Raw genomic sequence first — 72,089 nt, forward strand, 5'->3', positions numbered from 1 at the left:
CGTGACCTGAAAAACCCGCTCCAAACCGCTCGACTTAACCTAATTGCATTACTTTAGCTTTCGGCCTTTTTCCCGTCTCACTTTTTACCCATTCACAGACAATACAGTATTCGCAGCGCGCTTTTGCATGCAAAAATTCTGCTCTTCGGATCAGACTCAGTCTCTCAAAATTTTTACACAATTTGGTTTTACCTGTGCAGGATATCTTTTTGGGTTGGGGAGATCCAGGACCAGCAGAGAGCCGGGCGCACCGGGCCTCGAGAAAACCCCTTTCTGACAACAAGGATTTACATGCATGCAAGTCTGCTTACCTTGTTGACAGAAGGCCGGCTGGGGACTTATCGGTTCCGGTCGGACCACCGTCTCCGCCACTCCTTCCAGATGCTTTTCTGGGCGATCTCTCACCAACCCTGCTCGCAGCGCCAATTTTGTCGTGGTTCCCCAGGACGACAATTTATTCACATCAATTAAAACAGAGAGTCTGAGCAGCGATCTTCCAAGCAATAGACTTTATTTCTCAGCACAAGAGATAAAGTCGGGAACGTCCGGAACACTCCAAAGAGCCCTTGGGCTTACACTCTTTTATGTACATTTCAGCCTCATATCTCAAGATCCTCCTCTCCCTTTTACAGCCTGTCCTTGGTTGTTATCTTACCCTACAGCCCTATCTTTCTTTGGCCACCATTATTTTTAGTTGACCATTTATCTGTTTTCTTTGCAATTGGTTGCTCCCTGTTATATCTCTTTGTCTCTTAAACCATGGTGGTTATAACTCTTGCTCTTATCTGAACTTTTCTGTTTGTACAATAATCGTGGTTTTATAAGCTAAGGCGAATGTGTTTAGAAGAAAAGACATCCCCCTGCTGATTTATGGTCCACTAATGTGTTTAGCAGAAAAGACATTCTCTCTGCTGGTTTATGGTCCACTATTAAGTTGAACCACCGAGCAGTCTTCCTTGTTTTCTTAAGTGACTATTGTCTGCTTTCCTTAATTAGTGATTGCTATATTACTTATCTAGTTCCTCCACTTTGATCATATCGACTACACTTGATTATATTAGGTCACACGAAGTTATTTTAGGTTATATACCCATTTTCACTACTTATCTAAATCTGCTTTATTATTTCACTAAAACCTATGAATCTGAATTCCATACTAAACTCATACAATATCCAGTACAATTTCCCTTACAAGTGAATCTGAATTTCATACTAAACTCATACAATATCCAGTACAATTTCCCTTACAGTTATCACTGAGCTCTTGACTGGGTTGCGGAAACTTACTGCGAATTTGGAACATCTCTGCATGAACTGTTGTGGGAGAGACTGGTATGTGGTTTAAATGACTTAGCAATTCACATAAAGCTGTTGGAAAAACCCAATGTAGACTTCGAAAAGTCGTTGAGTTCGTCTTATCAGTTGAGAACGCAGAAAAAAAAGGTTCAGCAGCTATAACGGCATCCGGCTGCGATGTATGAGTCCTTAATGCAGAGTGCTCGTGTCAGTCAGGTGGCAAAGGGCTCCATTCGATGTTAAAACTCTCATATCAGCATCATGAATTGGTAATGCCGGCTCCAACATCCTTCGTAAAATTCTCCAGAAAAGCATTGTCGTTGCCTGATGCCAGATCATTGCAAGCACTGTCAAAGCATGCTGCTCAAATAATGGTGAAAAGTATGGGCACCATTCGTGCCTTGAAGACGGAAGTGGACACAATAACCGAACACTCCGTTATTGGAGAATGCACCGACAAACATATCCAACCGCACATCAAACTCCAGATGTTGGAAGACAAAAAAGTCATCCCGACAGAGGGAAACATTACAAATCAATGGCACCAAAGTAACCCCCCGTATTTACAGGCAGCAATCAGCTCGTCTCGCACGAATTGTTGCAGGGGTGTGTGAAAAAAACACCTTATGGATTGGCACCAACAGATCCTGCTCAACTGGTTGGAGATCTTCAGGCTCGGCATGGGGAGACTATGAAAGGTGATCAGTAGATTTCCTTAAGGTTTCCAAGAGAGCCTCGTTAAAGTAGAAGGAGCTAGGTCCAAGATATATATATATATTATATATATATATATATATATATATATATATATATATATATATATATATATATATATATATATATATATATGTATTTAACAATGATGCGACATCTGAGTACTTCAAAGCCAGACTAGTCCCTTATTCCATGCTGGAGAAGGTGAGATCGGAACAAGGCGCATTGATAGCTTGGGTATCCTCGGGCCTGTGTCGTTTGCAGAATCCGCCGCCGTAGTCCCTGTTCTTATGCCTGAAAAATCAGTTTTTCCTTGTGAGAACTGGAAACTGACAGTCAATCAGGTCTCCAAACTCAATAGGTAAAGGTGCCCATGTTTGGAGATTTGTACGCTAAGTGAACAAGCGTCAAAAGTTTGTCGAATTTGTAGATGAATCACGCCTAACGTCAGCTTGAATTGGACATGTCCAAATATATGTGACAATCATATATGTGACAATCAGCACACATAAGGGACTTTACGACTATATGTGTCTGCCCTTCGGGGTCTCATCAGTGTATGCCATCGGACTCATCAGCATGTGCCATTTTCCAACAAGTTATGAAGAACACCTATCAAGGGCTACGAAAGTAGCGGCACACCAGTAGATGACGCCTTGGCCAAGGGAGCTTCTGAACAGGAACATCTGGCTAAAAAAATGAAGTCCGCCAGATATTGTCCAGAGCGGGAGGACACTTGATGAGGGAGACATGTATTTTGTAAGCGGCCAAAACAGCACATTTAGGCTACTAAGTAGATGATAAGTGGATATATCCAGTAGAAGATGAAATAATGATTGTTAAGGAAGGACTTACCCCAAAGAATAGCACGGAGTTAAAATCCTTCCAGGGGTTAGGCAATAAATACGGGAAATGTGTCCCAAAGATGACTTCCATGTTGGTCCCTTTGCACACTAGATTACGGAAAAAAACAAAGGTGGTCCTGAGAATCTTCGGAGGTAGAGGATGTTTCTAATGGTAAAAGTGAGTTCCTGGCAGCAATTTCTGACATTTTCTCGATCGTTTGAAATATTTTATTTCAACTTGAGATGGTCGAGCGCTGTCACATCACTCGAAAGACAGGATGACAAATGGACGGTCAGTTCACACCATCAACAATGGTATTAAGAAGCAACCAGCGCCATTCTTGGAGGCTAATCTGGCGTGACTTCTGTTTGCTTCCAAGACCACACCGCAGGCCACAACAAGTGTGGCTCCAGCAGAATTGTTAATGGGAATTTGACTTAGTACCTGACAGAACCGACTGTTCCAGAACTTGGAAGAGAGGGTGGAGTCTCGAAAGGAATTCCAGAAATATACGTCGATTCTCCAAGGGCAGAAAATAAACTTTTGCAATGGGCCATTTGATCCATAGAAGCAACTTCAGGGATGCTCCCTGATATTTACTGTTACTAAGAAGAGAGGACCAATATCTTATAAGGTCAAAGTTAAGGATAAAACTAACTAACGGGAGTGCCTGCATGAACAGTCCCACCTACCCGCCACATAGGGAGCCGCTGCCAGTGCCAGCCCTCAACTTGAAGCTGATCCAATTTGTGTGTTCCGATATTGAAGGTACGGACACCAAGGCGGAAGTGGAACCTGAGGCAGGACGTGCCTTGGTAAATCTGCGATGCGGCCTCAATAAGAGAATGTCGGCTCTTTGCTTAGCACTGCCTGACCCATTCCCTCCTGAACTGGAGCTACCCAGGGTTTTTCTCCGTAAACCAACATGTTTGCACTGCTAATCCCCTGATACTATCATTAATTTAGCATGGCCAATCAACCTAATACTCACACCTTTGGACTGTGGGAGGAAACCGGAGCACCCGGAGGAAACCCAGGCAGACAAGGGAGAACGTGCAAACTCTACACAGACAGTGACCCGAGGCATGAGTTGAACCCGAGACCCTGGCGCTGTGAGGCAGCAGTGCTAATCACTCTTCCACTGTGCTGCCCAATTTGTACATTATAGGAACTTGGTTCGGCTGCACTTGAAGTATAGTGTTCAATCCTGGTCGCCACACTGCCAGAACAATTTGGAGGCTTTCCAGAGGGTACAAAAATATTCACCAGGAACTTTCCTGGTATGGAGGGCATTCGCTACGAGGAGAGATTAGAGAGATTTTGTCTGTTCTCACTGGAACGATGGAGGTTGAGGGTCGACCTGAAAGAAGTTTCCAAGGTTATGAGGGGCATGGACAGAGTGGATAGTAAGAAGTTTTTTTTTCCCCCCAGGTTGGAAGAGTCAATTAGGAGGGGACATAGATTTATGGTGCGAGGGGAAATGTTTAAAGGAGACAAAATTTTCACATAGAGGGTGGTGGATGCCTGGAACTCGCTGCCTGGGGAGATAGTGGAAGCACATACGATAATGTCTTTTAAGGGGCGTCTGGAACAATGCATGAATAGGATGGGAATAGAAGAATATGCTCTCCGGAAGACTGGGGATGTTTTGTTCAAACGGAGAGCATGTTCGTTGCAGGTCCAAAGGGCCTCTTCCTGTGCTGCTATTTTCTTTGTTCTTTGTTCCTGTAATGTGGTGATCATAACTGCACACAACACTCCAGTTATTTCATAGCCAGTGTTTTATGTAATTCCAACATGATCCTTTACACTATCCACTGCTCAGCCAATCTTTGCGGCAACTGCAAGTTTCCCAAACGTGGAAGCGAGGCAGAATAAGAGGAAACATTATTTGGGAAACAAGGATGGAGGTGGAAAGGAGAAAGGGTAATTGGGAAAATTGAATAATTCGACAGAAGGGAACTTTAATTTGAATACCGAATATGACATGGAGATTGTGAGAGAAGGGACGATGCAAACGAAAGCAGTGTACATTTCTCAAATGCATAAAGGAGTGTTGATAGGCTAGGATTTGAAATGATCAACATCATACAGTTAATACAGAGTCAGCATGCAATCTAATCCCAAAAGGTTTATCTATTGTCTTACAATCTCTGATGAGATCTACGGTGAGAGAGCAGGTGGTGTCACCAGTGTGTTTGTGAATCAACGTGTAAGTAATAGCATTTGGGATGTACATATTTAACACGAAAGACCATCTACATAAATATAAAACACCACTTATTTTGATTCACTGTCTCAGAGTGCAGTGGGATAGATCTTCTTCAACACCACCACTTGTTCTCAACACTCAGAAGATGCGTCGTTCCTCAATCACCCAGACAGCGGCTGTCTATTATCCAACACTCGCACTCGTCGGAGTACCTGGTAAGTCACCTTGATGTCTCGAACTTTGGACTTCCTGGTTTACTTTCTCTGCTGGCTGAATATTACATTGGCCCCAATTTTGAGTGAAAAGTCGTTCTTTTACCTTCTACAATTGAATATCACGTATTCATCTGGTCTCGATTGTAATCTAACCTTGTCGGTTGTGACTGCATTATCGTTCTGATGTTGTCCTCGATCCTTACACTTTAACACATTGACATTGACGTTTGCTTCTGACAATTTCTATTTTTTTTATATTATTTGAAACATTACTTGCGCCTCGCTTCTCATTTTCCTATCACCTAAAAAATTCATTTTTCATCATATATTGTGTTTTATGTAGAAATGCTTATTCGTTCTGCCCCTTTTACCTCATTTTTTATCGTACCTCCAGGGCCATTTATCCTGATATCTCCGTGCTTTCCTGCTGCTTGTATCATTCTTGTGTTGTTCTGTAGAGTTACGTTCATCATTGGTATTGCCTGCTCTCTCTTTAGCCGAAAGTCCTGGACATTTCTTCGCAAATCCAATTCTCCATTTCGAAAAATATTCATTTTTCCACAAAATGCTGTGCTTGTCACAAAACATATTTTCACTTATTTATTCTCATCACTTGGACACCAATCTGGGACAGATACCTTGAACTGCATACGAGCATCATCTGTTGTGCTCAGAAGAAGTGGTTCATTTGCAATGGCCATTCGATCAATGGCTGTCCATCGTTTGGCGTATGGACAGATTTCCGTTTAAGGAAGGACTGGGTCAGCCGATGCAAGTCATTCGACCTTTATGGGGTCTGAGCCTTCGAACTCATTTTCTGGATTCAGACATAATTGTGTCTTTCCGGAAACATTGCCAGCCGCCAAATGGTGTCCAATTGGGTTGGTATCAGCCTTTTATTAATCAAACCTATGTAGTGAGTCCGAACCGTTATGTCTTGTCGAATGCAATAGCCTGTGGTTAATCCGAACCTATTCATGAAGGCCAGGATGGATTCCAGAGGTATTGCTTGTCCGGGTGGAAGGCCCTTCATACAATCCGCAATTTCTACCTTATACCGATATCTAAGATAGTCTTGGATAACTCCTAGATGACCAGCTGGGACAATATTTTAATGTGTTGTAAATCGCGTTCAACACCAGGCGCCATCCCGTAACATCACTCACGTGTCCCGGGAGTGCACCGCCAGATCATTTGCGTTTACTTCGAAGACACTGTCAAGTTTGGTAGACTGCATGAGTGGGTGTATTGACCATAGCGGGAGTTCTGGAGAAGGTGATATGTCGACTTTCATTCTGATTTCATAAACTTCCAAGTGCTTCTGTACAGCATCCAGCAGCGTGGCGTAACATTTCTGCAGAATGTTTGGCTCTTCGTCTTGGCTTTATTGCCACCTCTCTTGGAGAGACGTAGGATGAGAGGAGACCTAATTGAAAAGCGGAGACCTAATTGAGGTATATAAGTTATTGAGAGGCAGAGATCGGGTGGACTTTCAGAGGTTTTTTCCCAGAGTGGAAATGGCTGCTACGAGAGGACACAGATTTAAGGTGCTGGGGGGTAGGTACAGGGGAAATGTTAGGGGGAAGTTTGTCACACAGAGGGTGGTGGGCGAGTGGAATCGACTGCCGTCAGTGATTGTGGAGGCAAACTCAATAGGGTTTTTTAAGAGACTCCTGGATGAGTACATGCTACTTAATAGGATGGTGGGTAATAGGTAGGCCTAAAAGGTAGGGATATGTTCGGCACAACTTGTGGGGCCGAAGGGCCTGTTTTGTGCTATAGCTTTCTACGTTTCTATGTTTCTATCACATCGAACATGGTTCTCGACTGCAACTTGAGCAGGTGACAGCAAATCAAATCCAGATGTGCGCTCAACCCAACCTCCACGTGGCTAATGACCAGATACCGGAGAAAGGCGCTGCTGTCGCGCCGTGGAGATGCAGAAGAGGCCATTGCCTCATCCCGTAGCAGCGGTACCCACCAGCAGCATCAGTGCTGCCACCATGCCGACACGTCCCTGTGGCAGGGAGCCAAGGACCGGCCAGCTATGGCCAGAGATAGAGACCCAGTGTTAAGTGACAACCGGGTGGAAGCCTGAGCGGCAGCAGCATAGCATTTGACCCAAAGTTCACTCCAACTGTTGCTTAGAGAGCCGAGGACGCTGCCGACATTCTCTCCTCTTCTGCTCTGCTTTATGCTCAATTTTCATTTATTCATTTCACATTTACAAATCGCACCATCTGAAAGCACACAAATAACATGACAGCTGCATGTTGAGACACCACATCGTATCACCAACAGTGTGTACTGCATATTCAGGAGATTTATGCTGAATGCCAGGGATGTGAATTTCAGTATTTTAAACAGCGTATAAAATGATCCTCTCCTTTTAGTTTTGACCAGTTATTGCACTATTGTTTCAGCATTTTTATCGCCTGATTAATTCACACTATTTTATTCTATTGCTCACAGTGAACATCCTGACAATCGCAATCATGTCTTTCAAAGATTGTGGCCTCTCCAAATCTGTCACCCGTTACCTGGTGGCTATGGCCATAGTGGATCTCCTGGTAATTGTATTTAATGTAATCTTACATCGCATTGCTATAATCTATTGGTCTGACACGTTTGCGCTCTACACTCCCGTGTGCAGATTCATCCTCTACATGTCGCCGGCTGCCATCGACATTTCTGTTTGGTTGACGGTCTCTTTTACCTTTGATCGCCTGGTGGCCATTTGCTGTCCGAAGATGAAAAGGAAATACTGCACCGAGAAAGGTGCTGCTGTGGTAATCATCATTGTGAGCTCGCTGTTCTGTTTTTGAACATTCCCTGGCCCTTTCTGTATTCGTCTTATTACAACAATGCACAGTTTGGTTGTGTGTTATCAATATATTTTTATATTTTACCCACTTGGATAGCATTTTCTTGGATTGAGCAGCTGTTCACCCCCGTGATTCCATTCTTTCTGATTTTACTTTGTAACTTTGTTACGATAAAACGCATTTTTATAGCCAATCGCGGTAGAATGAGACTCCGGCAGCACAGCAATGATGGGAAGAAAAAGGATACTGAGCTGATGAACCGCACAAGATCGATTGTGTTGCTATTTACAATATCAGCTAGTTTTATACTGCTCTGGGTGACATCAGTGATTTATTTCTTGTATTACAGAATTATGGAGGTTTTCAAACGCAGATCTAAATTTAACGGCTACCCTGTTTTCCAAGAGGCTGGAATTATGCTGCAGCTTCTGAGCTCCTGCACCAACACAGCCATTTACACAATAACCCAGCGACAATTCAGAAATCAGCTGATCGGGGTGGTCAAGTATCCCCTTACAATAATTGGGAAATTAGTGAAAAGTGGGATCAAACAGCAGTGAAGATGAAACTCCCAATCTCAGGGACATGATTCAACACAATTAAAATCAACTCCTCATTTCAACACATCGAAACAGCAGAGGATCTAAATATTTGTAATGCATGATTAAAATTCATTGGCTGTCAAAAGTTCGTTCAGTATGAAGTTCATTGGTACCAACAATTATATAGCTGGAAATCAGGTTCTATGAAATTATAAAAACAGAGTAATTTATTCTGATCGTTTTTCAAATAAGAGATTAAAACACTGAGGGAAATTTAATCGTCCGCATGGACTGCCGTATAGAGACAGGATGTTAATCTCCAGAAAACCTGTCTAATCGTATAACCCAGCTTCCATCACGTTGTTCCTTCATCCTCTTCATTTATGTGAGGCCTCCTTAACACATAATTCGGTGCCCATGATAATGTAACAATCGCTAGTCCACTGTAAACATGAAATGTATGATGTTAATCACACTGAGAACAGACTACCACTTTCAGCACAATGTTATTTCGGTAGTGATAATCATTAATTACAGTTGAAGTTCATTTAAATGACAGAGGCAAGGAGTGGAAGGAGGAGTTTTGGAGGAGGTGTTCCAACTGGAATGCGGCAGTGTGTGTGTGTTTATTTTCAACATGAGTCGAGGAAACACAATGCGTACAACTCGAACAGTGTAAGGCCAGCTTGGCTGGAAACTTGGCCGCAGAGAGAGAGAGAGAATCATGAATTGATGAGGACTGGAGGAGGAAAGCATGAGGGAAATCAAAATGTGGGAGGGTGCTGAACTTTCACATGGCAAAGAGTGGAGATCATCATCTGCAATACGGGATATAAATGAGCTAGAGGGCTACGAGATAGTGAAGTGGAAAGGTGGGAGTGCCCCAAAAGAAAAGAGAATTCTGGCGTGGTACATAATTGCGAGGTGTTAACTGTTTGATGAGGTTTGATTGGAAAGTTTGAGAAAGGGTATCACAGAGATTTGGAAACCGGATGGGTTTTGGTTGGAGAGCTGATTGGAGCTGGCTCCAGAGGCGGGAAAGTGAACAATAAAGTCATTGAAATGTTTCTGACACGATGGAAAATGTATCGGACTCGAGTATTTATTAGTGCGAAGGGAGATGCTTAAAGATGTGATGGATTGAAGTGGTGCAGGAATGAATGAGGAGAGGAGAGTGACAAGCGTAGCTTTGAGTGAAAGTTTGCTGTTGAGGAGATGCTTAGGGTGTGCTCAATGGTGTGGTGGATACGTGTGATTGTATGGAGGAGTTAATGGAAACATTTCAAATTATAGAGGCAATGTGAACAGGTAGGCATGGCGTCTGACAGGGCTGATAAATGTGCTGGCTGCAGGCTTTCATTTGATTAGATTTATTATTGTCACATATATAATCATACAGTGAAAAGCGTTGCCTCTTGAAAGCTATACAGAGAAGTATACAAGTTCATAGAGAAGGAAAATGTAGTGTTACAGCCATAGCTAAGGTGTAGAGGAATATCAACTTCGTGCGAGGTCCGTACATTAAAAATCCGAAGATGCTGTTCTTGATTAGGTTGCTACGCCACCTCAGAATGCTGTGTCTTTCTTCTGATGGAAGAAACTGGAAGAGATTACGTCCAGGGTGCGTGTGGTCCTTAATCATGCTCTTTGCTTTGCGGAGGTAGCAGGAAATGCAGACGGTAGCAAGGGGTGGGAGGCTGTTTTGTGTGATGGACTGGGCTTCGTTCACGGCGCTTTGCAGTTTGTTGCGGTCTTGGGCAGGGCAGGAGCCATATCAAGCCGTGATACAACTGGAAATAATGCTTGCTATGGTGCATCTGTAAACTTTAGTGAAAGTCATAGCGGACAAGCCAAACTTCCTTCGTGTTCTGAGGGAGTGGAGGCTTTGCTGTGTTTGCTTAACTACAGTGTTGGCAAAGGGGATGGGAGCAGAACATGCTGTTGGTGGCATGGAAACTGAAAACTTGAAGCTCTCGACCATTTGAACGTTGTCCCCATTCATGTAAAAAGGGGCATGTTCCCACGATGCTCCGTGAAGTCGATTAATATCTCCTTCGTTTTGTTGACATTGAGGGAGAGATTTATTTCTGTCGCAAAGGTTCACCAGATTCTCTATCTCATTCTTGTACTAGACCTCATTACTGTTTCAGATCCGACTCACTCCGGCGGTGTCGTCAGAAATTTTGAAAATTAAGTTGGAGGGGAAACTGGCCACACAGTCATTGGCGTAAAAAATAGGCGGGAAGATATTTTAATAGAGAGGTCGAGAATTGTGAGGTCACTGAGAAGGAGGGGTGCTGGGACAGATCTGAAGGATTAAACTTGGGAATGACTGGGTGATAGTGGACTGATGGAGAAGGGACTAAAGGCGATGGAAGGGACGGGAGTATTGGACATGGAAGCACGGAGATGGTACTGAAATGATTGAAAATGTTTTGGAGCAGGAGCGTGCAGATGCACATGGGGAAATAAGCAGCCCTGAACTGGAGTTGGGTTGGGCGATGGTACTTGTCTGGAAGTGTTTTTGATGACCAGGAAAGTGGCGGCAATGTGAGACGTTCCCGTTCACGGTGCAGAAACGGAGGTGCTCGGAATTGTTGGAAGCACTACGTTGGACACATGGAGCTGTACAGAGAGTTAATGAAGATTGGGAGAAATGGAAAACACATACATGAAAGGTGAAGTGGTTGAAGAGGTGATTTAAGTGACTGGCGCAGAGAGGAATTTGAACGGGGAGGTGACTGGAATTTTGGGGAGGGCGCTTTTTTGATGTGTCACGGGATTAGATGTGACCTTTCAAATGTTTCAGTGGGTCTGGAATATGTTGTGACATCTATCAATCACATAATGGTGGAAAATGCAAGGGTGCTCTGACAGGAATGTCAACAGAATTTGAGGAAACGAGATTGATTGATGTATTTGTCAAGGAGGTTAATGATTTTGGGAAACAAGCAGGAATTTGGAGCTAATGTTACAAAATGATCAGTAACGATCTGTTCGAATGATTGTGCTGGCGAGAGCGGCAGACTGGCAGCGCCCTGCTCATATTCCTTTGCATAGTGTGACCAGCGACAAGTTAGATTATGCAGCTTAGCCTGCAGTTGAGAGTTTTTTTTTTATTACGCCAAAAGAAGCACAAGTTGCAGTGAAGGTGGTCAGCTTATCACAGGAAAAGGCCTTATCCAAAGATTTGATGTCAGAGGGGAAAATGTGCCACATTCAAAATGTCTTATCAGTGACATAAAGTTACCAATTCTTCCCCTACTTCATGCGAGTTTCTCCCCAGATAGATCCGGGATTCTGGCAATTCCTTTACCGTCCAAAAGTACTGGCAAATAAAGTTTGTGGACATCAATATTTATGGACACGATTGGCAAAATAGGAATCTGAACATGAGAAAAAAGAAATGCTAAATTCACAATCCCAATAATCTTCAAAGTGTGAGAAGTCGAGTTCCTCGGGTTATTCTGCACGGATACATTTCTTCTCCAAAGTGCTTTGCAAAGCGATCAACCAGTCTCGGTTTGGTTTCTCCTGCACAGGAGCAGCGAATGCAATAGATCAAATTGAAAGATGTGTAATTGAAATTCACCTGAAAATCGCTGATTATATTTAACCAAATTTCCTGTACAGCTTTTCGTTAACAAAATAAAATAAAACATTCCAAGTCTATTTGCCTTGCTGCATTATTTCCTAATAGTTATTTTCAGCATTTCTTCACTTTTTCACTCGATAACTTCAATGCAATATCCAAAAAAAAAATTGACATTGACACATTGGTACTCAGGGATATTGTTAAAATTTCCCTGTTTGATAGACGTTCTCCGAAAATTTGGTTTAACATATTAATCAGTAAATGAAACAGTAAAATTATTTTGCAATATTATAGAAACAAGCTGAAGATTAAATATTCCCCTGCATGAATGTCGGATTTCTTAACGTTTGAATTGACATTATTTTTCAGTTTTATTCGAGCGAAGTTATCACGGCTTGTTCTTCCTGTCCGTGTGTCTCTTTGTGAAAGTTGAACGCACTGTCATGTTGTAACATCTCTTATTACCGTTCGGTTGGGCCGATCCTGTCCTGGAAGGTCACATGCCTATTTATTGAATTTATTTCATAATATCTCTATCAATTACTTTTATTGCTGTTCCTCAACTGTTTGTTTGGCGATTCCAAATATTTTCTTTCTTTCAAGTGGACATCATTTTTGTACACATCCTGTCGCCGGCAGAAGGGAGACAAGTTATCTTTGTTATATTGTCAACATCAGAAGGTCTTTGTTCGAGTCCTACGATGTGGAGATGCCGGCGTACTTCGAGTCTTACCCCAGGAATTGATGGCCAATGAAACTGTTTCCATAATCCGGCCGAACAGGCTGAGTGCCAAACAGGAAAATCTTTTAAACGGGCCATTAAATGTGGGAGAGACACATCAGGCTTGATTATGGAGTGACCCTCATACTATAATCCTCTGGTGGCAGAGTAGGAACCTGTTCCAGGTACAAACAGTTCTGGAAACAGATGGATGTCTGCCATAGAACATCACAAATGATAGGTAGAGGATGGGATTGGAATGTTGGAAGTAATACACACCAAACTTTGCTCATTATTACAAATGAAGGCTAATCTCCATCAAACTCAGACCTGTGGAGTTTTGGGTGATGTCTTAGACACAGTCTCTGGAAGGGCAGGGGTGAGGGGAGCGGGTGCGGGAAGAGACAAGAAATTTGGGGAGAGATAAGAAATCTGCAGATGTTACAACAATGGAATCAATCAATGAAATAAACACAGAAATGAATATTACCTCGAGTCATTTGAAAGTGCGACACGTTGAATTCCTGGGGTTATTCTGCCCGGATAAATTTCCTCTCCAAAATGCTCAGCAAAGCGATCAACCAGTCTAGGTTTTGCCTCTCCGATACTGCATAGACCGTACAGGAGGTAGTGAATGCAATGGATCAAATTGAAAGATGTGAAAATGAAACACAGAAAAACTACAGCACAAGCAGGCCGTTCGGCCCACAAGTTGTGCCGAACACATCCCTACCTTCCAGACCTACCTATAACCCTCCATCCTATTAAGCTCCATGTACTCATTCAGGAGTCTCTTAAAAGACCCTATTGAGTTCGACTCCAACACCACTGACGGCAGCCGATTCCACTCGCCCACCACCCTCTGTGTGAAAAACTTACCCTAACATCTCACCTGTACCTACCCCCAAGCACCTTAAACCTGTGTCCTCTCGTAGCAGACATTTCCACCCTGGGAAAAACCCTCTGAGAGTCCACCCGATCTATACCTCTCAACATCTTATACACCTCTATTAGGTCTCCTCTCATCCTTCGTCTCTCCAAGGAGAAAAGACCGAGCTCCCTCAGCCTATCCTCATAAGGCATGCCCCTCAATCCAGGCAACATCCTTGGAAATCTCCTCTGCACCCTTTCAATCTTTTCCACATCCTTCCTATAGTGAGGCGACCAGAACTGTGCACAGTACTCTAAGTGGGGTCTGACGAGGGTTATATACAGCTGCATCATTATCCCCATACTCCTCAACTCAATACCTCGATTGATCAAGGTCAGCACACCATATGCCTTCTTAACCACCTACTCCACCTGCGGGGCCGATTTCAGAGTCCTATGGACCCGGACCCCAAGGTCCTTCTGATCCTCTACAGTACTAAGAGTCTTTCCCTTTATATTGTACTCCTTCATCCCATTTGACCTACCAAAATGGACCACGACGCATTTATCTGGGTTGAAGTCCATCTGCCACTTGTCCGCCCAGTCTTGCATCCTATCTATGTCCCTCTGTAACTTTTGACATCCCTCCAGACTATCCAAATCCCCATCAAACTTCGTGTCGTTGGCAAAGTTACGAACCCATCCCTCCGCTTCCTCATCCAGTTCATTTATGAAAATGACAAACAGTAAGGGTCCCAGGACAGATCGCTGGGGCACACCACTGGTGACCGACCTCCATTCAGAAAAAGCCCCATCTATACCCACTCTCTGGCTCCTTTGGGTCATAGCCTCTGTGTGCCCCTCTGATTCTCTACCTACCTGAGGACAAATGGAAAGATCGAGAGGTTCACGTTTTTAGGTGTCCAGATCACCAACAACCTGTCCTCGTCCCCCCCCCCCAACACCCGTCCCCCTTGCTGACGCTATAGTTACAAAAGCCCACCATCCCCTCTACTTTCTCATAAGACGAATTAAATTTGGCATGTCTGCGCCGACTCTCATCAATGTTTACAGATGCACCATAGAAGGCATTCTTTCTGGTTGTATCGCAGCTTGGTATGCTTCCTGCTCTGCCCAAGACCGCAAGGAACTACAAAAGGTCGTGAATGTAGCCCAATCCATCACGCAAACCAGACTCCCATCCATTGATTCTGTCTACACTTTCCATTGCCTCGGCAAAGCAGCCAGCGTAATTAAGGAACCCACGCACCCCGGACATTCACTATGCCACCTTCTAACGTCGGGAAAAAGACACAGAAGTCTGAAGTCTCGTACCAACCGACTCAAGAACAGCTTATATAAGAACATAAGAAATAGGATCAAGAGTAGGCCATCTAGCCCCTCGAGCCTGCCCCGCCATTCAATAAGATCAGTTCCACTTACCGTCTGATCCCTATAACCCCTAATTCCCTTGCCGATCAGGAATCCATCTATCCCTGATTTAAACATATTCAATGAGGTAGCCTTCACCACTTCAGTGGGCAGAGAATTCCAGAGATTCACCACCCTCTGAGAGAAGAAGTTTCTCCTCAACTCTGTCCTAAACGGACCCCCCCTTTATTTTGACGCTGTGCCCTCTAGTTCTAGTTTCCTTTCTAAGTGGAAATAATCTCTCCACCTCTACCCTATCCAACAATTTCATTATCTTATCGGTCTCTAAAAGATCCCCCCTCAGCCTTCTAAATTCCAACGAGTACAAACCCAATCTGCTCAGTCTCTCCTCATCTCTGGTATCAACCTGGTGAACGTACTCTGCACTCCCTCCAAGGCCAATATATCCTTCCGCAAATAAGTGGAACAATACTGCACACAATATTCCAGCTGCGGCCTCACCAATATTCTGTACAGATGCAGCAAGAGATCTCTGCTTTTATATTCAATCCCCCTTGCGATATAGGCCAACATCCCATTTGCCAACTTGATCACCTGTTGCAACTGCAGACTGGGTTTTCGCGTCTCATGCACAAGGACCCCCAGGTCCATTTGCACAATCCCATGTTGTATTTTTTTTCCATTTCGATAATAATCCAATTTGCTATTATTTCCTCCAAAGTGAATAACCTCGGATTTGTAAACGTTATTCTCCATCTGCCAGATACTCTCCCACTCACTCAGCCTGTCCAAATCACTCTGTAGACCTTCTACGCCCTCCACACGATTCACTTTTCGACTTATCTTTGTGTCGTCTGCAAACTTTGTTACCCTACACTCAGTCCCCTCCTCCAGATCGTCTATATTAATGGTAAATAGTTGAGGCCCCAGTACCGATCCCTGAGGCACGCCACTAGTTACCATATGCCAACAAGAAAAGCACCCATTTATTCCGACTCTCTGCTTCCTGTCGGATAGCCAATCCCCAATCCACGCGAACACCCTACCCCCAACTCCGTGTGACCTAATCTTCTTCAGCAACCTTTTGTGAGGCACCTTATCAAACCCCTTTTGGAAATCCAAAAACACTGCATCTACCCGTTTCCCTCCGTCAGCCACACTCGTCACATCTTCATAAAAATCCAACAAGTTCGTCAAGCACGACTTTCCACTCATGAATCCATGCTGCGTCTGCTTCATCGAACCATTCTTATCCAGATGGCCTGCTATTTCTTCTTTAAAGATGGATTCCAGCATTTTCCCAACTACAGACGTTAAGCTAACCGGCCTGTAGTTACCCGCCTTTTGTCTATTTCCTTTTTTAAACAGCGGCGTAACATTAGCCGTTTTCCAATCCACCGGCACGACCCCAGAATCGAACGAATTTTGATAAATTACCACTAACGCATCCACTATTACCTCTGACATTTCTTTATGTTACCTGGGATGCATTCCATCCGGGCCCGGGGACTTGTCCACCTTCAGTCCCGTTAGTCTACCAAGCACTGCCTCCCTGGTAACATTAATTGTATCGTGTAACTCTCCTCCTCCCAGCCCTCTATCGGTAATATTTGGTAAACTATTTGTGTCTTCCACCGTGAAGACCGACAAAAAACTTATTTAAAAGTTTCAGCCATTTCCTCATTTCCCACAATTAAATCCCCGCTCTCATCCTCCAAGGGTCCAACATTCACTCTTGCCACTCTATTCCTTTTTATATATTTGTAAAAGCTTTTACTATCATTTATTTTATATTTAGAGTGAGCCTAGCTTCATGGCCTATCTTTCCTTTCTTTATCGCTTTCTTAGCCGTTCTTTGTTGTTTCTTAAAGTTTTCCCAATCTTCCGATTCTCCACTATTTTTGGCCACTCTGTACACATCGGTCTTTAATTTAATACTCTTCTTAATTTCCTTCGTTATCCACGGCTGGTTATCCCTTTTCTTACAGTCCTTCTTTATCACCGGAATATATTGTTGCTGAGTACTGAAAAGGGTCTCCTTAAAAATCTTCCACCGTTCCTCAGCTGTCCTCCCTACCAGTCTGCTCTCCCAGTCCACCTGAGCCAATTCCGCTCTCATCCGATCGTACTTCCCACTGTTCAAACAGAGGACACTGGTATGGAACCCTACTTTCTCCTCTTCCATTTGAATCAGAAATTCGACCATATTGTTATCACGTGACCCAAGAGGATCCTTCACAAGATCAGCCTTAATTCTGCCTACCTCGTTACACGTTACCAGATCTAAGATAACTCGTTCCCTCGTCGGTTCTGTAACATACTGTTCAAGGTAACTATCCCGACAGCATTCTAAGAACTCTTCGTCCATCCCACCCCTTCCAACTTGAGTCAGCCAATCAATATGCAAGTTGAAGTGCCCCATGATTATTGTCGTTCCGTTTTTGCACGCATCCATTATTTCCTTATTTATTGCCCTCCCCACCTCAACATTATTATTTGGGGGCCTATAGAAAACGCCGACTAGTGTCTTTCTCCCCCTACTATTATTTATCTCAAGCTGTAACGATTCCACGTTTTGTTCCTTCGAGCCGATGTCATCCCTCACTCCTACCCTGATATTATCTTTTATTAACAGAGCTACCCGATCACATTTTCCTTCCTGCCTAAATGCCTGACACCCCTGGATATTCATCTCCCAGTCCTGGTCTTCCTGCAGCCACGTTTCTGTAATGGCCACGAGATCATACCCATTTGTGCTGATTTGCACCATCAACACATTAACTTTGTTCCGAATGCTTCGTGCATTCAGGAAAAGTGCCTTTATTCCAGCTTTTATCTGGACCCGATTTGATGAAACGCTATCAGCCTCTCGCTCGCCCTCTACTCCTTTAACTACTTGAATGCCCTCATTCACTTGCACTCGCTACCTCTCCTGTACCATTGATTTCGTAATTCCTCTTATCTCTGCACCCTCCTCTCCATAAATTAGTTTTAAAACCTTATCTACAACCCTAGTGATACGATTCGCTAGGACACTGGTCCCAGCACGGTTCAAACGGAGACGATCCCATCTATAGAGGTCCCATCTACCCAAATACTGGTGCCAATGCCCCACGAATTCGAACCCATTCCTCCCACACCAATGCTTGAGCCACGCATTCCTCTCCTTAATCTTATTAACCCTGCGCCAATTCGCGCGTGGCTCAGGTAGTAATCCAGAGATTACCACCTTGTTGGTTCTGCATTTTAATTTGTTCCCGAGCTCTTTGTACTCCCTCTGCAGATCCTTAGTTCCTGTTTTTTCTATGTCATTGGCACCTACATGGACCACGACAACTGGATTTTCGCCCTCCCATTCCAAATTCCTCTGCAGCCCAGATGATACATCCTGGACCCGAGCACCAGGTAGGCAATACAACTTCCGGTGTTCCTTATCCTGGTCACAGAGAACAGTGTGTATGCCCTTAACAACACTATCCCCAATTACTACTACATTTCTCTTTGATTTCTCCGTTGCAGCAGCACCCTGCACCCTGGTACTGCCGACAGTTTGCTCGTCCTTCTCGCAGCCATTTTTCCCATCTACACTGGTGGCAAGAACCTCAAATCTTTTGCACAGATTTAAGGGCTGATGTTCATGGGACTTTACCTCCCTCATACTACTTCCTTTCTTCCCCCACTGCCCGCCTTCTTCCCCCCACTGCCCGCCTTCTTCCCCCCACTGGCCGCCTCACCCGCAGCCACTCCCTGTTGTCCCTGACCCCAGCTAAGTTAGTCAGTCTAAAGGGTGTGACTTTCTCGTTGTACAGATTATCCAGATAGCTCTCCCCTTCCCTGATAAGCCTCAGTGTCTGTAGCTCAGAGTCCAGTTCATCTATTTGAGCTGGAAATGCTCCAGCAACCAGCACTTACTGCAGACATGGTCCCTGGGTCCACCTTGGGGAGCACTTGCTCCCACATCATGCAGAAATAGCACATTTCATTTCCCTCCATAACAATTTACCTTGTATAAGTCGGTGTAATTTAAAAGTGGAACCCTACCGTGCCTCTGTCTGTCCTCGCCGAAGCCCTGTGTGCCAAAGCCCTTACAGTTTACACTCTGCTCCCCACTCACTCCGCTGCCCGCTCCCGACGCTGCCCGCTGTATCGAGTGACGTTTATACGAAAAAAAAACACACAATCTCCCAGAATCCCCTGCGGCCTACTCCCACTTCCCTTCGTTTAAACCCTTGAAAAAAAAAAGCCCGCGAAAAAACGGATTAAATAACTAAATAAATCACAGCACTTTACTCACCCTCTGAGAATCTCTCCCTCTGTCCTGCTCCAGTCGAACACATGAGCTTCTTCTTTGCTGTTGTCAGACTTCTGAATGGACTTACCTTGCTTTAAGGTGATCTTTCACTCCACCCTCGCTATGCCTGTAACACTACATTCTGCACCCTCTCAACTCCTCCTCAATGAACGGCATGCTTTGTCTGCATGGCGCGCAAGAAACAATAATTTTCACTATATTCTAATGCGTGACAATAATTAATCAAATCAAATCAAATCGAATACCTTCTCTTTCACGTTCACCTACTGCTGCCCACGCCCTACTCGGTTGATCCATTGCCTGAAATTTTATTTCTGAAAACATCCCTGGGACATGTTTTTTCTTGGACACAGTCCCTTATGCATTCTGTGAAATCTTCCTGGAGGCGACCGATGACAATTGGGCGGCACGGTAGCACAGTGGTTAGCACTGCTGCTTGACAGCTCCAGGGACCTGGGTTCGATTCCCAGCTTGGGTCACTGTCTGTGTGGAGTTTGCACATTCTCCTCGTTTCTGCGTGGGTTTCCTCCGGGTGCTCCGATTTCCTCCCACAGGCCAAAGATGTGCGGATTATTTTGATTGGCCATGCTAAAATTGCCCCTTAGTGTCCAGGGATGTTTAGATTTGAGGGATTAGTGGGTAAAATGTGTAGGGGTATGGGGGTAGGGCCTGCGTGGGAGTGTGGTTGGTGCAGACTCGATGGGCCAAATGGCCTATTTCTGTACTGTAGGGTTTCTATGATTCTTCTATGAATTGTATTAATCGAGTCATTATGAAAGGTCAACTCACCCATATTACCGTGCCTCTTTTCTCACAAGCCCTCATTATTTCTTGAATGATACTATATCCCAATTTGGAAGCAGTGTTCGGAGTCTTGTGAATTGTTCCTGCCAATTTGTTGTGCTTTTTTAAATTTTCCACCCAGATCCATTGAACATGTTACTCTTTAGTGTCAATGTAATTTCTTAATAGAGTCTTGATATCATCTTTAACCAACAGAGCAACTCTACCTCGTATTCCATCTTGGCTATGCTTCTGAATTTCTGATAACCCTTGGACATTCAAAACCGAGTCCTGGTACTTCTGTAGCCATGCTTCATCAATCCCCATATTTATTTCTCTTTGTGCCGTCAACTCATTGACAGCATCACGAATACTGCGTACATTTACTTACAAGGTATTTAAATATGTCCCACTGATTTGTCTTTCATTTGCCGAGTTTTCCTGTGCACTCCGTTTTTCCCACGTTGTGACCTCCTTTCTGAAACCCTGGTCGTTAAACTGAACTTATTTTTCGTCCAATTGACTTCTATCTTCTCCACAGATGCTTACCTGCTGTTTTGGTTCCCAGGAACCACGATGATTCTTGTAGTTTTACCCTTCCATCTCCCCCACCCCCTACATACTTGGGATTTTAAAGTCCTTGTGACCAATCTAATTATTATTTCCACTGGAACCCTGCAGATGGAGACTTCCCCAAAGGTACAGATCACTCCGATTCCAATATTATCGCCAATGCCCCATGACATGCAACCGAACTTTCCCCCACTGCTCCTTTAGCCACGTTGTTACTTCCCTATCTTTCTCAGCCATTGCAAGTGGCTTGGGTAGTAATCCAGAGATGAGAACACTTGAGGACTGAAAGTCATAGAGTCATAGAGTTGTAGAGCATGGAAACAGGCCCCTCGGTCCAACTTGTCCATGCGCCCTTTTTTTTTCAACCCCTAAGCTCATCCAAATTGCCCGCATTTGACTCATTTCCCTCGATATCCATCTTACCCATGTAACTGTCTGAATGCTTTTTAAAAGACAAAATTGTACCCGCCTCCACTACGACCTCTGGCAGATTGTCCCAGGCACTCACCACCCTCTGTGTATGCCACTCTGGACACTTTTGTATCTCTCCTCTCTCAGCTTAAAAGTCTGCCCTACCTTTGGGAAAAGATTTTGACTATTTAGCTGATCTGTACCCCTCATTATTTAATCAATCTCTAAAAGAACACCCCTCAGCCTTCTGCACTCTCGTGAATAAAGTCCCAGTCTATCCAGCCTCTCCTTGTAAACCAAATCATCAAGTCCACATAGCATAACTGTAAATATTTTCTGCACTCTTTCTAGTTTAATAATATCCTTTCTATAATAGGGTGACCAGAACTGGACACAGTATTCCAAGTGTCGCCTGACCAACGTCTTGCACAACTACAACAAGACGTCCCGACTCCTGCATTCAATGTTCTGATGGATTGAAACCAAGCATGCTGATTGCCTTATTTACCAGTCTGTACACCTGTGACTCCACTTTGAAGAATCTATGAACATTTACCCCTGGATCTCTTTGTTCTGTAACTCTCCCCAACGCCCTACCATTAACTGAGTAAGTCCTGCCCTGGTTCAATCTAACAAAATGCATCACCTCGCATTTAACTAAATGAACCTCCATTTGCCATTCGGCAGCCCACTGGCCCGATTCATCAAGTTCCTGTTGCAATTGGAGATAACTTTCTTTACTGTCCACGCTGCCACCAATCTTTGTATCACCTGCGAACTTACTTACCATGCCTCCTATATTCTCATCAAAATCATTAATATGAATGACAAATAACAGTGGACCCAGCAGTGATCCCTGAGGCACATCTCTGGCCACAGGCGTCCAATTTGAAAAAAGGAACAACCCTCTACAACGAACCTCTGGCTTCTGTCAATAAGCCAATTTTGTATTAATTTAGAAACCTCACCCTGGATCCCGTGTGATTTAACCTTAGGAAACAATCTGCCATGCGTTCCCTTGTCAAAGGCCTTGCTAAAGTCCACGTCGACAACATCAACTGCACTGTCCTCATCTACTTTATTGGTTACCATTACAAAAAACTGAATCAAATTTGTCAGACACGATTTTCCACTCACAAAGCCATGCTGACTGTTCCTAATCAGTCCTTGCATCTCTAAATGCCTGTAGATCCTGTCTCTGAAAATACCTTCCAACAAGTTACCCACCACAGATATGAGGTTCACTGGTCTCCCGTTCCAAGGCTTTTCAGTGCAGCCCGTTTTATGCAAAGGCACAACATTTGCCACTCTCCAATCTTCATGCACCTCACTCGTGACTATCGATGATTCAAATATCTCGGCGAGGGGAGCTGCAATTTTCTCCCTCGCCTCCCGCAATGTCCTGGGATACACTTAATCAGGTCCCAGAGATTTATTTATCTTGGTGCGCTTTAAGACTTCCTGCTTCTCTTTCTCTGTTACACTCATCAAGACATTTATTTCCCCAAGTTCCTTAACATTTATGCTTTTCTCGACAGTAAATATGGATAAGAAATATACATTTAGGACCTCACCCATCCCTTGTGGATCCGCACATAGATGACCTTGTTGATCCTTAAGAGACCCTATTCTCTCCCTTCTTACTCTTTTTTCCTTTATGTATTTGTAGAAGCTCTTTGGATTCTCCTTTTCCTTATCTGCCAAAACAATATCGTGTCCCCTTTATGCCCTCCGGATTTCTCCCTTAACTCTACTCCTACACCCTCTATATTCTTCAAGGGATTCACTTTATCCCAGCTGCCTATGCATGTCATGTGCCTCTTTCTTCTTCTTGACCAGGGCCTCAATATCCCGAGTCAACCAGGGTTCCCTACTTCTGCCAGCCTTGCCCTTCACTCTAAGAAGAATGTGCTTACCCTGAACCCTGGTTAACACACTTTTCAAAGCATGCCACTTACCAGACGTCCCTTTGCCTTCCCACAGGCTCGTCCAATTAAGTTTTAAAAGTTCTTGCATGATACCGTCAAAATTGTCATTGCCGCAATTTAGAATTTCAACTTTTGAGCCAGACCTATCATTCTCCATAGCTATCTTAAAACTAATAGAATTATGGTCGATGGTCCCAAAGTGATCCCTCATTAATACTTCCGTCACCTGCCCTTCCCTATTTCTGAAGAGGAGGTCAAGTTTTATCCCCTCTCTCGCCTGGCCATCTACATACTGAATGAGAAATTCCTCCTGAATACTCTCAATAAATTTATCTCCACCCAATCCTCTAATCCCGTGGCTTTCCCAGTCAATGTTGGGAGCGTTAAAATTTCTGACAATGTTTTTGGAGCTATCTGTAATCTACCTACATGTTTGCTCCTCAATTTTCCGCTTACTATTTGGAAGCCTATTGTACAACCCTATCAAAGTCATTTCCCCCTTCCTATTTCTAAGTTCTCCCCATAGAGGACTCCGTGGCTGAACCCTCGGATATATCCCCTTTCGGTACAGCCGTGATGTTTTCTCTCATCAAAAGTGCAACTCCTCCTCCCCTCTTACCTCCTGTTCTATCTTTCCTATAGCATGTGTACCCTGGGAAATTGAGCTGCCAGTCCTATCCCTCCCTGAGCCATGTTTCAGTCATAGCTATAACATCCCATTCCCACGTAACTAACCGTGCCCTGAGTTCATCTGCCTTGCCGGTCAGGCCTCTTGCATTGAAATAAATGCAGTCTAATCTGAACTTTCCTTGCTCTCTGTCTTGCTTTTGCCTGATCTGTCTGGTACTAGGATTACTGCCTTTACATCTTAATGGGCTCTTGTTATTTCTGCGCTGTCCTCAAATTTCTCTTCAGTCTCCCTAACGCTTTGGTCCCACACCCTGCCAATCTAGTTTAAACCCTCCTGAGTGGCACTGAAAAATCTCCCGCCAGGATGGTAGACGCCCGCCAGTTCAGGTCTAACACATCCCTCTTGAACAGGTCAGACCTTCCCCAGAAAATATCCCAGTGATAAATAAATCGAAACCCCTGGCCCCTGCACCAGCTCTCAAGCCAGGCATTCATCTGCCTAATGTTCCTATTCCTACTCTCACTAGCATGTGGCACTGGTAGTAGTCCAGAAATTACTACCTTCGATGTCCTGCACTTTAGCCTTCTGGCTAACTCTCTTAATTCACCCTTGAGGACCTCATCCCTTTTGCTACCTACGTCGTTGGTACCAATATTTACAACGACCTCTGGCTGCTCACAATTCCCCTTCAGATTGTCCTGCAATCGCTCAGAGACGCCCTTGACCCTGGCACCAGGGAGGCAACACACTATCCTGGAGTCTTGATTGCGGCCACAGAAACGCCTGTCTGTGCCTCTAACTATGCAGTTCCCTATGACAACAGCTCGCTTGCTCTCTGCCCGACCCTGCTCTACTGCAGAAAGAGCTGTGGTGCCACAGGCCTGGCTGCTGCTGGCATCTCCCCCTGAGGCTATCCCCCTCAAAAGTATCCAAGACGGTATACCTGTTTGAAAGGGGAATAGCCACAGGAGATTCCTGCAGTACCTGCCTGCCGCTCCTGGCGATCACCCATCTACCTGTTTGAATCTGTGATGTGACAACCTCCTGTAACTATGTCGAGCACACTCTCTGTCTCCTGCATGCTCTGCAGTACATCCACCTGCCGTTCTAACCGAACAATGTGGCGTGTGAGGAGCTGCAACTGGACACACTTCCTCCAGACAAAGTTGTCAGGGAGACGAGATTGCGCCCTAATTTCCCATATCTGTCAGGAGGATCATACCACTGTCCGAGCTGCCATACTGTCTTTACACAGGTAAGAGGATAACATAATCTCAGCTCACCTCTCCGTTGCTTGTGGTCCTCCCGACGACTTTTGTTTGATTACAGGAGGAGGTAGGAAGAGAAACGCTGAAGCAGTTTTTGGGGTTTAACTGTCCCTTCACAACAGCTCCTCCATAAACGATCTTCTGGTCGCAGTGACTGCACCTGTGCAAATGTTACCTGCAACCGCCAATCACCTTCGCCACTCTGCTGCCCCCACCAGGACACTTGCATTCGCTCGAAGTGGGAAGGTGTCTTCCGGAAACCCACCTTCTGGTTGCAGTGACTGCACCTCTGAAAATTTACCCTGAACCGCCAATCACCTTCGCCGCTCTGCTGCCGTCACCTGCACTTGTTCTTTGATTTAGATCCGAGCTCCTGATAATCCCAAACAGATCCTCTTTCCGGGTCTTGCCTATGCTGTTTGTGCCAACGTGACCCAAAACAATTGGATCCTCCCCCCTCCCACTCCAATATCTCCTCAACCCAATCACAGATGTCTCTCACGCTGGCATCAGGCAGGCAGTACATCATGCGGGTCTCAAAATCGTGTTCACAAAGGCTGCTATCAATCCCCACAATTCCCCTTTTCTGTTTATCTCGATGTGTGTGATTCCCCCTTTGCGGCTCAGCTTGAGACCTGTCATTTTGACCTTAGGTGTTTGTTCGTGTCCCACTTTTTCCTGATGACCTTGGTTTGCGTTTTCCCCCCATCACCGCTTTGTTGATAAGATCGGTGTTTGCGATTCCATCCGTGGCTCCTGAGATGTGTTTGTGTTTTTTTTTCAATTGCTGATTAAACCTGTGGGTATAATAAGCCAATATCCTACCCGATTCTGTGCCTGTGATCCCTTTTTCTCTCATTTGCTCCGTTTGCGTGCTTTCTACCCATGTTGATAAGTGTGATACCCCAACATACTGATAAACGCAGCGTGTATCATTCCTTCCTTTCTGATGAGCTGGATGTGTGATCTCACCTGTTGCTCATCAAATCGGTATTTGTTATTCTCTCGTTACAGACAGACTCACTGAGTTATTTTCCTTCTATTACTGATGAGCTTGGCCTGTGTGATCTCTGTGTTATCTGATGAACAATGTCTGTGTGATTCTCCCTGTTGTCGATGAGCTTGCTGCCTTTGATGCACAACTCCACCCGCCCCGACCCCGCCCACCAAATAAACACACACACGCACACACACACAGACATACACATACTCTTCCACTTGCTTCGTGTGATTGTCCCATTTCATGCTGAGTGCGGGCTATGTATGTTGCCTTCATTGCAGAGGTGCTTGGCGACTGAGACTTCGCCATTTATCCTGGGTTTTGTGTGTGTTGCTCACAATACCATGAGAAGGTCTGTCTCTGCGATCCTCATGCTTCTCGTGCTCTTAGAAGCTTAGAAACATAGAAACATAGCAAATAGTCGCAGGAGTTGGTCATTAGTCCATTCGAGACTGCACCACCATTCAAAATGATCATGGTTGATCATGCGCGTTTAGTTTCGGTTTCCGACCACAGTCCCCGAAACACGTGCTGGCTGGGCGCAATGGCAGTGCGAAATTCTCCCTCAGTGTGCCCGAGCAATCTCCGGAGTGTGGCGACTAGGGACTTTCACAGTTACTACATTGCAGCGTCAATGTAAGCAGACGTGAGACACTAATAAATAAACTTCAGAGGAAACATTTCCCACTCCCGCTTCTTCTTCATAGCTCTTGATTACTTGAGCCACAAGGGTCACTTCCAGTTCCCTCTTGAATGAAATGGTTAGGAGTAGCTAATTCCACAGGTTTACAAATCTCTGAGTGAAGAAGTTCTTCTTCATCTCAATCCCGAATGACTTAACCATTATTCTTAGACTGTGACCTCATGTTCTGCATTGTCCCAGCATCAGGAACATTTTTTCTGCATCTACGCTGTCCAATCCCGTGCTTCTTTGAAATCTCCTCTCATTCTCCTGCATTCCAGTGTGTACAAGCCCAGTCGAACTATCTCCGCTTCATATGTGAGTCCTGCCCTTCCAGGAATCAGTCTGTTGAAACTTCGCTGGAGTCTATAAATGGCAAGGATGTCCTTCCTCAGACCAGGCGACCAAAACTGCACACAACGCTCAAGGTGTGGCCTCAGCAAGGTCCTGTATAACACAAGCAAAACATTCTGACACCGATACTCTGATCCACTTGTTATGAAGGCCAGCATGGCATTATTTTTCCTCACGTCCTGCTTCAACCGCATGCCACTCTTCACGCCTGGTCCACCATGACAACCAGGTCAGGTTTCACTTGATGTTTTCCTAAACTGCCCCCATTCAGATAATATTCTTCCCTCCTGTGTTGCCCACCAGAGTGGACAACCTCACACTTATCCACATTATGTCGCATTTGACAAGTATTTCCCCACTCAGCCAGCGTGTCCAAGGCACTATTCAGCCTCTTGGGGTTCTCCTCACAGAACGCAGTGCCACGCAGCTCAGTGTCGTTTGCAAAGTTGGAGATATTGCATTCAGTTGTCCAAATCAAAATAATATTTTGTGAATCGCTGTGTTCCCAGTACTGAACCATGCGTACCGCAGTAGCCACTGCCTGCCAGTCTGAATATGATCTGTTTATTCCCACTCTCTGCTGCCTGTCTGCCAACAAGTTCTCTAAACACGTCAATGCATTACCCCCAATATCATGTGCTTTAACTTTGCTCACGAGTCTCTTGCCTTTGGCCTCGACAAAAGCCTTTTGGAATCCAGATAGACACCATCCAGTGGTTCATCCTTGTCCACTCGACTGGTCACATCCTCGAAAAAGTTCCAGCAGCTTTGTCAAGTATGAATTCCCTTTCGTGAATCCATGTGGACTCGGATCGATCATGTCACAACTTTCAAATTCTTACTTGTCCTATACTTAATAATTAACTGCAGCATTTTGCCCAACACCGATGTCAGGCTGAACGGTCTATAATTTCTATTATTTCTCTGTATCCATTTTTAAAAAGTGGGGTTACATTAGCTACAATCCAACCCACTGGAAGTCTTCCGGAGTCTACTGAATGTTGGAAAACGATCACAATTGCGTCCACTATATCTGTGCTTAATTATTTGAGTACTGTGGGATGCAGAGCATCAGTCTTTGTGGAGTTATCTGCTTTTAATCCCAGTATTATCGCCAATACAATTTCCTGACTCATGAGGATTTCCTTCAGTTCAACCTTCATGCTAGTTCATCGTCCCCGAGTATTTTTCAATGTTATTTGGGTCCTCCTTCGCGAAGGCAAATCGAAACTATTTCCCTGGCTTGTCTTCCATCTTTTTGTTTTCCATTATGGATTGATTTGATTTTACCTGTAAGTGACCATTCGTCTTCAGCTGTCGTTTTCTCTTCAAATATCTGTAGAAGCTTTTCGCAGTCAGTATTTTTTTGAGTTTTCTGCAAGCCTATTGCCGTAATAAATTTTCCGCTTCCGTGTTAACCCCTTTGCCTTCTGAATTGCTGGATTCTAAATTTCCCCCAGTCCTCAGGTTTTTCTGTTTTTTGGGGCCAAATTGTATGCCTTCTCTTTGGCTTTAACAGTATCCCTGATCTTCCTTTTTTGTAATGCATGAGCCACCTGCCCATTTTATTCTTGCGCCAGACAGTGATGCACAGTTATTGCAGTTCATCCATGTGTTTTTTGCTTGACTGCCATACCTATCCACAGTTAAATCCTTCAGTAAACTTTGCCAGTTTATCCTAGCCAATGCACGACTCATATCTTAAAATCAGCTTTCGTCAAGCTGAAGAACCACGTCTCAAACTTAATTGTTTCACTTTCCAACTTAATGCAGCATTCTGCCATATCATTGTCACTCTTCCCCAAAGGATCTCGCACTACATGGTTGCTAATTAATCCACTCTCATTACCCCAAACCCAGTCCACGTTGGCCTTCTCGCTCGTTGGTTCCTCACCATATTGGTCGAGAAAACCATCCCTAATACATTCCAATAAATCCTCCTCTATCGCATTGCTACCAGTTTAGTGAGCCTAATCAATATGCAAATTGAAATCACCCATGATGACAGCTTTACCCTTACTGCATGCATCATTAATTTCCTGTTTGATGCCAGCCCTAACCTCACTACTACTGGTTTGGTCGTCTGTACACATATCCACGTTGATTTGGCTCCCGAATCTCGTATGTGGGTCCGAGTCAAAAGTCATTTGAAACCGCAGATAGACAATATCCACCGGTTCACCCTTGTCTACTCTGCTGGTCACATCCTCAAAAAAAAAATTCCACAAGCTTTGTCAAGCACCAATACCCTCTACTGAATCCATGATGACTTGGTCAAATCCTGTCACCGCTTTCCAAATTCTTAGTTATTATATGCTTAAGAATTGACTCCAGCATTTTACCAACAACTGATATCAGTCTAAACGGTCTTGAATTCCCTGTTAGCCCCCTCCCTCCTTTTGCTTGAAGTGGGGTTACATTCGTCACCCTCCTATCCACTGGAAATCTTGCAGAGGTCTGTTTAGAATGCAGGAGAATTATCACCAATGCGTCCATTACATCTCGGCCTACTTCCTCGAGTACTGTGGGATGCAGAGACCTGGGAAATTATCAGGTTATAACTTCCTGATCAATAAGGATTGCCTTCAGTTCCTCCTTCATGTTTGATCCTTTGTCCCCGAGTATTTCTGGAAGGTTATTTGTTCCTCTTCCGCGGAGGCAAATCCAAAGCATTTCTTTGGCTTGTCTGCCATGTATTTGCTTCAAGTTTAAAGTTTATTTATTTGTTTCAAGTCGATTCGTTAGGCAGAACAAGGCTTGACACTGCTATGATATTATGGTGAAATTCCCCTCGTCGCCACAGTCCGGCACATATTCGTGTCAATGTACCTAACGAGCACGTCTTTCAGACTGTAGGAGGGAAACGGGAGCACCCGAAGGAAACCCACACAGACATGGGGAGAACATGCAAACTCCACACAGACAGTGACCGAGCCAGGAATCTAACCCAGGTACCTGGCGCTGTGAGGTAACATTGTTCAGCACTGTGCCACCATTGTTGCCCATTCTGAATTCAACTGATTCCAACGCTAAGGAACCATGTGTCTTCACCAGTCTTTTTCTCTTCAAATTTCAATTGAAACTTTTGCAGTCATTTTTTAAATGTTCTGCGAGCTTATTCCCGTAATCTCTTTTCCGCTTCAGAATTAAACCCTTTGCCTACGTTTGCTGGATTTTAAATTTATGCCAGTCCTCCGATTTGCTTCTTTTTGGGCCAATTTATATGCCTCCTCTTGGCTTTAACACGATCCGAGATTTCCATTCTCAGCCATGGATGAGCCACCTTCTACATTTTACTCTTATACGAGACAGGGATGCATAGTTGTTGAAATTTATACATGTGCGATTTAAATGTTTGTCATTGCCTATCCACTGTTGACTCCTTCAGTGTCATGTGTCAGTTTATCCTAGCCAATGCACGACCCTTACCTTCAAAGTTAGCTTCCCTCAAATTCAGGATACCAGTCACAAATTTTAATGTGTCACTCTCCATCTTAATAAAGCATTCTGTCATATTATGTTCTTTCTTCCACAAAGGTTCTCGCACCACAACATTCCTAATTCATCCCCCCTCATTACCCGAAACCCAATCTATGAAAGCCTGCTCTCTCGTTGGTTCCTCGACATATTGGCCCAGAGGACCATTCCATCGACATTCGCCTCCTCCATCGCATTGCTAACAGTTTGCTGAGCCCAATCAATATGCAGATTGAAGTCACCCATGATCACTGCTGTACCCTTACTGCGCACATCCCAAATTTCCGGCAGACGCAATCCCAACCTCACTACGACAGTTTGATGGTCTGCACACAACTCCTATTACCGATTCTTGTCCTTTGAGGCTCCGCAGCCCCATCCAACATCATCCAGACTAATGGTCTTCTCTTCTATAGCATTACTATCCTCTGTAACCAGCAATGCTCTGCCAATCCCCTTTCATTTCCTTCTTAATCCATCCACCTTACGACAAATGTTCTTTGCATTGAGACACAGCTCTTCCCTTTTTTTTGGTATTCATTGTGCTCTTAGAATTATGATGCAGTGTGGCCCTCTGTGATTTTGGCTTTAGTTTCTCTGCCTTCCATGTGTCCCTTTCCTTCCTGTTGTTTTTGTCCCCACTTGACTTCCTGCTGACATCCTGCATCGTTTCCATCCGTCTACCACATTAGCTTAAACCCTCCCCAACAGCACGAGCAAACACTCCGCCGAGGACATTGGATCCAGTCCTGCACACGTTCCCACTGTCCGATTTGCACTGGTCCCACCTCCCTGAGCAACGGCTCCAACGTCCCAGGAATTTGTGTGGCTCCCTCTTGCACCCCCTCACAAGCAACGTATTCATGTTAGGAATGCTGACATTCATACTCTGACTGGCACGTGGCATTGGTAGCACTCCGAAGATAACCACCTTTGAAGTTTCACATTTTAGTTTAACTGCGAGCTCACTCAATCCAGACTGTTGCACCTAATCCCACTTTTACCGATATCGTTGGTGCCTCTATGCACCAGGACAGCTCAACATTCACCCTCCCCCTCCAGAATGCCCTGTCGCCACTCCGAGACATCCTTGACCGTTGCCCCAGGGAGGCCACTTTCAATCCTTCAATCACGTTTGCGTCCACAGAGTCTGTTCCCCTTACAATTGAACCTATTATCACTGTAGATATTCCATGCCTTTTCCTGCACTCCTCTGTAGCAGTGCCAGCCATGGTGCCATGGCCCTGGCTGCTGCCACGTGCCCTCGTGAAAGGTATCCCTCAATGATACCCAAAACGGTATTTCTGCTTTGGAAGGAGATGACAGCAGGGGACTCCTGCACTGCCTTCCTACGCTTCCTCTGACTGAAGGTCCCAACCCCATCTCCCTGAGTAATGCTTATCTGCGGTGCAAGCAACGCACTGAACGTACTATCCATGACTTCCTCAGCAAACGTGGATGCACCAAAGAGAATCCATCCGCAGCTCCAGTGTCGTCAAGCTGTCTAACAGGAGCAGTTGTTGGAAACACGTCCTGCAACTGAAAAGCCTGGGACACCGGAAGTGTCCATGAATTCCCGCTTCGCACAAGAGGAGCATGACAAATGTCTTGGATCTCCGGCAATGACGTAACACTCAATATAAATGAACTAAAACTACAATGCCAAGAGTATTTAAAGAAGAAATTAAAAGTAAATTAAAACTACTGATCAGTCACTAGCCAATCACTTACCTTCTGGCTGTGATGGAACAGTCCGTTTTGTTGTACTACTCATTTGCCTTCAAGTCTCCCTCGCAGTTCGTCCTGTCCGCTCCACCGAAAGGTGAGGATGTCTTTCCACTCGGCACCGAATTCAGGCTCAGCTCAACATTTCAGTTACTCTCTCACTGACTGCATCTCACTCCAACTGCATTCTCTCTACCACAAGTGTGCTGAACCTCGATCGGTGTGACTTCCTTTTGCTGCTGAGATCGGAGTGTGGTACACCTGCATCCAGATGAATTCCATGTGTTTGATTCGCTCCAATGTTCATGAGCTCGATATGTTTAATTCGCCGGAATGCTGCTGAGCCTTGTGTGCGTTATTTCCATTTGTTAACGACCTCGATGTTTGCTGATAAGCTTGGTGTGAGTGCCCCCCTTACTACAGTATTGAAGCCACGCTTCTTGTATGTGATTGAACCATTTCTCATGAATTTGATATGATTCCCCTTGTTAAGAACATCTTGGCTTGTGTAATTTTACCCTGACATGATGTGCTGCTTCTCTTTTCTTCACCGCAATGATGATGAGCTGAGGTTCTGCTATTTCAAATTTGTTCACGAGTTTCATGTCCATGATTCCCCCATATCCCGATAATTTGAGAGTTATCCTTCCGCACTCCCACCCCCACCGCCGCCGCTTTCTTGATCAGCTCCTTGTGTGTGTGTGCATTTTGATGATGAGTTTGGTGTTTTTGATTCGCTCGAATGCTGATGCGTTTGGCTCGCATTTCTCTGCCATTCCCATTGAGTTCATTGCATGTGGTCCATCCATTTGCTTATTAGTTATGCTTGTGCGATTCCTGAGTAATGCATGGCTCTCCACTGTCGATGAGTTTGACATATATTTCTCTCAGAAAGTATCAGTTTGGTTTTCGAGTTTTCTCCATTTCCTGATGAGATCTGTGTGTGTGTGTGTGATGTCCCCTTTCTCTGGAGCAAAGTGGATGTAATTTCCAAGTTTCCTGGTGAGCTTTGTTTGTGGAATGCACCCGGTTCCTGATGAGCTGGGTGTGTGTGTGATGCACTCGGTACTTGGTGAGCTAAATGTGTGGGATACACTCGTGCCTGGATGTGCAAAATATGTGGTATACGCTCGCGCCCTGATGTGTTAAATTTGTGGGATACACCCGCGTTCTAATGTGCTAATTATGAAGGTACACCCGTGTCTTGATGGGCTAAATGCATGGGACACAACTTCTTTCTGATGGACCAAATGAGTGTGATCTGCATATTCCCCGATTAATTAATGATCCCAACCCTTGCAAAGAGATCGGTGTGTTGTTCCCGCATTGCTAAATAACTCGATGTTTTTGTTTCAATCGTTTCCTGAAGAGAACCGTGTGCATGTTCCCCAGTTTCATCATTAGCGCGCTGTGTGTGATCCCTATTTCTGAACGAACCAGTCATTCCTTTGATCAACTGTGGAACTGATAGCTATGATTTTAACATTGGCAGTGGCAATGGTCTCTGCAACTTCGACGGTTAGCTTTGAATTTAGCTTATGTTATCCAGTTGTTCCAAACTTTATTAGGGAACCTGCTCATTGAGAAATGTACAATGCTTGATCGACAAGTTGTTTGCACACACAAACGCGCCATCTGTCTTGGAGGATGAGCTTATAGCATACTGGTGCTTATCCAAATGTTGAGAGGAACACAAATGCTGCCCAGGTTGCTCAGTCATTGGGAGTCCACTTGAATCTCGAGGCATGGTGATTCAATAGATTGACATGTCCATTCAGTGGTTGCAAATTGCACTTCCGATTCCCAACGCTGATCATAATATGTTTCCTGTCTCCCGTTACAACTGAAAAATGCACGCTACCCCTTATAAATTCTCAGCAACTGGCGAAATTCTGCAAACTCTGAGCTATTATGAGCTATTTATTGTTCATTATTGAATCAATTGAAGAACTGGGATGAAGGGATACTTCAGCACATTTTTCATGTGATCTCGAAACTTAGTTTGCCTCACGCTGTAAATAACAGTGTCTGTGCAGCAACTCAGCACCTGCAGCATAAAGCCCAATTCCATTACATAATCTTCCAGCATTATTGACTGTTGTCCCAAAAAATAAAACCTGTTCCATAGAGAATAAAACATAATTAGCGACCATAAAATTATAAAATTAGCCGAGATAACAAACAGCAAAATGATAGCTTTCCTTCTACTCTCCAGCTCCGGATCTCTTGGACTCTCCCCACTGCTTTGAGCTCGGAGTCTCCTGCGGGCTCTGTTAGTCATTAAAATGTGTCTGACCGTGAGAACGTTGAGGAGCAGGGTCAAGACAAATGGAACAAAATGTGTTATAATGTGATGGAGGAACTCGATTGTTGCCCAGATTGGAGAGTGTATACCAGCATATGTCGGCACACAAAACCACGTATTCATCCAAAGACTGTACCGAGGTGTGAACATAAAGAACAAGAAAATATTCTTCAAGCAGCTCAGCACAGTCACTGTTGCGAGTACCAGAGCCGCCGTTCTTTCAGTGCAATATTTACTTTTCAGCTTTGTGGAACAAATAGCCACAGCTCGATGATATGTGAAATTGATGGTGAACCAGACAGAACAATCTGTGGCTGCATAAAGCAAGACAGCGTGGATATTGCACACGGGGATGGACTTCAGGAAAATAAACTGTTCAGGATAAACGATCGGGATGCGTCTCAAAATCAGATCGAGAATAACAACCAAGAGATCGGCCCCTGCCATGGCCGTCAGGTACCGAGTGACACATTTCGAGAGACCACAGTCTTTGAGGGCAAGGATGGTAATCGTCAATATGTTAACTGCATTGAATGGAAAGGACAAATGACCATACAGCAGGCCAGTGGCGGAGTTACCAGTTTCATTGATGATAAAATTTAACACTTACCTTCCAAGAGCTTTGGAATTGTGTCCATCTGACTGACAGGCGATGGCTGCACATGTGTCACTGAGTGTTTCTTTTTTTCATTTGAGCAGTTTGCTCATTTGTAAGACAGGAAATTGATGCATTTTTCAGCTGGTGTTTATTACTGACTTGAAACAGTTAAATAACCTTCCGCACCGGTACAGGTACCCCTCAATCTCTTTTCTTTATAACACTCCCCAAAGCTCTACCATTTGCTGAAAAATGTCCTTACATGGGACATTCTTCTGGGACCTCTTTCACAATTCTGCCCTTTCTGAGCTTTCTTCCTGGGTCTCCCCGGTCCTTACTTGCTCTTGACATGGGACTTTCTTTTGGGACCTCCTTATGTCACTATCTCTGTTCCTGTAGCATCATCTGTCCCCTACACTGAACCCTGCTACATGGGCGCTTTCTCTCTCATGGTGCTAATGTTCAGGTCAGCTTTCACTCTTCTCATGTCGTTTCATTGCTTTGCTTGAAAACAAGTGTGTCAGGTTATTTAACTTTTCCAAGTCAGTAATAAACACCAACTGAAAAATGCAGCAATTTACTGTCTTACATAGCTCCTTGAAAGTGGAATGACATATGGACAGAGTGGTGAAGAAGGCTTTTGGCATGCTTGGTTTCACTGGTCAGAGCATGGAATACAGGAGTTGGGACGTCTTGTGCAAATTGTACAAGACATTTGTAAGGCCATACTTGGAATGCTGTGTACAGTTGTGGTCACGCTGTTATCAAAAGAATTTTATGAAACTACAAAAAGTGCAGAAACGATTTACTCGGATAATTTAGATTTACTGGGATGCTACCAGGAATTGATGATTGGTGTTATAAGGAGAGGCTGCATAGACTGGGAATTTTTTCCTCTGGAGCGTAGGAGGGGCAGGGTGATCATATAGAGGTCAATAGAATAATGAAGGTCAAAGATCAGCGAGATAGTCAATATCTTTTCCCAAATGTAGAGGAGTGTAAAACGAGAGGGCATAGGATTAACATAAGAGGGGAGGGATGTAAAAGGGTCCAAAGGGGCATTTTGTTCACCCAGATGGTGGTGAGTGTCTGGAACAAGCTGCCACGGGTACTTGTGGAGGCGGCTAAAATTTTGTCTTTTAAAAAGCGCCTAGACAGTTACATGGGCAAGATGGGGAGAGAGAGAGATATGGGCCAAACAGGGGCAATTAGGACGAGCTTAGGGGTTAAAAAGGGCCGACATCGACTGGTTGGGCAGAAGGGCCTGCTTCAATGTTGTAAACCACTATGACTAATTTACTCTATGGCAAAGTATGGGATCAGAGAGAGATCCCGGAAGAAAGCACCGAAAGGAAGGGACTGAGAAGGAGATCCCTGAAGAAAGGTTACACAAAGGATCAGCAATAATCTATTGTAAAAGGAGTGTTGCTGGCACCAGCTTTACACTGAAGTTCTTTTGAGAGAAACCCTAAAATCGGAGGCGAAAGCAACAATTGGTGACTATTTAGTGGGGGCATTTGGACCAGGGATGTTCTGCAAGATATGTCTGAATTTCGGAAATTATCTTGGAAAAGCAAGCTTGAGTGCAATCGGAGGTCCTGTGGAAAGGACTGAGAGAAGCGGAGTTTGCGCAGAGATTGCATCCCTGGATTCTGATCGAGTTTGAAGACCTTGGAGTGGGAGCGAGAATTGGAGATAATTCCAAGGCGAGCTCTTCAAATTTGGAGATTGCAAGCCATCGTATGGACAGCAGAGTACCAACAGAACTGTTCGCTCACAGCGTATTAAATGTCTGGGGGAAGGGGTGGTTGGAGAGGGATGAGGCTTCTAGTGGGCCATGGAATCATCTTGGTACACATTCATGACTAATCAAAACTGTGATGTTGCTGTGGACAGTACGCCTATTTCTTAGCATATACCTTATATTTTCCTCGAATGTTAGAATGTAAATTAGATAATATACACTTTTCATTTTTCTGTGCGTAATCATGTATGTAAATCTATAGCTGAATGCAGTAATCGTGATTGTTTGAAACATTCTATGGTATTGAGAATTTGCCAACAATTTGCACTGGTCTAATGCAGTTATTGTTTTTTTTTTCTTGATTAATATACGTATCAGATGGTTTGTGAACGGTCCTGAACAAGCAAATGTGAATCTGCTGACTAATTTTCCTTTGCTTTATTAGGGAATGTGCCGGCCCATTAATCCAGATTGAACGTTGAAATCTCACCTGTCCTGAATTCACATCAAGTGGGGTCATAACAGACTGAAGACTTGGAGATGTCCGGTGCTGCTTCTTTTAATTCACAAGTTGGACTCTTCTACAACACGCCTCATGATTGCAATGCCTTCCAGACCCAAAATGCAAAACCTGACAAAAGCACACTTCTCAATCAAAGATACCCACATGAGAATGGGTACTTGACAGAAATTTAACTTGCTTATTAAACGTGCAGTACTGAGAGTAAAACATTAATTCCAAATCCTTCGGACAATCATTATAAATATATCATGCCTGAAGTATTCTCCCACTTTCTTGAAGAATACATAATTGATTATGGTCTAAAAAATGCAAACGACAGTTATACACCGGCGTCCTCTTTACTGTTGGATGTGGCTTCGAAATTGAGTACTTCTTCTTCTTTATCAGCACTCAGCATCTTATTATTTGATTTGCTACACTAATTCCGGTAAAAAGGATGACACTTTTTCCTTTTACAATAATTTTCTATTCTCAAATGTTGGTTATAACCTACATGTTGTGGTCAAAAGCTCCATCCTTGTGACCATAGCGTCAATTCCCCATTGTCCGCAGAAATACATTCCGATCATGAACAAGCTCCAAATCACCATCACCCCACCAGGTTGCACTGGAATATGAAGTGACTGTGTCCAACCCCTAACAATATAATGGCAATTCTAGCTCGTTTTTTCTTTCCTTTCGTTTGGAGACGCAGAACGTATTCAGATCCTCCTCGAGGGAGATGAAGCATGGCATCAAGGCTTGTCTTGCCCATGGAACATAGGGAGAGGAGATCATTCAGCGCCTCTTGGAGTCCGCTGCACAGGAAGAGGAGGGGAATCAACCAGCCCAAACCTGGAGGGGTGTGCATCTAGTAAAGTGCTGTTTCGGATAGTCGGTATGTACTCGATGGGCCAACTGACTATCTTTTGCACTGTAGTCATTCAGTCTATTTTGTCATTCAGCTCCATCGCCCACATGAGCCCGGGAAGCCAAGCCTACACCGTGCTTGAACGTTTAAGGAGGAAGTGGATAAGGCCGTGTATCTCTTTCTCTGTTCGATAAGAAATGGAGTAGTACATAGAGTCCCTTTCTGAAGCAATAAGAAAGTACTGGTGGGACAACATTTTGTCCTTTGTCGATCAGCTGCTGATAATTTGACACAGTAACGGAGAAACAGCAGGCAGCCAACCATCCCCGACTCGAGGCCGTTGCACAGGAACAGGAAAGGATGCACTTTGCTGATTGTCCAGCCTGTTGTACAGGAATATGGGAACATCCATCCCATTCTCAACGCTGATATGTTGGCAGTGGAGGAGAACATTTAAGCCGTTCTCCAGACAGTAACGCATCAACCCCATAAGAATTAGCAAACGTAAGAACTAGGAACAGGTGTAGGTAACTGAGCACCTCCAATCTGTTACGGCATTCAATCAAAGCAAGTTTTATTTTGTCTCAGCCTTCGCTCCACTTTTATCTCCATTTTTACCCACACTTCAACTCATTACGAAGTACAAATCTGCCTCCCTCCTCGTTTAGTTTCCAATGTCCCATCATCTATCGCAGTCCGATTTTAATTTCCATGAATTCAGGACTGAAGTCGGAAAATATACCTCTCTAGGCTGGTATGAGTCAAAATACAGTCATGCTTTATTCTCATAAGCTTATGGGAGAACTTGACCCCCTGAAAGCGGAAGCCAAAGGTCTCTCTGAACACAAGAAGCGTGGATATTTATACATCAGGGTTCCCAATACAAGCCATAAAGCAAAGTCCAGTTAACAGTCCTTGATCATAAATTATAGTTCCTTTAACAGCTTCTGATAGTCTCTGGATCATAGTTAGAGACCATCCTGTATCCTTGGGTCATAAAGCACAATTCTCCTGGTCGTTGCAGTCAAGGTGTCACCTCTGGTCCCCCTGCTTTTCCCGCAGCTTTTCCTTTGAGGTGACTGAGTATGAGTGCAACTGTCCCAGTGGGAGTCCTCCTTCAAACGGCCATTCTCGCACTCTACCATTTGGTCGCTGCTTCCTCTGTTTAAATCATAGACAAGCCCACGGGAAAGAAAGACTAACATCTATATTCAACTGTCTGTTTTATCAGAATGATATAAACAAGCGAGGGAACCATGAACAAATGGCTTATACTAAAAGTAAAAGATGAAACCAACAAATGGCTTATACTACTAAAAGTAAAAGATGAAAGACATGAACAAATGGCTTATGCTACTACCAAGAGCAATATAAACAAAAAGGAGGCTAGCCATAAGGAAGAATTATGTTTCTGATACATTCCAGGTACAAAGTTCAACCTTTTAGGCACAAAATACATTGAGTACAAAAAAACATTAACCCTTTCCCTTCTTCAAGGACCCTTTGACAAAAGTCCTAATCCACTCATCACTGTTTAAAATCCTTTACTGATTAATCTCAAACTGTGATCTCTCGTTCTGGATTGCCGTCCAAGAGGAAGCAGCCTCGCTTCTTCCACCCTGTCAATCCACTTCTACGTCTGATATAATTGAAATAGGTATCACCCCGTTCTTCTACACTCCAGAGTGTATAGGCAAAAGCTGCTTCAATATTTCTTCATAAATCAAAACATTCATAGAAACATAGAAACAAAAATTACAACAGAGGGAGGCCACATGCCTGACTGAGGACAATGAGATATATTTTCGAATTCCACCTTACGGAGACGACACATGGCCCTGTACCTTATAGTTATTAAGGTGAATCTCGATGCACTTTTTAACAATGCTTTAGTTTCCTTGTCTTCACCACAAACTCGACAGAGAATTCAAGATACCCACTACGCTCTGCATAAAAAACGTTCTTCCTCATGTCCCCTTTACAGTTCCTGCCACTATTGTTACTTATCACCGTGCCGTTCTGTCATGATATTTTCATCCCAGAGTACAGAAGGAAGTAGTTCCAGAAACAACAAATTAATTGTGGTCATTTTCCAAAATTATACGGACTCTGGAAAGGTTCTTACATATTGGAGAATAGCTACTGGAAACCCGTTATTCAAAAGGGGAGGTAAAAAGTAAACAGGGAACTCTCAACCAGTGGGCGTAACGTCACGGGTAGGGAGGTTGATGTGTCCATTATCATGACTTTGTAGTATAGCCTTTGGAAAGCAATAGTACAATGAAACAACATCGGCATGGATTTACAAAAGGGAAATCATTACAACCTTAAAAACTTGCTGAAATTATCTGAGATGTTATGAGCCGGGTTTGGTGGATTCGTTTTAATAAGCCTTTCAGGAAGCAGATATTCCAGCTTCTTTTCCATTTTTATAGAGCTTCTCCTCTCTGCATTAACTGCCCCGTTTTCGGTCATGACACTGAAATAGTTACCCCCGAACAACAGTGCCCACAAATCAATAGGACTATGGTCAAGTCTTAGTAAGGCGCTTGATAAGGTTCCCCATGGTGGGCTCATGAAGAAAGTAAGGAGGTGTGGGATAGAGGGAAATTTGGCCGATTGCATAAGTAACTGGCTATCTCAGAGAAGACAGAGGATGGTGGTGGATGGAAACTTTTCAGACTGGAGCCCGTTTACCAGTGGTCTACCACAGGGATCAGTGCTGGGTCCTCTGCTAATTGTGATTTTTATCAAAGACTTGGAGGAGGGGGCTGAAGGGTGGGTCAGTAAGTTTGCTGATGACACCAAGATTGGTGAAGTCGTGGAGGAGATGGAGCGCTGCTGTAGGCTGCAAAAATACATTGATAGGATGCAGAGCTGGTCCGAAAAATGGCAGATAGAGTTTAACCCTGATAAGTGCGAGGTGATTCATTTTGTGAGGAAAAATTTAAATGCGGATTACACGGTCAATGGCTGAGTTCTGAGGAATGTGGAGGAACAGAGAGATCTTGGGGTTCATATCGACAGATCTCAGAAGGTTGCCACTCAAGTGGATAGAGCTATGAAAAAGGCCTATAGTGTGTTAGCGTTTATGAACAGGGGTTTGAGCTTAAGAGCCGTGGGGTTATGCTGCAAGTGTACAGGACCTTGGTGATGCTACATTTGGAATATTGTGTACAGTTCTGGTCATCTCACTGCAGGAAGGACGTGGAAGCATTGGAACGATTGCAAAGGAGATTTACCAGGATGATGCCTGGTTTGGAGGGTAGGTCTTATGAGAAAAGGGTGATGGAGCTGGGGCTTTTCTCTTTCGAGCGGTGGAGGATGAGAGGCGACTTAATAGAGGTTGATAAGATGATGAGGGGGATAGATAGAGTGGACGTTCAGAGACTATACCCTCAGGTGGATGTAGCTGTTACTTGGAGGCCTCACTACAAGGTTCATGGTGGGAGATATAGGAGGGATCTCCGAGGTACGTATTTACTCAGAGTGCTTGGGATGTGAAATGGACTGCCTGCTATTATAGTGGATTCGGACACTTTAGGAGCTTTCAAGCGGTTATTGGAAAGGCACATGGAGCTCACCAGAATGGTAGGGAGTGGGATAGCTCGATCTTGGTTTCGGAGAAAGCTCGGCACAGCATCGAGGGCCGAAAGGCCTGTACTGTGCTTACTGATCTATGTTTTATGTTTTACTAAGTTCCTGAATTTTTCCCAGCATCTTACAACTATGCCAGCGAGACCATACAGTGCATATTGCCATCATGGCAAGGTTTGGTGTTCCCCTTGCCTTTGATGTACGGTGATGTTGTGGTTGCAACATCCACATTACAAAAGAAAAACGCCAGTGCAATGTGCAAAAATCATGTCAACAATGTATTAATGACTGTAGAACCAGTTTCTCTGCTGTATACTTTTTGAAACAAGTTTCAGAGAGGTCAGTTCAGAGGGGCTGCATGGAGCGATTAGATGATATGAACAAATATATTGATATCAAGAAAGTGTTGGAGGGGCTGCGAACTGCGGCCGGCAAGTACAAGGCAGATGGATCAATTGAATTTGTTGCGAAGTCAGTTATGGACAGAGGATTCATGGATGGGCTTTGCTGCTGCAGCGTTGTGACTTGTGATTTGTTGGCATTTTATTGCTGTTCCATGTGATGGATAGAATAATTTAATGTATTCATTCATATGACATGGGCATCGCTGGCTGGCCAGCATTTATTTCCCATCCGTGGTTGCCAAAGAACAGTTGAGAGTCAACCACATTGCTGTGGTTCTGTTGTCATGTGCAGGCTGGATCAGGTAAGGATGGCAGATTTCGATCCCGAAACGATATGTTTGAGCCAGGTGGGCTTTTTTCCCGACAATAGTTTCATGTTCATCAGTAGATTCTTAATTCCAGACATATTTTATCGATCTCAAATTCCACCATCTGCCGTGACGGGATTCGGACCAGGGGCCCCAGAACATTCGCTGAGTTTCTGGATTAATAGTCCAGTGATAATGGCATTAGGCCATCGACTCTCCTTGAGAGGCTTTTGCCTCATTGTTTTACTCACAATGGACAAACATCAGAGATCACACGAATGTGAAGCCAGGTGACTCTGGTAAACCACCGCAAAAAACATGCCAAATTGTACATAAAGATTTCTCCCAAACCACTGAAACGTTTGGGTGCAGAGTCAACGAGAACGCAAGGAAGAATTTCAACAACATAAAAGCAATTTCAACGTGGTCATGATATGTAGGAGGAGATCATCCGTAGAATCTTCACAGAGAGATCCACTTGCATCGAGGATTGCAAATGAAAAACACGAAAGGAGCTTGACAAGATCCAGAGCAAAGTAACCCACTTGCTTGGTACTCCTCCTACAAATCTTCTATCCGTCTGCTACCGAGGGAGTTTGAGCCAAGAATGCCATCGGCGTCATCCTGTGCAAGAACCCACCAAAGATCCTTAGGCAGCAATTTCTAAACACCCACCTTCCACCATCGAGAATGAAAAGGGATTCAGATACCTCGGAGAAGCAACATCAGGATGTTCACCTAAAAGTCCTGACTTGGAAATATGTTTCACTTCCTTCACTGTCGGTGGATATAAATCCTGGAATCCGCTCCCTGAACACAGAGTGGCTGCACTAACTGAACATTGGCTGCAGCAGTACAATATTGCATCTCACTACCAGCTTCTCTTCAGAGAATGTATTGGTGCAACGGTATTTTGGCTGAGCTGGTATTTCCAGACGCCCAGGGTAATACGTTGCCAACTCGGGGTCGAATCCCACAACGGGAAATGTTGGATCACAAATGCAATGCAATATTTACAACTCGAAAACGCGTCTTGGTCACAATGGTAACCTTCCTCCGTTATCTTTTCTGGCATACGTGTGACTCAAGACGCACAGCAATGTGGTTGACTTTAAAATGACCACGAAAGTTCAATTGTATTCAACCTATAGCAAGGAAACAAAAACTAAATGACACCGTTTGGGCCCCCAGGATCGACATAGGCACCAGAGAGAAAACCGTGAACCAAACAATACAAAGACGCCCGAACAAGCTCCTGGTGACAGGTGACAAAACTGGCCTTCTCGTCAAGCAATAGCCTGACATCATCATTCCCATTTGATCATACATAGATATGATCTCCAAGTTAGTATTCCAAAATTTCCTTCCTCTGTCCTGCTAAACTGACAAGGCAAACTTAGTTGAATTATACAGTCCAAAATGTGTTGAACTGGGAGACCTGATCACACTGCACTGCATGTAACCTCATCGTACTAGGTCACGAAAGGACAGGGAGGCCTTCTGCTGTTTGCCATGTCCAAATTGCTCTCACCTACTGAAATAGCACACCTCAACATTGATCACAAACTGGAGGAAACAGTGAGGGTTTATACTCGGGCTAAGGGAATTAATTGACAATCACCAAGAGTAGCAGCACAGTCCGAAGTGGGCGGGGTTAGGTTGGGGCTGGCTGGTGGCGTGGCGGTGGATCTTAAATGAAAAAGCTGCTCAGCTGGGTCTGTGGCAGTTGGTGAGGGACCCAACAAGATGCAACGAATATGTCACCTCATCCTCACAAACCTAAGACCACGAACCAACAATGCTTATTACGGTGGCCTCACAGCGCCAGGGACCAGGGATTGATTCCTGGCTGTGTCACTGTCTGTATGGAGTTTGCACGTTCTCCCCCAGAACTGCGTGGTTTTCCTCCAGGTGCCGCTGGTTCATCCCACAGTCCGAAATACGTGCTGGTTCATGTGCATTGGCCGTGCTGAATTGCTCCTCAGTGTACCAGAACAAGCGGCAGAGTGTGGCGACTCGGGGATTTTCACAATGACTGCATTGCAGTGTTAATGTAAGCCTACTGGTGACCGTAAACTTTAAAACTTTTAAACCTGTCTTCTTCAGTGGCATCTGCACTTGTCAGTATTGGTAACAGTGAGCACCGCACTGTCCTTGTGGAGACAGCATATTGACATGACCGGAATTTTTCATATGTCAATCCCAAAGTCCTAAATGGGAGAGACATCAATCAGATCTCGCAGCTTTAGACCAGGCAATCACAAGCTATTGCGGCCATCAGCAGCAACAGAATTGTCCACAAAAACCATGTGAAACCTCACGGTCCGTCGTGTCTGCCATTCTAATATGACCAACACGTCAGGGGATCAACACTTGGTCAATGAGGTGTTCAGGAAACCATGCCTGAAGCATAAACCGACATTCATAAAAATGTGGAGACAACCTTGTGAAGCTGGAAGACAGGATTGTTTATCTGCCAAGTAGCATTACCAGAAATGAGAGACAAGGCTAAACAATTCCACAAACGGCGAACCTTGCATCTTTCCTCCGCAGTCATGCCACATCTCTCCTTGAATAGTGATCGACGTTCAACAATCCACTGGAGGTCACTTCGCTCTCAGAATTCAAGGGGATTTCATTGACAAAATAATGAACTGGACCAGTCGTATATACACTGTGCTTGCTGTGCCGGTTAATTGCGAGAAACTCGCTTGCGGAGAGTGACTCACCTCCTCATCCCCAGAGACATTCCGTAATCTACAAGCGCATGTCAGGAGCGTGATGGAATACTCTGCCCTTGCCTGATTGAAGCTGCTTCAACAACCCTAAAGAAATTCGGTACCTTTCAGAATATAGCAGCCCATTTGATTATTTGCACTTCCCCAGACATCCAACCTATCCACCACCGCCAAACTGGAGCAGCAGTGTAAATAACACACGGAATACACTGCAGGAATGCACCAAAGCTACTTTGGCAGCTCTTCCCAAACTCCCAGCTATGAGCATCTGGAAGAGCAGCGGCAGTATTTCTTGGCAAAAACATAACAGCGAAGTTCCTTCCCAAGTCACCCATCATCCTGACTTGGAATATATCGTTGTCCGTTACACCTCAGGGGCAACAGCAGTTCGAAAAGAAAAATAAACATCACCATCTCAAGAGTAACTTGGAAGGACAATAAATATTGGTATGGACAGCGACGTTAACATCACACGACCAAATAAAAGCAGAAATATGGACATAGTAATCTGATCAGAGGCAAAGACTTATTTGAAATCATCAGCTCTCCGATCCAACCTCAGACACCATAAGAGTGTTTTTCGATAACAAACATGCTTTTCACGGGTTTTTAAAGACAGAAGATCACACGCCATCGTTACAAAGCAGAGATCAATGAAGTTCATCGTGCATTGCGTTAAAAAAAATCAAATAGTTTGCAGTGGCTCGTAGCTTTATGAATTGATAGAAAGATTCAACAAACACAACAACGAAAGATCATCATAAGAAAATGGCAGCGTTTAACTAATACAGAACAAGATGCTTCACAGAATCAAAAAGCGGACACAAATACTTACTGGGGACGCTGATAGCAGCTAGGATTGGATAGTAAAAATGTTGAATAACGAGAAGTGTGTATCGAATTCGCTGAACTAATGTCATCCAAGTATAACCAAGAGACAACCAGTACAACCAGGTATTTAAATCTCTCTCTCGTGTTGTAACGTTCAGATCTATTGTTCTGAGATTCGGATCAATTGTTGGTACATTCCAACTTATTGTTCTCCGATTCTGATCCATTGTTGTAACATTCATACTTATTGATCCAAGATTCCGTTCGCTTCTCTCCGCCTTTCTGCGACCACGGATTTCTGACAGTGCCACAATTCCTACTGACACTATGCAGCAATACATGAAGGCAGTCCATTATTAGTAGAACAAGAAAACTCCTCCAGTGACGTGTTGGATGCCCGTGGAGAATGTCATTATTTGCAGTCACTGAACAAACATGTTGATTCAACCCATTTCAATCCAGTATTTTTCACATCGCAATAACGAAGAGTGCCTGAAGTCTTCAATAAAGTTTGCTGGTAGAACGAATGGCAACTATAGAGGATGAAATGAATATACTCTTCCAATTCCTCTAGGATATGACAGTGTTGCATCTGTTTTAGCCTTTGCAGAGGGGACAATACTTGGGCAGGATAAGTAAGGAGTCCTCGGGGCGAGGCCACTGATCACATGGAGGAAATATATACAGGATTGGGAGATGGGTTGTATAGAGGGGCCCTGTACAGATGGAAAATCATTATAAGATGTGGCTATTCAGGGCAAATATAATTGTGCAGGAGTGGCTCTGTTCTGAGGTTGGAATTTTATGGAGTACAATGTCTGGGGAAGGGCGCTTGCCTGAATGCAAATTGTTAAGTGGCTGCCGGATGCTGAGTGTTAAATTACAGGGATGGTCACGAAGGTACAAATATTATTTTTGAACCGCAAATCAGGTTTACATTAACACTGCAATGAAGTTATTGTGAAATTCCCCCAGTCGCCAGACTCCAGCGGCTGTTCTAATCAATGCAACAATGCAGCACATCTTTCAGACTGTGGGAGGAAACCGGTGCTCCCTGGCGAAACCCATGCAGACATTGAGAGAAAATGCAAACTAGGCACAGACAGTGACCCAAGCCGGCGATCGAACCCGGATCCCTGACGCTGTGAAGCAACAATGCTGACCACTGTATCACTGTTGATGGAAGGTGCAAGACAGAGACAAACGCAGAGTTATTCTGAGACAGATAGATGAAGTTTGTATCATGGCGGCAGACTGCAGAGCCACAAATACAGTTTTGGTCTGGTTTGTACAGAAAGATTGTTGTCTACGTCTGGGGCTCTATGAAGAGGCAGCTCTTTCGAGCGCATGGAATGGGGAGCAACAGACCAAGCTGCAGGCGGTGCGGAGGTGGTATGATTTGATGAACTGAAAATAAATCAGAGGGCGCATAGTTTACTGGAGGGTTCACTGACATTTTATTCACTTTGTGGACATACAAACATGTTCATGGGTTGCGAAGTTAGAATTATTTTAGAAGCATTTGGATTTTTTATTTCGGGGGGTGGAATTAATTTTCCGAGGGGATCATACATTTTTTTTTTTGCAGAAGTATTTTTCTTACGGTGGCAGTTTGGGCATCTGTAAGTTGTGCATTTTTCTGGACCCTGGAAAACAAAAAGGGAAATGGATATTTGGTCCAGTTTCCATTAAAATATCAATTAATAACAGGTTATCATATTGAAACGTTTGAAATGTAGAGATATCTTGATAGGTTGGGCAGTGAATGGGCTTTTCAACTTGTGGGAGACACTCGAATCTTGAGCAAAGTTTAAAAATAACAGGTATCGCCTTTGAGACGGAGATACAAACATGTTTTTTATATGCCCAAAGTCTGATGGAGCATGAGTCAATTAATATTATTAGTGCAGTATTTGATAAGTTAGTGAACGATACTGGAGAGAACGTTTATTGGATGTCGGTGGGATTTCAAACGAAGACCACAGTCATATCAGCAATAATCTCATCTAGTGACGAAGATAGCGTAAATGGCCCACACCTGATTACAATTCACGTGTTTCAAAACTGAGAAGTGTGGCTACTTTATCATGTTAATTTTATTGTCATGATCGATGGATGATATCACAAGAAATTATATCATACAATATTTCACAGGAGTTCATTGGGGATTTCGTATTCATTTTTCCCGCCCGAATTTTCGTTGATCTGACTCTGTTGCTATGTCATTTCTGTGGGCATTCAGAAGTTATTCAGATTAATGTGGATCTGAGGTCAAATATGGAACAGACCATAGAAGGATGGCGTAACCCTTCTGGGACAGGATCGACTGAACGAGATGTGTTTTCACGAGGATTAGCATGAACATCATGGGCATCATTAAAACATTCTTCCCTGCTGTTATTGAATTTGATTTCTACCATCTGCCATGGTGGGATTTAATACCTAGTTTCCTGTTGAGTTACAACATGAGTCGCTGCATTTCTCGTCCAGTAATGATAACATTTCCACCCATCCTGCATCACCAAATTGCAGATATGACTGCTGTCTGACCCCATAGCAAAGTCAACTTCTGACCTATGATCATTTCAGCCAATATGACAATGGACAAAGAGCCCTCCAAAATTGTTGAAGTAGAGTGAGTCTGGATGGAGAGGGAAACCACTCTGTCGATTGAAGTTTCATGCGCTTGATGAATTTGTAAGATGAGGATTAAATTTGCAGACTATCCCAGTGCCTTCAAAAACTGAGCTGTGCCTTCTGAAGCCACAATGCATGTTCGGTTCTCACTTCAGTCTGCAATGAGGTGATTTGAGTCCACACAGACTCCCAACTCTCTTTGGCCCTAGAGTATTCGATCCTCCAGGACATTGGCGATGGCCGTGTCTTAAGTCTAACCAGCCAAGTAGGTTGGCATTAATACTGCAATGAAGTTACCGTGAAAATCCCCGAGTCACCAACCTCTGGCACCTGTTCGAGTGTCTGGAGGGAGAATTTAGCCTGGCCAATGCACCTAACCAGCATGATTTTGGGACTGTGGGAGAAAATCAGAGCACCTGGAGGAAATACACACGGGCAAAGGAAGAACATGCAGGCTCCGCACAGGCAGTGACCCAAGCCGGGAATCGAACACAGGTCCGTGGTGCTGCGAGACAGCAATGCTAACCACTGTGCCATCATGCCTCGCGGCATTACTTCATTATTCCTGCATCCCAATCATATTAAACGGAGATTCGAATGCAAGACCCTGTTCGTCAGAATCCAGAGGGAATTGAAAGTCTGAGCTTTGAGAAGGAGAATAATCAAGAAAGTGGATTGTGACACTGTGCATGTGCAGAGTGCTTGTCCACATAGTGCAGTTGATTTTGGTTTTTCCCACTCTCGAGGAATAATGGGAGTTTGAGCGGTCATTGTGCCACTCTTACCAGAGCCAATTAACACCTTCAGCTTCACGAATTTAATGCCTTTTATCACTGTCAGAAGAGAAAGTAGCATCATCTCTGCACCTCTGTTCTGAACAGATCCCTGCCACAGTCATGCCAATTCTCAACTTCACGGTGCGGTCAATTGTGAGGAACTTACAGTTTCCTGCGGTTGTCATTGTCTTGCTTGGGTGCCTGGTTGTTGGCAAGGGCAGAAATCAAATTGGGGTGTAATCATTGTATCATAGCATTGTACAGTACAGAAGGAGACTATTCATCCCATCGAATCTGCATCGACCAAAATCCAACCCAGGCTCTATCCGCATACCCTCATGCATTTAACGTGGCTAGTCCACGCGATATTAACGATCAATTCAGCATGGACAATCAACCTAACCGGTACATCTTTGGACTGTGGGAGGAAACCGGAGCACCCACAAGAAACCCATGGGCAACGTGCAAACTCCATCGGCAACGTGTAAACTCCAGTCACCCGAGGCCGGAATTGACCGGGGCCCCTGGCGCAGTGAAGCAGCAGACAGTGCTGCCCCACACATCGAGCCATCAAATGCTTCTGCTCCCCAAACTTACGGTGTGGCAGAAATCGGAGGCCAGCATTTAAGTAAGCGTGCCTTCAGTTCCCTGCACTTAATCAGACAGATCCACACCTTCACCAAACATTCGGTGAGTCGTTGGAAGCCAATCAATGATAGGAGCTTCGGAACTCTAACCCACTGATACATGTGTTTGCAGACACTACGACTGACAAGAACTACCCTGTATAATCGACTCCCAGGATCCTGAGTGGGGCGAGGTATTATTGCATTTAGAACAACAGATAATTGTGCACATTTTAGTTTTTGGCATCGAATAAGGAGATTCAGTCGGAGGATCCGATTTGAAAGGTAAGGCAGGTATGCAGGTGAATTACACGCCCTTTAATAGGGCATTTTCCCCTGCATGGACATTTTTCTCTGTCTCATTTCAAATCAAACGGACGTGATCCTTGCAGCAAATGTTTCGGATGATTATCATCATCCGGGTCAAAGCCCTGAAAACGTTGCCTGCCGAAATGGTGGAGTGCGGCCTCTCAGGATCCCTAACCAGTTATTCAAGATGTCAGCCTTTCAATGTACTGGCTGTTGGGGCGGGGGGGGGGGGGGTGTTCCTCAGTGCTCTGTCCGAACATTGTCAATGATCATAGTCAGCGGCCCTGTGGAAATTCTGATGTCTGCTCGTTGGCAACTTAAATGTTTCTAGTTGGGTCAATGCCATGCCCACTGTGGCTCAGGCACTTACCTCTTTCCATGACTGGCGTTTGCCTCATTGCACAGATTTTTAGACATAGAGGCGTCCAAGCTTTAAACGAAAAATCAGAATTTCTCAATAACTTTACCGGCATGTCCTTCTGAGGATGGAATGTTCTTGCCCGATGCTGTTAGCGGACAACAAATTTATGAAGTTACGTATATAATATGAAACAGCAAAACTGCAGTCATAATAAAAGGGACAGATTGAGACAAATAGGCAAAGGCATGCCTTTAAAATGCAAACAAGGTCCAACACACAAAAGGGGGCCAGACAGGCTGGCACCAAAGGGAACTGATCTTAACAAATCAGCAACACTGACCTAATCAAGTGATATCAGGAAGCCTTCTTAGCCTCAAAAGACTTCCTGAGATCAGCCTAACCCCCATTGTTCAAGAAATCCCAGGGAGATTCTCGTCCATTGATAAACCCATCAGACAGAAACGATTACCACACCTAAACATTGATACTGTCCTTAAAACATCAAACAGAATGGTCAGAGTCAAATACTGTAAACAAAATATTCACATTTGAATCATACAACGTGTCAAGTTTCGAGGATAACTGTAGCCCATTGCGGCAGGCTTTCAGAGTGCTTGCGGGACAGTGCTGTTTGTATTTCCTGATTGCGCCTCCGTCGACGTTAATAAAGCTGTACCACTGTTGAACCTGCGCCTGAGTCCGAAGTGGTCATGGTCGCCCACTCGCGCTAACAATTGGGGGCTCGTCCTGATCGTGACCGTCGCTGGAACATCGTCTCTGGGCACTGGGTGAGTATCTTTACTCATTTAAATCCGCGGGCATTCCCATTGTCAGAGTGGTGTTTCACGGCTGCCGCGATCTGAACTTGTGAAGAGAGTCTGTTCAAGAAACTGCACAGTAGGGTACGTTCTTTTTGGGAGGGCGAGTGGGGTCGTGAACTGTGATTGATTGTGTTTCCATTGCATTCCGTGTACCCCTGACGATGAACCCAACCACAAACCAACTGACCTATAGGTACCTGACAGGACAGAGTTTGAGAATAGTAGAAGCCGGGAGGACGTCTAGGTTTGGGCCACTGTGATCGGGCTCTCGGAGTCCGGGCGCTGCAAGTCGGCTAGGGCCTCTGCAGGCGCGAAAGATTCGGGCCACTGGGGGCAGAATCCACGAGGAGTCTGCTACATGTCCGGGCGCTACTAAGTCTGGAGCCTCTGTGAGTGCCTCGACCACTACAAGCAGGAGACCTCTGGTAGCGCAAAAGAACGGCGATAAGCTGGGGGAACTCCTATCTGTGGTCAATTCCACGCCTGTCCGCATCCAGGTCAGGGTGATCCCGAGGAGATACGGAAAACGGCGAGCCTCTGAGGATTGACTTAGCGATAGGAGTTGCCAAGGCAAGGGTGGCCCCGGGCCCTGTAGTCGTGATCACAGCTCACCTGCCTCTGTGCGCGGTAATCTTCCCGCTACACGCAGGACGAGCTCTGCATGTTGCTGCTGAAAGTTTAAACACACTGACAGTGGGAACACCAAACCAGTAACCTCAGAGATACCCACACAAGTATCGCTGAGAAGCACCAGAGCCAGGATTTGCATACCACTGGTCCTCGTTAAGAGACACGACATGCATAGCAATGATACCACCTTCGAATGGGGAACAGAAGGGTCCCTCACCCGGTATCTAGCGGACAAAAATAAGACACTAATTAAAAGCATGATCAAAGCAGGGTGGAAACCCCAAGACCCACTTGAAAACCAACGGGAATGGTGGGCGAAAGAAAAGAGGAAAAAAGATGATAAGGCTTGGATCCTGATATTAAAAGCCCACATCACTCGAGCAGGGCGAGTTCATAAATATGTTCAGGACAAGCAAGAACAGTCCGCACAGTGAAAGAGCACCGCTGTGATGGCTGCTAACCCCGTGCTGCCAACACTGTCCGACTTCTCACATGAATTTCCAAGTGAGGAATGTCCCGACTGTGAATGCTTAATGGATGAAACGGGCTCACTGTGCCCGACAGAGGGGAACCTCCCGTTGACCACCGACCCCCGTGCCACCCCAGGACGCTGTGGCCGCTCCCTTACAGATCGAATGCGTTCCTGGGGGACAAGGGAGAGATGGGCGAGGGCGGCAGACCCAGAATAAGATGGTCTATGTGTCACTCTCACCGGGAGGCACAAGGAAATTATTAGAGAAACTCCCGATGCTCCAGCCCAGGCACAGTAATGCGATCTTCTGGCAGAAGATTAAGGAAATGGAATTGTGTCATAACCTACATAACCGGGACTGAGCAGGGCTGGTAAGAGCCAAGATTCCCCTGAGTTATTGGGCCCGGCTTCAGGCAGAGCACCAGAATGGGTCCTGGTGTGCAAACCTGGATGAGAGTCGCCGAGAGCAGGATCAGGCTCTGGCAGTCTTTAAAAATGATACCGTCCAGACCATGGGGCAGGTCCTCGTGAGCTGGAGCGCAATAGTTGAGGTAACGCAGGGGAAGGAAGGACTAGTGGGGCTCCTGTGCCAATCATTACCCCGAGTCTGGGCGGCGGGCAAGCAGGACTGCGGTCTCGTCAGGATCCCTCCCCTACAGATACAAGGACCGGTTCACACTCCCCACACCCAATACCCCATAAAACCAGAAGCATTGCAGGCGACCAAGACAATCGTCCAGACTTTCGTTGCCCAGGGCATCCTGAGACCCACGACATCACACACGAATTCCCCCATGTGGCCCGTCCGTACGCCATTCAATGCAATCATGATTGAAATCAAGACTCAACATCACTTTCCTGTCTTTTTTTGTAATCTTTCAAACCATTGCTAATTAAAAATGCATCTGTCTCCTCCTTAATTTCGTTCAATATCCCAGCATCTCCGCAATGTGAAGTAGCAAATTCCTGAGATTCGGGAGGGAGAAATAATTTCACTTAATCTGTTGTAAATCTGCTTTCCTTTATCCTTAAACAATGGCCTCTCGCACTATATTCCCCCGCAAGCGGCAACAATAACATCCCTCTCAATTTCAACAAAACGAAGGAGATTGTCATCGACTTCAGGAAGCGTAAAGGAGAACATGCCCCAGTATACATCAGTGGGGAAGATGGAGAAAGGTTCGAGAGCTTCAAGTTCTTAGGTGTCCAGATCACCAACAACATGTCATGGTCCCCCCATGCCGACACTATAGTTAAGAAATTCCACCATCACTTCTACTTTCCCAGAAGAGGCAGGAAATTTGGCATGTCAGCTACGGCACTCATGAACCCATAGAAAGCATTATTTCTGGTTGTACCACAGCTTGATATGGCTCCTGCTCTGCCCAAGACCGCAAGGAGGTACAAACGGTCGTAACTGTAGCCGAATCCTACAAGCAAATGAGCTTCCCATCCATTGACTCGGTCTACACTTCCTACTGCCTCGGCAAAGCAGCCAGGACATTCTCTCTTCCACCTTCTTCCGTCGGGAAAAAGATGCAAAAGTCTAAGGTCACGTACCAATCGACACAAGAACAGCTTCTTCCCTGCTGGTGTCAGACGTTTGAGTTGACTTACCTTGCATTAAGTTGATCTTTCTCTACACCCGAGCTATGACTGTAACACTCCATTCTGCACTCTCTCATTTCCTTGTCTATGACTGGTATGCTTTTTCTGTATAGCACGCAAGAAACAATACTTTTCCCTGTATGTTAATCCATGTAACAATAATAAGTCAAATCAAATCAAAATTTAAAAAATCGTCTCTCAGTCTGGACTGTTAATCCTCTTTCGCATCTTACATACCTCAATTCGATTTCCCTGAGCATTCTTCTGACCTCGAGAGGATATATGCCCAAACTGCACAATTTTTCTTCGAAAACAAACACTTGATCTCTATAAACAATCTCGTGAACCTCGCCTGAGCTGCCCCCAATGCAATTACATCCCTCCTCAAGGAAGGGGCGGGGGGGGAAAGTACATTACATCCCAGGTACAATTTCAAGGATGCCTGTACAGTTGCAGCAACGCTTCTGTGCCGAAATTATCTATTCATCATGCAATGCATGCCAAAAATCCATTTGTCTTCTTTATTAACCATTGTAACAGCAATCTGCGATCCATGCACGAGGAGACTGAAATCGGTCTCCACCAAAACACTCTGAAGCTTCTCTCACTTGCGTTTCTTTTTGAACATTTTTTTAGAAATTGGATTATATCATACGTATCCACTTGAAACTCCATCTACCAAGCTGTGATCCACTCACCTAAACGTTCCACATCTCTTTGTAAAATGTTTGCCTATTTATTTAAAGTTACTATCCCACCTGTTCTGGTTTCATATGCAAATTTGTCTATGATATCAATATATTTGCAACCAAGTCATGACTGTAGGTGGCACTGTACTGTGGCACCACACGAATGGGATTCTGGCTTACAGAAAATGACCTTCCTCTTGCAATTCTCCGTGAGATAAATATATTTTCTTTTCTGGCAAAAAGGGCGTAAGATGTCGGTGATGTAGAAAAGCATTCATTAAATAGATGTGAGCCTACATTATTTGTTGCTGAATCATTGGGAGGCGCTTTCAGAAATCCACGTTGCTATGGAAATATAAATATACGTTGGCCACAGTACATGCTGGAAACAACAAAAAGCTATTAGGGAACCAGAATGGCTTTTACAGCATATTTAAAATGCTTACCAACACTGGAAATTTCTCCCATCATGCCTCTGTAGATACCTATATTCAACCGTAATACCATTGTATCTTATCGCGCTCAAACAGCAGGGTGCATTCTACAATGTTATGGTCACAGCTCCCGAAGGCTCCCTTCACAAGAACATTCCTGATCAATCCTGTCTCTAACATATCACTAAATCTAGAATTGCCTTTTCCCAAGTGGGATCCACCATAGGGTGTTTCAAAAAACCATGACATAGACATTGCATGAATTCCTTTTCCTGAGTTCCACTGCCAACCTGATTTCCTCAGTCCATCTGCATATTTCAGTCTCCATTGATCATGGTAACCGTGCCTTCGCTTCAAACCGTTTTATCTGATGCAGTATTTTGTGCCCGACATCCCATCCATCCATCCATCCATCCATCCATCCGTCCGTCCATCCGTCCATCCGTCTATCCGTCCATCCGTCCATCCGTCCATCCGTCCATCCATCCGTCCGTCCGTCCGTCCATCCATCCATCCATCCATCCATCCATCCATCCATCCATCCATCCATCCATCCATCCATCCATCCATCCATCCATCCATCCATCCATCCATCCATCCATCCATCCATCCATCCATCCATCCATCCATCCATCCATCCATCCATCCATCCATCCATCCATCCATCCATCCATCCATCCATCCATCCAGCCAGCCAGCCATCCATCCATCCATCCAATCATCCATCCATCCATCCATCAATCCGTCCGTCCGTCCGTCCGTCCCTCCGTCCGTCCATCCATCCATCCATCCATCCATCACACAAACCAGTTAATTGGCATACAACAGTTTATATACGTTCGGAGGTAGTTGTATAATGCATATTAGTACAGGTTATGATGAATATGTATGAAGGTATCATTAGACATCACAGAAGTAGGCCGACATGTAGGCATTGTAAGCGGACACAAATTTCTGTGATTCCTTAGATTAAATATTTCTGAGAATAATATCAAACAAATGAAACAGGACAAAACAGCACCCAGGCACAAAAGTGTGAACAGAGAAGTAGGTCTTTTAAAACGCAGAAACAGGGCAGACAAAGGGACTCAGGAACTCACATTAGCATAACCTTCCATTGAATTAAATTGGCTCCAATGATATCAGGAAGCCCTTATCAAACAGAAGGTCTTCGAGACATGAACGACTTCCTGATAAAAAAGCTATTGTATAAGAAACTCCGGAGATCTCAGACAATTATCACCTCCCTAGACTGGGCAATCACCAGACTTAACACATCAACTCTGCACCTAAAAACCCATTAAACAGGATGGCCATATCAGAAAACCATAAACAAACCATTTACACATCAACCACAGAATGGTCAGAGTCAAATACTGTAAACAAAATATTAACATTTGAATCATACAAAGTGTCAAAGTTCGGGTATAACTGTAGCCCATTGCGGCAGACTTTCAGAGTGCTTTCGGGACAGTGTTGTTTGTATGTCCTGATTGCACCTCCGTCGACGTTAATAAAGGTGTACCGCTGTTCAACCTGACACTGAGTCCGAAGTGGTCGTGTTCGCCCACTCGCGCTAACAATTGGGGGCTCGTCCAGGATCGTGACCGTCGCTGGAACATCGTCTCTGGGCATTGGGTGAGTATCTTTACTCATTTAAATCCGCGAGCATTCCCAGTGACAGAGCGGTGTTTCACGACAGCCGCGATCTGAACCTGTGAACAGATTCCGTTGGATAGCTGTACAGCGGTAAAATAGTGTTCAAGTTTCTTTTTGGGCGGTCGAGTGGGGTCGCGAACTGTGATTGATTGTGTTGCCATTACCTTCCGTGTACCCCTGACGGTGAACCCGAACATAAACTAACTGACCGATAGGTACCTGACAGGATAGAGTTTGAGAATAGTAGAAGACAGGAGGACGTCAAGGTTTGGGCCACTGTGATCGGGCTCTCGGAGTTTGGTACAAGTCCGGGCGCTGCATGTCGGGTATGACCTCGGCAGGCGCGAAAGGTTCGGGCCACTGGGGGCAGTTTCCGCGTGGAGTCTGGTACATGTTCGGGCGCTACTAAGTCTGGAGCCTCTGTGAGTGCCTCGACCACTACAAGCAGGAGACCTCTGGTAGCGCAAAAGATCGGTTATATGCCGGGGGAACTCCTATCTGCAGTCAATTCCACTCCTGTCCGCATCCAGGTCAGGGTGATCCCGAGGAGATAGGGAAAACGGCGAGCCTCTGAGGATTGACTTAGCGATAGGAGTTGGCAAGGAAAGGGTGGCCCCGGCCCCTGTAGTCGTAGTCAGAGCTCACCTGCCTCTGTGCGCCGTAATCTCCCCGATACACGCAGGACGGGTTCTGCGTGTTGCTGCTGAAAGTTCCCAAACACTGACAGTGGGAACACCAAACCTGTAACCTCAGAGATACCCACACAAGTATCCGTGAGAAGCACCAGAGCCAGGATTAGTATACCACTGGTCCTAGTTTAGAGACCCGACATGGATAGCAATCATACCACCTTCGAATGGGGACCAGAAGGATCCCTCACCCGCTATCTAGCAGACAAAAATAGGACACTAATTAAAAGCATGATCAAAGCAGGGTGGAATCCCCAGGACCCACTTGAAAACCAACGGGAATGGTGGGCGAAAGAAAAGAGGAATAAAGATGATAAGGCTTTGATCCTGATATTGAAATCCCACATCACTCTCGCAGGGCGAGTTCATAAATATGTTCAGAACAAGCAAGAACAGTCCGCACAGCGAAAGCGCGCCGCTGTGATGGCTGCTAACCCCGTGTTGACAGCACTGTCCGACTTCTCACATGAATTTCCAAGTGAGGAGTGTCCCGATTGGGAATGCTTAATGGATGAAACGGGCTCACTGTGCCCAAAAGGGGGGAAACTCCCGTTGACCACCGACCCCCCGCCCCAGGACGCTATGGCGGCTCCCTTAAAGATTGAATGCGTTCCTGGGGGACAAGGGAGAAATGGGCGAGGGCGGCAGAACCAGATTAAAATGATTTATGTGTCACTCTCACCGGGAGACACAATGAACTTATTAGAGAAACTCCCGACCCTCCAGTCCAGACACAGTCATGCGATATTCTGGCAGAAGATTGAGGAAATGCAACTGTGTCATAACCTACATAACCGGGACATAGCAGCGCGGGTGACAGCCAAGATGCCCGAGAGTTATTGGGCCCAGCTTCAGACAAAGCTCCAGAATGTGTCCGGGTGTGCAAACCTGGATGAGAGTCGCCGAGAGCAGGATCAGGCTCTGGCAGACTTTAAAAATGATATCGTCCAGATCATGGGGCAGATCCCCGTGAGCTGGGGCGCAATAGTAGGGGTAGCGCAGGGGAAGGAGGAAGGGGCCCAGGAATATGGACGACGGAAATTTGATGCTTTTATGGCCCATGGGGGAATGCCCGATGCAGATAGGCAGAACCCCGCGTTCCTCCTGTTAGAAAGGGATGGACTGAGCCCGGCGCACCAAGCAGTTCAGAAAACCGGGTTGGTAACTTTCAACACCGTTGATGAACTAGAGAACTGGGCCAATACTGTGGATAACCAACAAAGGAAGATTCAAAGCGCCAGGGTAGGGGTATCCGACCTGGGAACTGACAGTGGGAGCTGCTACAGGTGTTGGGCACCTGGCCATTATAAAATAGATTCCCGAGCTCAGGCGCCCCATCCCTCCCATACATGCCGCAATTGCGGTAAATTTGGACATAATGAATCAGCCTGCAAAAGCAGAAGGTTCCTGAGCAGAGAGGGAGCGCCCCCGAAATATGATCAACCCCTGGCAAGCGCCCCGGATAGAAGGGAAAACGAAGTCGTCTCCAATAACGCACACCTCAGCCACCAGCAGTTGCTGGACATTACACAAACTCTCGCGGCACAGAAGTCCAAATGAGTGGCATCGGCCCCCACCCTGGGAACGGACCCCCGTATTTGGGTTAATGCATCGTTAGGGGGACGGCGATGCAAAGTATTAATAGATACGGGGGCTTCGATATCCCTCACTAACATGGCACTACCCACCACTCACGTTCCATCGTAGTGGTAGGAGTCGGGGGAGATAGGACGACCGTATACCAAAGTGAAGCAGTCCTACTTGAGATAGAAGGAATCCTACTCCCTGTACACTTCTGGGTGGGCCCAAACCAAGAGGGCACAATCTTGGAGGATCTCCGAGGAGAGTTAGGAGCAGTGATGGACGCTTTTAATAGGTGTCTGCTGTGGACTGGAAGAAAGGAACATAAAAGCGGGATTCAGGGATACTGGGTCCCCAATAAAAACTTAGCAGACATAAGTATGGGAGCACTTACTCACACGACCCGAGACTGGGCAAAGGAAGGACTAGTGGGGCTCCTGTGCCAATGATTACCCCGAGTCTGGGCGGCGGGCAAGCAGGACTGCGGTCTCGTAAGGATCCCTCCCCTACAGATACAAGGACCGGTTCACACTCCCCACATCCAATACCCCATAAACCCGAAGTGTTGCAGGCGACCAAGACAATCGTCCAGGCTTTGGTTGCCCAGGGCATCCTGAGACCCAGGACATCAGACACCAATTCCCCAATGTGGCCCGTCCGTAATCCAGATGGAAGCTACCGGCTGACCATAGATTATACCGCTCTGAATAGAGTCACCGCATAGGAACACCCGATTGTTCCGAGCCCGGCCACCATCTTTAACGGATTGCGACCTGAACATTGTATATTATCCGTGCTAGATAAAGCAAACGGATTCTGGTCAATCCCACTTCACCCAGACTCCCAGGAGAGGTTTGCCTTTACCTGTGGAGGTAAGCAATACACATGGACTCGTCTCCCCCAGGGATTCCACAACAGCCCCAACATATTCCACCGGGTTATTAGCAGAGCCCTCGAAAATTGTGACCTTCTCCCTATAAGAGCACCTTCAATATGTGGACGACATTCTGATCGCTTCCATCAACCCCACGGGACATCTCGGAGCCCCGTCGTTAATCCTGCGTGCTTTACAGACAGCAGAATTTAAAATCAACCCAACCAAGGCGCAACTCGCCAAATCTGAAGTCCGGGACCTGGGACACGACATAAGCCAGGGAAATAAGACTCTCCCCACTGACTGAAAAACAACAATTGTCAATATGCCCCGTCCTAATACAGTTAGAGGGGTATGTAGGGTTATGGGACTCTTTAACTATTGTCGAGATTTTACTGACCAATTTGCATCCCTGGCGGAACCAATCCAGCGACTGGTAAAAGGGGGGAGACCAGGGGCAGAAACAATTGAATGGGGACCTGAGCAGGAGGCAGCAGACACCCATCTAAAATCAGAACTACTAGCAGTCCCAGCCTTGTGCCTGCCCAACATAACGAAGCCCTTCCACCACTTTTACAATTCGGAGGACGGATATTACAGCTCCGTGGTGACCCAAGAATGTGGTGGGCACCATGCGATCCGTAGCATACTACTCTGCCCGACTGTCCCCGGTAGCCAAAGGACTGCACAAATGTGTGGCAGCCCTGGACTGTGCCGCAAGGGCAGTCAGGGTGCGTGAACCATCACTATGTTGGGCAGACCATTTTGCACACAAAACACACTATAGTTGAGCTACTGAATACCGGTCGACTCTGAACTGTCTCGGACGCTCGGAGGGCCAAGTGGGAGGCTTCCCCGGGATCAGTCCATTAAAATTGTACGAGATACCAGAAGAAACCCTGCAGAGGGGTTCCTTCCAGAGGGCAGCCCGCACCACTGTCCAATTAATCCAGACACAGACGCAGAGGATGGGATTAATGATCAGCCCTTGGACAACCCCGATTTAATCTTATATGTGGATCGGTCCCGAAGACAAGTGGAGGGATAGTACCGCACAGGCTGGGCAGTCATAGATCAGGAAGGGACACTGATAGCAAGGGACACCCTGAGTGGGGATACCTCCGGTCAGGTGGCTGAACTTGTAGCCCTCACAGAGGCCTTAAAGCGGGAAGGGACAAACGGATAAATGTATATACAGGCAGCCAATATGCGTTCGGGGTGGTCCATGACTATATGATGGCATGGAAAAGGCGCGGATTCATCACCGCAGGCGGTGGGGGGCACGCAAAACAGGAAAACATAGTCCGAGACTTGGCAACGGCATCCAGGTTACCCTCGGAAGCAGCCGTAATTAAAATAAAAGCCCTCCAGAAGGCGAGGACTGCGGAGCAAAAGGGAAACCAACTCGCAGACGCTGCTGCCAAAGCTGCAGCTGGGGAAGCCCTCCCGCAGGTAACCGCCATCAACACTCCACCCATGGAAGAGGTGGACATTTGTAAACTCCAGGGCAGTGCTGACCCAGACGAGGTGGGAGCAGGCAGGGGCGTCCCTAGATCAGAATGGGGTATGGCGCAGAGGGCAACAGGTAGTTGCCCCTTCATTCATAAAGGCTGATTTACTCCGACTCCACCACGAACCGGACCACTCCGGACGGGATTGGACCCTGGCCCGCTTATCAACTGATTGGTGGTGGCCAGGGATGGGAGGAGATGGAGTGAAGCACTGCCAAAGATGTATTATATGCGCTCAGCATAACCCCGGTCGGCCCCTGTAAGTTAAATTAGCTCACCAACCCAGACCACAGGGACCTTGGAAAAACCTCCAAATTGATATAATCGGCTCCCGACCCACCAGCCGCGGGAAGAAGTACTGCCTCGCACTCATAGACCAGTTCACCCGATGGGTCGAAGCATTTCCAAGTCGGGATTGCGGGGCGACCACTGTAGCCCGCATCCTGGCATACAAAATAAAACCAAGGTGGGGAGTCCCGCTGCAATTGGACTCCGACCAGGGGACACACTTTACAGGCAAGGTGATGAAGCACGCTTGCAAAGCCCCAGGAATCCGACAGCGTTTCCCCATCCCAAACCACTCTCAAAGTGCTGGAATGGTAGAGCGGATGAATCGCACTCTCAAAAATGCGATAGCCAAATCCATCGCAGAGACAGGTCAGGGGTGGGTAGATGTCCTTCCTTGTATTTTGATGCGCCTACGGGCCACCCCAGGTCGTACTGTAGGGCTCACCCCGTTTGAGCGAATGACCAGGAGGGCAATGCGACTCCCAGAAAACATTGCCGTGGGAGGGGAAGAAATGGCACCCCTCCGGGACAAAATCAAGAGATATGGACAGCATCTAGACTTACAGCTCCGAGATCTGCACCACGCACCCAGAGACCAGCAAGCCATTAGAGACCAGGCTAGAGATCAAAATGTCAGTCACACCACCACCCTCCCCCAAGTAGGGGATAAGGTTTTAACACGGGTTGCCCCAGACCGACCCGGGTTTGCACCAAAATGGATAGGACCCCACGAGATTATCCTTACCAGCGACATATGTGCCTGTTTCGATGTTAAGGGAAAGGACCGCTGGAAACATTGGAAACGATTAAAATGCTACCACCACGGGAAAGAGACAGGAGAGACTGACTGTAAAGCCTGGGATGCGCCGACCACTCCACGTATTGGCCCCCAACCATCTTTGTCCAGACAGCGGAGGTCGGAATAACAACTTTTATTTTTGGCACAAAGGAGTCGTGCGCCAACCGTGGCACGGATGTATATATGTATATAGGAATATAAACATGACTAGATAAAGAGATCAAGTTAGTCATTTGATATCAATCTAATGTCTGGTGGCCACCAGGTTTTATATGCCCTCCCCCAACCCCCTCTCCAGGACCATGTGGACCACTTGGAGGATGATCCTCACGGCGATCTTCCTGACGGGTATTGCACGCAAAGTACACCCCATCTACCCGCGATTCCACGGGGTAACCTTCAACACATCCGAGGCACTGTGTGTGCTAGCTGAACCAAACCCTATGGACAGTAGAGCTTATTTTAATGCATGGCTACAAGTTCACCCGGGCATCAACGAGATCTGCTTCACTGGCACCTTAGAAGGACTCTGAACATATATTCAACGACGGGGCCTTCGGAACAGAGACCCTTTCGGGCTGCACTTTCGGGACCATCTGCGCCCAACCCTCCAACCCACTGGTTACACGACCACAGGACATTTTAAAGCCGGACATGGACATTTGCGGCTATTACGGACTTGTTGAGGCTTCTGCAGTCTCACTGTATGTATGCTTCGCGCCGCTTCCAACGCGGGCCCCCACGACGACAACACCCGAAATCTTACCCTGCCCCTTGCAAAGCAAGGGACCAGAGGGGTTGTGGAACAAGGGGGAGATTGTCTATGAAAATATGAAACATGAGGTCGTACCTGTCCTGATTGATAGTTCAGGAATTCAGGTGCCAGATTATTGCTCGGAGCAGACACATGACATGTACCGAATGTTGGGGAGGGAGACCATAAAACCAACCATTGACTCAATGGGGGCTACACATTACAGGGGAGACACAAACACATACAGGAATGAAAGGGGTTAGACATGGGATCCACAGTGGTTAACTCCATTGACGTCCTTAACAACAAAATTGAACAACTAAAGGGGGTGATGAAGAACATCTTACGGCGGTCACTTGACCAACAGGCTGAGCAAACCTTTCTCGGGGAAGCGGGCGCCCACATCCAATTAGATGGGATTGCAGTACCAGAAGCGCACGCCCGGACCATTAACCACCTCATATACAGGTAGAGCGAGGACACTGCCCGGGTACAGCTATGCCATGCGTATGGTCAGTGTAGGTAGCACAAGTATGACACAATCTGGACCAGGTGCAAAGGGGCGAGGTGCCCGACTGGATCGACAGCGCCCAGCTCGCGCAACTCGCAGATCAGAAGGGGATGCTGGATGGCCGGACCCTGAAAGGGATGACCCGGGTGTATCCAGTGATCCCCGACTGTGCGGTTAGTGAAGGCACCGGGATAGGAATTGTTCTGTTGGTTCCAACAGTCACACAGGATGCGGGGCCATTCCCTATCTTCCGGATTGAAAACATTGGTGTTCTTAGGGGCAATGCCTCCCTCCGCTACCACATAACCGAAACCACGGCCATCTCCAGGCATGGTATAATGTCCAGTGTCTCTCTCGCAAGGTGCAAACAGCGGGGAGCGATCACCATCTGTCCTCACCCACTGAGACAAGGAGAGACAGCAGAGTGTGGGTTTAACCGGACACAAGACTGCACCATCGAAATTACACCCATAAATCCACACTTCGCCCAGGCAGGATACGGGGGACGGGGTAGATATTGTGTGGCCACCACACGTACATCATTTATATACAATGGACTAACATGCCCAATCCCCAACCCAAACTTCTGTTTCACCCCACGCAGACCGGTCACTATAGCTCAGGCTCACATCACCAATATCCGAAATAGTCAGACAGTAACTTTTAATGCCACAGACCCTCTAAAGGATAACTTAAAAGGCTATCAGGAACCCGAGCAAGCCCCCATCCCACACCTGACTGAAGTCCTAAGGGAGTTCCGACTCAAACTAGGACACTCCGTCCGATTATACCATCAGCTGCAATCACATATCAAAACCTTTGAGCAGGACACCGAAACGGCATTACAAAGCCAAACATGGGCACAGAAGGTGTGGGACTGGGGTCTAAACGTAAACATTCACCCCTGGATCCGAATCTTTTCACTTACACTGGTTGTCATCCAACTCATCTGAGCACTTGGCGTGGTCGGACAGTTAACAAGTCGGGAGGATTGCTCCCGCATAGACTTAATTTGACAAGTTCCCGGGACTCCCCAAACTGTACGACTGCAGCGTGCAGAGGCAGGGAGCAGCGGACACAAATTTGTAAAAAGGGGAAGAAAATTCGGTCGGCGGGATGTGGAACAAGTCCACTCCCGACCGACAGGGCGAACTGTAAGCGGACACAAATATCTGTGATTCCTTAGATTAAATATTTCTTCGAATAAAATCAAATAAATGAAACAGGAAAAAGCAGCACTCAGACAAGCAGTTATTTTAAAATGCAGAAACCAGGCTGACAAAGGGGCTCAGGAACTCACATTAGCATAACCTTCCATTTAATTAAATTGGGTCCAAGGATATCAGGAAGCCGTTATCAGACAGAAGGTCTCCTAGACATGAAAGAATTCCTGATAAAACACCTATTGTATAAGTAACTCCGGAGATCTCAGACAATTATCACCTCCCTAGACTGGGCAATCACCAGACTTAACACATCAACTCCGCACCTAAAAACCCATTAAACAGGATGGCCATATCAGAAAACCATAAACAAACCATTTACAAATCAACCACAGAAAATGACTATAACTATACCCCTTTTTTGGCGGGCCTTCAGTGTACCTTCTGGACTGTTATTGTATGTGAGTCCAGATTGTACCTCCGTCGACGTAAAAGCAATAAAGCTGTGCCATTGTTGAAGCTGACTCTGGGTCCGTAGTGGTCGTGTTCGGCCACTCGCACTCACAAATCCTAGTAAACATACAAAGATCTCTGAATGCAGAAGGACAAAAAGAAACCAAATATGAAGGGGTGATGAAGGAATAAGGAAAAACACAATGATTGAAATTTCATTAGAAGGGGTGCAGAGGAGGCATACAAGGATGTTTCCAGGGTTGAAGAATTGCAGCCATGCAGAGCTATTGGAGACGCTGGTCTCGTATTCGTTGGAACTTTGAAGGCAAGGGGAGATTAGATGACATCTAATGTGTGACATTGTGAGGGACCTTCATCGCAATTCAAACGCCAATTTACATTAGCACAGAGATGAGTGACTAGTGGCATAGATTGATACAATGATTAGAAGAATTATACCAATTTTATGTTTTAACCAGAGGGCTGTGTTGTGTGGCACGCATAGCCTGAAGTGTAAGCAGAGGCAAAAACCCGCTAGTCCTTCAGGAGCTGAGCGGATATGCATTTCAACTGTCTTTACAACATTTTGCGGAACCAATTCCGGAATGTGGAATTGGGCAGGGTGGTGAGTTTTTCAGTCGGCGCAAACATAATGGACAATGTCGCCTTTGACATGAAACTATTGTGCGATTCGATGATTAACTCCTTGTCTGAGAGTCTTCAAGATGAAAATTTGGAGTGTGAATTATTTAATCTCTGTTGCACCAACCATTGGATTATTCGAGTGTATAGTGAAGAAATAACTTTAAACTGTATCAAAACCCGTGCTGTATCTGCCCTGGGATGTATTGTATGGGGACAGTTTGGAGTAAGCGTTATTCCGTTTCTAACTACGTGCTCTCCCTATTTTGGGAGTATTTTATGGAGGCAGGTTTGGGCGACCATTTATTTTTTAATTATTTAATGACCTGTTGAATCTCTATAAGTTTTCTATGATAATGCTGTAGTGGCATCATTTTCTACCGTTTGCTCGACTGAGTAAATTTGATTTAAAATAATTCGTCATCAGAAGATCTGTGAAAGTTTTACTTTTAACTGGAATGTGGAGTGCAGCATTAAACTTAGTCTTCAACACTTAACCTGAATTTGTGAATCTGTGGCCTTCATACTCCTTTTCACCATTTCGTGCCACCCATGACCAAATGCATAAAATAGCCTGACTGCAATTACAACATTGTCAAAACCTAATGATCCAAATGCCTCTTTTGCACCTCATGAGCAATCCCAGAAGAACAGTTACTGTCTCTAACAACATAATTTGTATTATGATTATTCAAAAATAAAACAGGAGTTATATATTCTCTCCTTCAAATAAATATTGAGGAGCTGTTCACGCCTCCCGATTTAAGTTCAAAAAGGGCTTTCGTTACTTTTTTACTTGTTGGGAAGGATGCAAACGATGACAGCTGCATTCTTACACAATGTTTGATCCTTTGAGCAACTTCAGTTCCAGATATCAGAACTTTGTCATTGTAAATTTACGATGCACTTACTGATCTCAAAATTTCAAATTCAATGAGGTTAACTGAACTTGTTTGTTTAATGACTGTAATTAATGTTTGTTTCCATGGACACGAATTCTGCCACAAGAGGTTTCCCTCATTCATTAATAAAAGACTGCAGATTATGTTCTGCATTTTGGTCTGGCTGAGTGGATCATTCCTGGGACGAGCAGGGAGCAGCAGCTCAAAAGTGCGAACAAGGGGATGGAGGAGTTTGTGATATATGCGATAATCCTTGAGATAGAAAAGATATACTATCCCATTCTGGCTGTTGTCGGTGTTTCTGGTACGCTGCTTCATCCTTATACTCATTGCTTAAATATTTCAACGTGCACCTGTGTTTATTTCTCTGATGTCGTCACACTCAACAATTCATCCATTGCGTTAGTGCTGCTATGTGACAATGTTGTTTAGTTGTGACATGTGATTGTCTCATATTCAGCTTTTCATTTTCTGATTGCAATTATTTTTAAAGCTCCAAAGTCATTGTTTTTTTTTCACCGTGTAAAATGGTTCAATTTAGATTTCAAAACTTTTTTTTTGTTCCCAAGATATGTGATATGGCTGGACGTTAATCACTAAAACAACCGTTTATGGAATGTGTCTGCGATGAACGATTATATAAAGTCAGAAAGATGAGAAAATTAGATCATAGGATGTATTGTAGGGTACTGCGAACACCACCAGCTGAAATATATAGTGAATGTATAACCAATTGCATTCAGATCCAGCTCTCGTCAACACACTGACTTCATAGCGTCCCTTCCGTATGAGCCATATGTTTGATTGTTTAGGATAAATAATAGCGTGCATGTTTGTTTCGTAAAATCTATAGGCAGCAATATATCTCATGGAATATATTATTACTCGTGCCACTTGAAAAGAAAGTTGTGTCGAAAGCCTGATGAGCACAGGTCAGGAAATTGTGCCAGATCTGTCCCAGCCACATTGATCACTTTGCAATTGGGTAACCTGATGGTCACTTGAGTTCATATCAAATAAGATCAGCTGTTGATTAGAATTTGGTACATCAATTCAACGTTCCTCTGTATTTGCAGCAATTCAGATTCGATTTCATTTAGTTCTGTTCCAAAGATTAGTCAAATCTTAGCAACATCTACAGTAACAAATGTTCGACTGAATTTTGCTGAGTTTAGTTACCAACTCAATTTTCATAGAATGCTATCGTATCTGTGGTGGTACTTAATTCACTGAGCTTCAAATCATGTTTGCCGGTTGGTATGTTCAGGTATCACAACATATCATGACAACTACATCAATGACTAAAGTAAATGCTGCAAGTCTAATAATATGGAGAATGGCAGAGATTGAGAATGCGGCTAGCCGAATAGGTCAGCATTTCCGAAATTGAATTTAGTTCCAGTTGGGGCGAACTGATATATTTTGGAATACGGCTGCAGAAAGAACGTATGGACTCAATGGAAGTTATCTGCAAGATATATAGTTGCAATGTCACGCGGGGTTTAATATGCTTTGATATTTGAAGATAGTGGGGCATATTGGAAGAACAGGCAGTAAATTATACCGATATCCTGCTTCCCAAATAGAGGAAATTCATTCAGGAAATAGCAAGTTATGCGATTTCTTATCAAGCTATCATTGGCCAGGATCAGCGCGTTCTATCTTGTTGGAGTCACCAGCATTTAGAGAAGAAACAAAGAAAATTACAGCAGAGGAGGAGGCACTTCGGCCCTCCAAGCCTGCAAAGACCAAGCTGCCCGTATGAACTAAACCGTCCTAAGCTTTCAGAGGCCAGATCCATCCATTGCTCTCCTATTCATGTATTTGGGAAGACGCCCTTAAAAGTCACTATTGAATCAACTTCCACTACCTCTCCCTGCCAGTGACGTTCAAACACCCACCACCCTCTGTGCAACAAAAACCTGACTCGTATATCTCCTTTAAATGTGTTCCTCGCACCTTTAACATATGCACTGCAGTAACTGACACTTCCACCCTTGGAAACAAAGCTGGAAGAAAGGATACAAGTGGCCATGAAGTGTGTGGACGAGATTCACTGCAATTTTCCCAGATATTTGTATTTTTCCACAAGTTAAGGAAAGTAGGAAAACAACGGAGTGTTTGGTCCATGTTGAATTTCGGAGAAAGAGGTGGTCAGCTATCAGGACAAACACAATTAAAATTGTCTGCAACTTGTTGCCTCTCCGCGATGATAAAAGCAGAAAACAACAATTATTTTAAAAATCAATTTGAATGCGGAATTGAGCGGAATATACATTGTCGGGCTAGGTGCAGAGCAGAGGAATTTGTTTGAATAGGTTGTTCTAAAATAAGCTAGAGATAAATCTATAGCCACACGGGTGTAATAACGAACTATAACTGTGGAAGGTTTTAATATAGCTGACTGGCATGACCTGGCATGAAAGAATAAATGTGATATTCATTTGTTATGGAGCATATGCAGGACAATAGTAGAATGCCAAACGTTTTATGCTATCCTCTATGTTTGTGAAAAACAGAACTACGTCCAGCACAGTAGTCAACAGCGGAGTTCTGAATATACATTTGGTTGACCCCGTTCTCAACATGAACAAAAAGTTTCATCACGAACGAATGATAGCATTGTTTTAGGTCAGGCACTCTCGAAAAAAGTGGAATTGATCAGGAATTAGAATTAACAGAAATATCCACATGCCATCAATTTGCATTTAAGAATGTGAATGGTGATTTCATGTTGTTGAAAACGATTCGCAACTGTGATGGTATAAGTGAAAATGTGAGTAAGTCTGTACGGGAAAGCATACTAAAGAATACTAGAATGGCCGAGTGGGCACACGAGCGGCGCAGGCTTGGAGGGCCGAAGGGCCTGTTTCTGTGCTGTATTGTTCTTTGTTCTAAAATGTATTGTGATCAATTTAAAACTGGACAGTATGAAACAACATTTCAGTCAGTTTAGCAAAAATGCTTTTGTTTCTTTTAAACAAAGGAGAAAATGTGTGGAACAAGAGCTATTCTCAGATTTGTCGGCGAGATATGTGTAGTCTCATACAGATAATTCTGTTGCCATTCTGTCGTGGACATTTTTTGGAAATTCGAAACACACAGGCCACAAAATAAGAAAAAAAACAAGTGAGTCTGTGCTTAAAAGAAACGCACAATAATACAATTGTCGTGGTCAAGATTTTATTTATATCTGTGAATAGGGAAAGGCATTAAATGATACCTCGAATCAAATAATCCCTACAGTGCAGAAGGAGAGCATTCGGCCTATCGAGCTTGCACCGAACCCTGTAACCACATGCAGCACAAGGAATTAACAATACATCTACGGGTAGACAAGGTGACATAACCAAGTCTTGAAATATGTAGTCAGACACACTGGGTCTGATTCTCCTGATACTGCACAATTATTTGAGAGTGATATGTGAAAACCTTTCTTCACACAATGGTTGTGTACGATCTGGTTGTTCCAAAACTCAGTCTGTTCATGGCTGATCAATTACTATCTCACAGGACAAGTATATGGGGACTGCATAGAAAGTGAACTTTTGTTCAATGATAAAGCCGACTGATATAGAATGGTGACACCGGCTCCAGACCAGGAAGGTCGACTGCTCCTGCTGGTTCTTATGGTCTGACTGGGTCAGCTGTCACAGTTCACGGGCATGGACTCTTGCATACGATTCCAACTCAAAGATCCCTTGAATGACTGCATATTCCCTTGCTGTGTTCATTTAGCTCACTTTCTGTAATGTCATGCATAAGTTTAATTTGTAACCTCACTTCTGCTTCAATGCTGGCTCCAAGTAACCTGTAACAATACCGTTGAAGTTGTTCCCCACAATATTTGTCTCTGTGACTATCCACGAGCTGATGAATGGTCAGTGACAACAAAACAGAGGTTTGATTCCACCCAAAAATCCTGTTCATTCGGCAATCTTTCATTGCCAATCGCGCACAAGCTTTTCTTTTTTCAACTTATTGTGGAGATTTTTTATCAGAGGTGTTCCTTTTCAAAAGAAGCATACCATTGTCCTCTGCAATACTTTGCAACCGAGGCTGGTGAACCAATTTATTTGGAAATGCGGCACGTAAAACCATAGACTCATATACCTATACAAAAATTGGGACATGGAAGGGTTCCCTTTGCCCCGTCTGGTCCGTGCCAGCCCGATACAACTCATGGACCCTTTCTAACCCCACCTTGCTGCACTCGGCCCATAGCCCTGCATCATGCAGCAATTACGGTGCATATCCAGGTATTTTTTAAGAGCATAGGGTAGATGCCTTTAGCACGAGCACGGCCAGCGAAGCCTTGACTTCCACCAACGTTTGCGTAAAGAAAGTAGTTCTATGTTTCACCGAAAGGCCTTTTGCCACTCATCTTCAAATTATGTCGCCTTGTTCCAGATGTCTTCGCCAAGGGAAAGAGTCTTTTCCCTGTCCACAATGTCTCCCTCCCTCGTAATGTCATACATTTCTATCAGGTCACCACCCTGCCCCTTTTGTTCCAAGGAATATAACTTCAACGTATGCAATCACTCGTTAGGGCGACACTTTCCTACACCTGGAAACATCCTTGTAAATTTCCGTTTCACAGTCGAGAGAGTAATTACATCCTTCCTGTAAC

General features: G+C 45.1%; 1 pseudogene; it reads right to left on the reverse strand.

Moving 5' to 3' along the window:
• Positions 1–5,879: 5,879 nt before the first annotated feature.
• LOC144482169 (iron-sulfur cluster assembly factor IBA57, mitochondrial-like) lies at positions 5,880–20,650 on the reverse strand (annotated as a pseudogene).
• Between the last annotated feature and the right edge of the window lie 51,439 nt (positions 20,651–72,089).

Source organism: Mustelus asterias (genome assembly GCF_964213995.1).
Source record: "Mustelus asterias chromosome 26 unlocalized genomic scaffold, sMusAst1.hap1.1 SUPER_26_unloc_7, whole genome shotgun sequence".
Taxonomy (NCBI): Eukaryota; Metazoa; Chordata; class Chondrichthyes; order Carcharhiniformes; family Triakidae; genus Mustelus; species Mustelus asterias.